At 44.2% G+C, this 71504-nt stretch overlaps 4 protein-coding genes across 6 annotated transcripts; 3 read left to right on the plus strand and 1 right to left on the minus strand.

Moving 5' to 3' along the window:
* Nucleotides 1-7358: 7358 nt before the first annotated feature.
* LOC119655630 (endothelin-converting enzyme homolog) lies at nt 7359-31118 on the plus strand. Of its 2 annotated transcripts, none has more exons than XM_038061600.1 (9): nt 7359-7925; nt 14003-14075; nt 14133-14227; nt 14285-14843; nt 14904-15183; nt 21222-22050; nt 22182-22230; nt 30193-30391; nt 30492-31118. In XM_038061600.1, the coding sequence occupies exons 1-9, from the start codon at nt 7874-7876 to the stop codon at nt 30831-30833; spliced, it is 2478 nt and encodes an 825-aa protein (XP_037917528.1). In that variant the 5' UTR covers nt 7359-7873; the 3' UTR covers nt 30834-31118. The 2 variants fall into 2 exon arrangements, with proteins under 2 accessions (XP_037917528.1, XP_037917529.1); XM_038061601.1 differs by having other exon boundaries at nt 14288-14843; nt 30492-30833.
* A 5473-nt stretch (nt 31119-36591) lies between these two features.
* LOC119655220 (protein ABHD11-like) lies at nt 36592-38077 on the plus strand. Its single transcript, XM_038060999.1, has 5 exons — nt 36592-37109; nt 37178-37351; nt 37413-37642; nt 37701-37838; nt 37894-38077. Exons 1-5 carry the CDS (start codon nt 36861-36863, stop codon nt 38027-38029), a joined length of 927 nt encoding a protein of 308 aa, XP_037916927.1. The 5' UTR covers nt 36592-36860; the 3' UTR covers nt 38030-38077.
* Nucleotides 38078-48542: 10465 nt separating this feature from the next.
* Nucleotides 48543-63296, minus strand: LOC119653801. 2 transcript variants are annotated; one of them, XM_038058817.1, is made up of 9 exons: nt 63146-63296; nt 52720-53130; nt 52354-52658; nt 51991-52277; nt 51518-51879; nt 51241-51453; nt 50903-51186; nt 50616-50842; nt 48543-50534 (listed from the first exon to the last, which is right to left on the minus strand). In XM_038058817.1, exons 2-9 carry the CDS (start codon nt 53088-53090, stop codon nt 49248-49250), a joined length of 3336 nt encoding a protein of 1111 aa, XP_037914745.1. In that variant the 5' UTR covers nt 53091-53130; nt 63146-63296; the 3' UTR covers nt 48543-49247. The 2 variants fall into 2 exon arrangements, with proteins under 2 accessions (XP_037914745.1, XP_037914746.1); XM_038058818.1 differs by lacking the exon at nt 63146-63296 and adding an exon at nt 62748-62883.
* A 13-nt stretch (nt 63297-63309) lies between these two features.
* On the plus strand, nt 63310-70385 carry LOC119653802 (Golgi SNAP receptor complex member 1). Its single transcript, XM_038058820.1, has 5 exons — nt 63310-63677; nt 63739-63917; nt 63987-64234; nt 69895-70029; nt 70100-70385. Exons 1-5 carry the CDS (start codon nt 63656-63658, stop codon nt 70200-70202), a joined length of 687 nt encoding a protein of 228 aa, XP_037914748.1. The 5' UTR covers nt 63310-63655; the 3' UTR covers nt 70203-70385.
* The last annotated feature ends 1119 nt before the right edge of the window (nt 70386-71504 follow it).

Consider the following 71504-nt stretch of genomic DNA (forward strand, 5'->3'; position numbering starts at 1 on the left):
TCTTGATGTGCTACCTTTTCGGCGCCAGATTTTCTGGTACCAGCACCTGTCCTAGAGTCTCCTCTAAATTCCTCCTTTCTTCAACAAATCTCGGACAGTGGAAGAATACATGCTTTGGGTCCTCTGGGACTCCGTCGCAATTTGGACAGTCGGATGAGATCTCCAATTTAAACCTGTGCAGGTATTGGTGATATCCTCCACGCCCCGTGAGAAACTGAGTGAGATTATAATTAATCGCACCACTCCTTGATGACAGGAATGACTCTTTAAGTCCGCCGACCTTTTCCCGAGCGTTCCCACCGCTCTTGCCATCTATTTATGGATCTCTCCCTCTAAGCGTTCTTCATCTGCGATAAGGGAGAGATTGGCTTCGCATTGTATATATTCGCCATCTCATCTGCTAAGATGTCAATCGACATCATTCCAGAGATGATGAACGCTGCATCATCTGAGGCAGTCCTGAAGGCAGAGCATACCATCAGGGCTCTCCTTCTGTAGACTGCACTCAGTTTGTTAGTGTTAATTGACATCTGCAACACCTTCCTCCAAACTGGGGTCACCTAGAGCATGATTGAGGTCACCACCCTGACTATAAGCCACCTAGAGGTAAGCCGTGGTCCTCCTACGTTCGCCATACTAGCAGTGGATGACTTATCGCAAACATACTGTACGTGTTATAGCTTATATTAGGTTGTTGCACATGAAATAGCCGATTTGGTACTAACATTTGAAACGACTGTAAGGCTTACAAAAATTTATTTAATTAATCAAAATAAGTGTCAGTCGATTCAACACACTTCTCCCAGCGAGATACAAGAACGTGTATACCAGTTTCGTAGAAGTTCAACTTTCGGGTGTTGATAAACTCGTCGAAGGCAATTTTGATGGCCTCTTCATTCCTTAATTGTTTTTCCGCCAAAAAATGGTTGTTCAAATGCTTAAAAAAGTGGTAGTCGGTTGACGAAAAGTCCGGTGAATATGGTGGATGAGGAAAAGTCTCATACTGCAATTCGTTCAACTTTTAAACCGTTGTTCTGTATCGCACCATTTCTGTTGACTAATCTCGGTCGTTGAATACTCAATTTTTGGTGCATTGCTTCGAGTAGGGCACAGTATTTCTGTGCATTTATCGTTTCTCCAGGTGCCAAAAAAGAATAGTGGATAACTCCAGCTGTGGGCCCCCAACCAGTCACCATTTCTTTCTTCGGAAGGAGGCTCAGTTTCAGCATATGCTTCGGTGGCTCATCAGCATCTAGCCATTGTCCTGATCGGTGACGATTGTCCTATAATATCCACTTTTCCTCACATATCACTCTTTTGTGCAAAACGGGGTCCCTTCTGTTGCGGGAAAGTAAAGAACTGCAAATTTCCTATCGAAGCGCCATGTTTTGCACTGTAAGGGCATGCGAAACTCATTTGCCGAGCTTTTTCACCTTTCCAAGTTGTTGCAAGTGCCGGAAACTGTCGAATAATGTACGCCCAGTTTCTCTGCAATGTCTCTCACAGACTGACGTGTGTCGGATTCGACTAGCAAACGCAGTTCGTCGGTGTCAATCTATCGTCCTGGATGTCCACATGACTCACTTTGAAGGTTGCCTGGCCGGAATTTTTCAAACCACCGCCGTTTGGTTCGTTCGCTTACCGTATCAGCTCTAAATGCACTGTTAATGTTCCTGGTCGCCTTCGCTGATTTATGACCAAGTTTGAACTCATACAGAAAAAGTATACGTTCTTGGCTCTTTTCCAGCCTTCTTGCCTTTTTATTCACTGTTATCACAACGATTGTTAAAACTGAAATGACTCCTTGATTAAATGTAGGAGTATTTATACTTCACTGGTGGTGGTTTGATACAGCAAAATCGCAACTAACTTCACTTGATTGCCAAATCGATCATTTCATTTGCAACAACCTAATAGCTGAGCTTGCTGTCTAACACCACCCCCAAGTATTTGATGGTCACCTTGGAATTGATGATATGATTCCCGATTCTAATACAGGCGTAATTTCTCTTCCGGCGCTTATTGATGAGGACCACTTCCGTTTTTTCCTCCGCAAGTGTCAGACTAGAGCTCTTTAACCAACATTTAACAGCACTGATTGCACCGCTTGAATATAACTCAGCATCTTCGAGATGTTTTGCGACAACAACCAACGATATGTCGTCAGCGTAACCCACCACTGTGGCCTCCTTCGAAAGTCGAAGATTAAGCACATCGTTGTACATGATGTTTCACAGTAGTGGGCCCTATACGGGGCTCTGGGGGACACCTGTGGAAACAACGTACTCCTGGGGTCCGACATCAATGTCGTACCAGAGCATCCTTTCGGTTAAACAACTATCGACGATAGCAGCGAGATATGCGGGAATAGCAACCTTCGCTAGGAATTTGCGTATTAGATTCCAGGCAGAATTGAATGCATTTTTCACGTCCAGGGCTACTACCACGCAATATTTGTTGGTACTACCCTTAACGTGAGTTGCATCTTCGGGTAAGCCAGTTACCAATTTAATGGCAACAATGCTTCACCTGGCTTTACGGAACCCATACTGCCGATCTAAAAGGCCACCTTGGCTCTCAACCGTAATATATTATAGATTACCGACTCTAACATTTTCCCCATAGTGTCCAAAAGACATATGAGTCGGTATGAGGATGGTTCACCTGGAGGTTTACCGGGCTTAGGCAGAAGTACCAACTTCTGCCGCTTTCATGCCGCTGGAAATACGCCCCTGACATGCACGCTTCGAACAACTCAGCGAACATGTCCGGTCTGGATTTCACGACAATCTTAAGGGTCTTATTCGGTACTCCGTCCAGTACCGGCGCGTTATTGTCTCCTATTCTACCGTAGATTTCCAGCAGTTCGTCTCTGGTGAGTAGTAAAATTGCCGTCACATTCAGAGGAGGTTGGAACGTGTCGATACCCTCCTCTTGCTGGGGGAATAACCCCTGGAACATTTTCAGTAAGAGAATAGGACGCGTGATCTGCGGAGACGAACGGCCTCTGGATCGTCCCATCACGATTCTACATATAAGCACTCCCCCACGGGTTTACGTCCGCGTCTGAGAAGAGCTCCTTAAAGCATTTCCTCTTGCTTCGCTGGATGGCGAACTTGAGGGTTTTGCTGGCTGGTTAATAAGCGCACTTTTTCTGCCCCTGATTGACTATCACCCTCTGAGCCGCTCTTCTGGCTCGGTGGGAGGCTGATCGAAGACCAGCCAGTTCACCATTCGATCAGTAGTTTGGTCTTCTACTGGAAAATGAGCACCTCCTAGGCATAGACGCGTCACATGCTTTGGCGATGCATTGGGCCACATGGGCAGCTCTTTCCGTAGAGGCGCCTGCTTTGACAGGTTCATCTAACCGCACCCCTATGAAGGTCTAGTTCATCCAAAGTTTTTTCAGACCAGCCTGAAATCTTACTCGGTTTCGAGTATGAGGGGTCTTTTCCCTGTGGCTGGGTACAAGTCTCAAAGAAGATCGCCCGGTGATCGCTGTGGATGCAGCGTTCACTGACACACCAGGACATACCACGCGCCAGCGCAGGACTGACAAAGGTCAGGTCTACAACCGAACCTAACCCCCTTTTCTACAAGGTGTTCACAGAACCTTTGTTAGCCAAAACTAAGCCCATCTGCCCAAAAGCTTCTAATAAACTGCGCCCCCTAGCATTTGATTCTCTGCTACCCCATTCTAGGGCCCAAGCATTGAAATCACCAGCAATCACCTTTGGACTTCCCCTTGCGTCGAGAACAAGATTATCAACCATTTGCTCGAATTCAGACAGTGTCAAACTTGTCATTTATTGTCGCCCACACAAAGCCAGTAGGTGCCTGATTTGAAGTACATTGTATGGCCTGTCGACCGCAAGCCTATATCGCCGTTCCACCAGTCGACTTTGTGATCCATATGTCACCGTGACGGATTCTATACGTTTCGCTTATGATGGCGATTTCCATCTCAGATTCGAACGTGGTCTGCTCAAGTAAATCCTGAGCGATCCTGCAATGATTGAGGTTTATTTGAATACATCTCATTTTCTCATTGCAGTGAGCGCCTTCCTAAATTCCGGACATTTACCACTTCCGGCAATATGCCGGTTATCCTGTCCCTCTTTTACTTTGCACAATAGGCACTTGGGGTCCCTGTTACATTCCCTGGCAATAATGCCTTTCTCCCCACACCTTCTGCATCGATCGGACCGATCAATGCCGCTCCTCTTTGGAGAAATCTGCTCTCTCAAACGACAAAAAAACCCAACCAATTCGAACCTTCCCGGCCGCCAGTAACTTTTGCGCTACGTCCACTTGTAATCACAATGTTGCGTTTGAGTATTACCATAGGTTTTCTGCAAACTAACAATGAACTCCTTGGCAAGTTCCTCCAACTTGAACTGTTCCATCAAGACAGTGCAAATTTCTCTTTTGACTGTCACTTCATCGAAATCCTTGCACTGTATGTAGGCTTCTTGTTTTTGGGTCCGTATGATGACATTCTCCCCAAGTAAGTTCTTAACTTGAGTTCGGAAGTCACCAGTTTTTCCCAAGCTGGATTTTTTCAGCTCAAACATGAAGTCACCTTTCTGGGTCCTTCGAATCTTTCTGACATTTCCGCCTTCCGGGGTCAGCGTTGACCATCTTCAGTTTCTCCGCGTAGGACAAATTTTCCTGGATTTTGCTGGAGATCACAATTGCTTCTGGGCGAATTCGCACTTTTGCCTTTTTCTTCGCCTTGGTCCATCTACCGTTTTGATTCCCCTAGGATTTTTCAGATTCGATTGCCGCACTTGGAAACCCGCTTTCATTCTTCGGTGCTTTTAGTCCCGTTTTTCGGAACTATTTGTATGGCCTTTTTCCTTTTAGGCGCCCGCTGATTTCCCACAAGATCCACATCTTTTTCCCACACTCTTTTGTTTGGTGGCAGGTTTATTGCAATAGGATTAGGTATCACTTGGGTCGCCTGTAACAACACTGGGGCAGCAGATTTCGACTTCTCCTTGGAATTTCGTTCCTCCTGCTGCGATTTGTTGTAGAGCACTCTAATAACTCTCACCATATTTTTAAGGTTTTGTTTACGGCTTGGTGCACGTTGTGCTTGTCCTTGATGAACTCATAAAGCTCATCTATTTTTGCACCAAGCTGTGTGAAAGATGATTCCTTTGGATCCATGAGTCCTAACCGGATTACTACTTTTAAATAGTCCTTCACATTTGGCGTTCATTGACCTTCAACCCATTTTATCTTTTTTGATGTTTGGTATTGGCGGAGATCTCAAAGTTGACGAACTTCTTCTGAATAGGTCCTTATCTGGTCCAGGAATACCTCTTGCTGTCGCTCCTTTTGACTATGTGTGGTCGGTGCTGTTGCCGGTTTTGTCGTCCAGCGATCTGCCTTCAACTCATCTTTCTTCGATTTTGTTACTGGTGTTCTGGGTAGAGTGGTACTTCGCTTGAACACTTCCTTTTCCAAATCTAAAATACTTGTAGCGTTAGATGCCACGGTGGCCAAGTTGTCCACCACCGAGGCACTGCGGTCGAGAGATATCGACAACCGAGAACCCGCTTGCTCACTTCCAAAAGTCGCCGGTACTGGGGTTCCGAGCTCCTGCGCCGTAAGTTTCCTCCATCTCACGTGGTTTTACATATGTTCTGGGTATCCTTCCCATAGCCATTTTGATTCGCGCACCAGAGATGAGCAAACACTAACCCATGGACAGTCACATAGGTATGCCCCAATCTGCCAGCTGGGGTCGCGCCTGATGGGGGATCTGGCTACTCCTCACAGGAGGTTTACTGTCTGTCTGCCTGTCACAAGCATTTTTCTCGGAAACGCTTATGGTAATTGATACCAAATTTGGTAGAAAGGTGGGAACTGTGAACGATCGCGCATATAGTGACTTACATCCTTTTACGTAGGTTTAAAGGGGGGGAGCAGTGGTTCCCCATACATGCAAAGAGGGGTGTAAATTTTTATTTCACCAAATATAGTCATGTGGGGTATCAAATGAAAGGCCTCAGTTAGTACTTTCCGAAGCCGGTTTTATTTTTGACATTTTTTGGAAAGGTGGGGAGTGCTGGGAGTCGAAAGTGATCATTCCTTTAACGGACCCAAGCATCCACTTTCATCTACTTTACTTCAAAAATAATGGAAAGAAGATTAGCGGAATAGCGGAAAAATACCCTTACAAAGAAATCATAAGGACATTAATTTCCCAGTTGCCTGGTCTATTAAAGTGATGACAATTTGCGATATTCAGATAAGTCCAAATTTCCAATAAAATCACCACCAATGCTTGGAATTTTTTATTATGCATATAGCAACCAAAATTTGCTTTCATCAAATCCATTTAATATTCTCATGTGTAAACTATCCCAAACCACAACAATGGATTTTAATGATGTGTCACAATGATAGCAAATAATTGATGCAAGGTACTCGGCACATTTCCTCTTGAATTATTCTATACCGCAAATCTACCACTTCATGAAGAAACAATTGCACGCATGGTCATAAAAGTATTTATGTACATATGGTCTCCTGTAAAAAACACTAATAATAGCATACATAAAAAGCAACCACAATTATGAAGGTAGTCCAGTCTACAACCCCTATCAGTGACCATTAAGCTTATTGTCAACCTGGACATTTGTATATCGGTATGTGGAATGATTGCACTTATCTGCTTTCATTCATCTAATTACCCGCCAATACATCCATCTATTTCGATCGCCGGCCGGCATGGAAGTCCAAACAAATAATTTCATATGGGAAACATGTCATATCCTTCATAGCCTTATGCGGTGCAGGTCCTTTTGAAGAGGAGACTGGGGGCATCTGGTTCCATTCTCCAGTGCCTGGTTGCGTGAATTTACCGAAATTATTTAACTTTAAACTTTCAAGAGTTAGATCAATATTACTTGGAACTTTTCTTACTGAAAGGTTTTTCCAACTTTCCAGACAGTCAGCAAATTTTATCAGCCCCCGACAAAACAGCTACCACCAAAATTCCAGAAAATTCAAACTTAATACTGGCTCCTATTCCTCCTAAGAAAAATGGAAGTTAAGACATTACCTTGAGTTCATTACTTGAGAGAAGTATAATGAAAACTTATAATTTCCAATCCTTCAATTAGCCGGCTCCCATCTTTCTCTACCGCAGCTAACCTCACACCTCCAATCGATACAGGACTCGTGCATCGATCCCGAGCGAACTCTGTGTCTCTTGCCCATATGCACACGTATGTAGTCCATGTACTCCTCACTATAATTTCCAAACTGTTACTACATATTCTGTTTGGTTTGGGTACTATATGTATTTGATATAAAAGTGACCGGCAAAAGGACGAAAGGCACTATTCGCCCGGTAGAACCTTTCACGGTCAGTTCAATTTTCTTGTCAACAAAGTCACAGTTCCTCTGAGACTCAGCCGAAGTGCACTTTCTTCCCACTCCTCAATAGATACAAGTGCACTTAAGGTTCCAGCTTATTTGTAGACGGTTAAAGATTAATGAGATACCTCGATTTATGTACTACGGTGAAAGCAGTGCAATCAAGGATACGTGGAGCGATTACAATTGAATTATAGAAGAAATTCGTTTTCCAATCTGTGCAACAACAAGGACTTCTCGAGGAAGCAAGTGCGATTCGCGATACAGAATGTTCAAAGGGAGCGATACTAATCGATTTGTTGAGTTCCAGCATAATAAATAATGAAAAGTGGTGGAGTGAATGTGGAAAAGTAAAGCTAAAAGTGATGAGTATTATCTTTGAAGTGCGGAAATTACATAAAAGTGTAACGCGGAGAAAACGAAACATTGAGGAGGTAGCACAAGGAACTGACTCACAGAGAATACAGCAAAGCCAACGGATATGGAAGGAGGAACTCCAGTCTGGGTAATACCTGAGCCAGGCAATCAACCCCGTGAGTAATATTTTTGAATAAATAATAGGAAACGGTACTTTTAGCACTCTGAAGATTTTAAGATATTACTCGTAGTAAGTGATTAAAATGGATTCCCTAATTTCATTTGAAAAAGTGTCCAACTGGAATTTAAAATGTTGAAGGGAAATAGATGATGAATCCCCCCCCCCCTTCTAAAATCCTCGAAGCGGACAATCCATGTCAGCCTACTCTTGTATGTTATCCTCAGAAAGTGTTTGACAGAGCATAATGCAGCCAAGAATAGAACCTTAGATTATTCCCTGACCTACTCACTGTCAATTTCGCCTTTCAATTCACAGTGTGTCAGCGCGATTCCTTATGCGAAAAAATGTCGGTGCAGAACACTGAGCCAAAGGCAAGACTTGACAAAATTTTAAGTCCATCGGAGGATTGAAAAGGTCCCATAAAAAATTGTTAAGAAACAGTCCTTAAAAATAACAATACTATCATAAAAGAGCTACTACACCACCAAGTGTGGCGATGTCCAGAGAAATCGGACGCAAGGAAGCGGAACTTTCAGCGAAAGCTGACGACAACCTAGTAACCCCGGTGAGAACTACACCCGACGCGGCAGATTTGTCAGTTAGCGATGGTTTTCGCATTAGACTACACTTATGCCTACAAAAATAAAGGTTAGTCAAATTAACCTGCAACATGCCAAAATATCTTCCTATCTACTAACAGCAAGGCTCCAAAGTTGCAGGACTGTCCGAATATATATATCTGATGCAAAGGCCATAGGTTCGTTTTAACACAATCTGTGGTATTAGATCAGTAAAGTAGAAATGGATCTTGTTCTATGAGAGATCCTTGAAATCGAGAACCTGCATCCTGATGACAAAATTGTTAGAGGCAACCATTCCGTCACAATTCTATTCCCAGGACCTAGTCGTGTTCAAAAGGAGACTCCTTTAGTACGTACTATGGGAACTGGAAAGCGAAAACTTTAAGGCTGTACAGAGTCCTTAAAAGGAATGAGTCGGCCAAGTTGGACTCTCTTAGAAAATAGATGATACTTTCACAAATTCCAGACTGAATCAGTACCAGTATCTTAGAAGTACACCATCCGGGAGAACTTGCGACAGAAGTGGAAGGAGGAAAGTTGGCGACTCCTGCTCCCCTTTCAACATGTAAGTTTTACAAGATGAACTGGAACACTGCGGCAGCAGTCGTTACCAATGGAAAAATTAAACGCTGCCATACTGCCCTTTGAACAGTTCAAAGCACTTGGTATGGATGACGTCTATCCAGGAATGCCAAAGGATGATTTGGAGCACTTCGAGCGACTGCTAAGAAATATGTTTCTAGAATGATGTACTTTGCGCCACGTGTCTTCCACTTGGCAGAAGGTTAAACTAGTCTTCATACGGAAACCCGGGAAGGATGATTAGTCAAATCCAAAAAACTTCAGACAGATCAGATTGACATCGTTCTTGCTGAGATGTTTGGGGAGACTGATTGAGCCTCACGTCCACGGGAAGACGCTAAGATCGCACGCAAACGAAAACCAACATGCTTACCAACGTGGAAAGTCCTGTGAATCTGCTCTTCATTCGTTGGGAACAAAAATAAAGGATGCAACTAGGGGTGTTCCTGGACATTGAAGTGTCGTTTGACTGTGCGCCTTTCCAAAAACTTTGTGATGCCGCCAGAGAGTATGGTATTGATGAAATTTTAATTAACTTTAAGCGGATCTATGCTATTCAAACGAAAAGATTACTGTGTGCTGAGTTGAGTGCTGATCGCTACCTAACAACGGAAACGATCAAACGCTATCCGCAAGGAGGTGTGCTATTACCACTTCTGTCGAGTATGTTGATCGACTCACTATTATGGGACCTCCAAAATCTGCCTTTACGCGCTCAAGCTTATGCGGATAACGTGGATATGCTAGTTGTTGGTCGAAATCTCGGAACGGTGGGTAGAAATATACAACGAACCGTGGATTCCATTGACAGTTGGTGCCTCAAGCATGGACTTTCAGCACAATGGTATTATTTACAAAAAGGAGAAAACTGAATGGACTGTGCCTCCTGGAGATGAGAGGTACAAACCTTCAACGCTCCATTGCAATGAGAACAGCTTCGATTCGATTACATCTGTGTGAAAACAATGAACGTGGGCGGCTGAACTGAATCTAGGTCTTGCAATGCCTTCCAGTTCTCGGGTCCCCATACATCTGTTCGGTGGAATAAGAAGTTATACTGAAACGTTGAAAAAAATGGGAAGTCACAGAGAAATACGTGGCGAAGCTTTTCTGCACCGATGTATCAATAACAGACCAGGGCTATGGGCCCGGAGTCTACTTCTCGAATAAAAACGAGAAGTAGGCTTTTTTATACAATGAGACATTAAAGGTTGCAACCTGGGTGATTGACGAGCGGTTGAAGGGCAGGCGCATAGCAACCTGCAGCGATAGCCAAACTGCACTGAGGACGTTGGGTAGTCCTTTGATCACCTCGAAAATCGTTCAGGAATGTGGAAACCGTTGAAATTTCAATACGGTGAAACTACTCTGGATATCTAGTCACTGTTGTGTAGAGGAAAATGAAATCCCGAGTGCCTTTGCAAAAAAAAATTCAATCTCCAACATGCGGGGACCGGACCCAGCAATTGGAGCATTAGTAGCAATGGCTAAGGTTTGTCTTCAAAAACTGGGAACAACAAACACAACAAAATTTTCCTTTTAGAACCTAATATATGTACCTATACGGCAAAGTTTATCCTGTCGAAAAGCAAAAAGATTTGCAGAGGTATTGTGGACATTTTGACAAGCCTTACTTCACTAGCTGGACATATGTTTAAAATAGGAACTGTACAAGATGATATGTGTCCCTTCTGTAATGAGAATGTGAAATCCACGGAGCACTTTGTATATGAATGCCCCACCTATGGACGCATCAGACATCAGACCTTTGGTGTTGATGTGTTCCAGCTGCAACAGATGACATCACATTCACTAACGGAGTGTCTAAGCCTGCCTTAGTGAGGAACTCCAGACATCCCAGTTTTGCGCCGTGGACCACTAATTCGATATCTCTAATAGCTGTCTGACATCCATCTCAGCCATGCTATCTCTTCTATTTCTATGATAGATATTGCCCTTATAGTCTTCCCCGCTAGATCATCCTCACCCATTCGGAGTAGATGACCAACGATAGTGGAGATAGTGGAGAATATCTTATAAATGGTACTCAGCATCGTGATACCTCTATAATTGCTGCACTGCATGATATCTCCCTTTTTAATGAATGGGACAGATAATGCTTCATTGCCAGTTGGCATTCAATGATATGCTCTCCCACCTCTTGAGCATCAGTTGATCAACCATTTGGTGTAGTTGGTCGCCTCCATATTTAACCAATTCCATCGGTTCCTGGCGACTTATAGTTTTTAAGCCGATTAATTGCACGTACTGTTTCGACTATTCTCTTTTTGCGACTAGGGCCAAGTATGTTTGTGGTCATTTTTATGATAACATTCTTCTTGTGAAGGCCATTCGCTGATGCTTCATCTCTAGAATCTCTGTTGACTGCGGTTATTGCGGCATCCATTTCCCTCTTATAGGTGTTGCGGAGGGTTGTGTTGTGGATGCCTTCAGTGTTAACTCGCACCTGATTGCCAGAGGGGATTCTAGGTGGTGTTGTTATTCGGGCTCGGTGCACCATGCCAACGAAATAGTGATTCCAATCTATATTGGCCCTCCTATATGTTCTGACATTCATCAAGGTTGACAGGTGGCGACGTTCCATCAGCACGTGATCAATTTGGTTGAAAGTGGTCCAGCCTGGAAAGGCCCACGTTTGATTGTGGACCGCTTTCCACGCAAACCAGGTACTTCCAACAGCCATTTCATGATACATTGCTAATTGAATAATCCGCAGTCCGTTATCGTTTGTATTTTGATGCAAGCTATGGAAGCCAGCATATCGCCTGAATAAAATCCCCAAGTATGATTTTCAAATCTTATCTTATCGTTCTACTGCCTCGTAGAAAGTATCCTTCTTCGACTCTGCAGTCTCCTTTGTAGGGGCGTGAACGTTAATGAGGCTTATATTTCTAAATTTGCCTCGCAAGCCCAGAGTGTATAGCCGTTCGCTTATATTTTCAAAACCGGTAACAGCAGATTTCATTTTTTGGCTGGCTAAGAAACCTACCACTATAATATATGGTGTAGTAGCTCTTCTCCAGGAAACCGGTCCCTGTCCAACGCATTTCCTACAACGCGGTTACATCAGGTCAATATTGTGACAGGGTATCGGCTAGCTCCATCTCTGTAGAGGGAGCGCACGTTCCATGAGAAAATGTGCAAATCGTTATTCCATTATCGTTGTCGGGTTCGTCGTTTTAAAGTACATCCTGTCCGGGGCTCCTTTCCTGGCTTCATTACGTCCCATGTAAGAAGTTCACTCCATCAAAAGTCAAAATTTTCTGATGCAAACAGTTAATCCGACCCCTAATCAGTTTTGGCTTCACCTTCTGGACTGACAGCCCCTTATCAGATGGAGAGGCTGCGCCTCACGAAGAGGCAAATCCTCCACCATTGTACTGGCATATTTAAAAACGAAGATGGTGCGAAGTATAAATATACCCAGCCTAATCCTTTACGAAGATTCCAAAACACCATGAATCGACGCCGTCCTGGCTAGATTCCCGGTCAAATTCCCTGAAAGATCTCTGTCTGTGTATGTGAGGGGATGGAAATCAACGAGGAAAACCTCCCTTGCTCAAACTCCCACAATTTCTCCTTTCCTACAGAAGTGATAACCACCTTTTCAACAAGGAAGGTAGAGTTGTCTTCTACACAGGTCACCACTCCCACGCCCAATATGTTCCTCCACCCAAACAAAATGGTTCACAACGTTCATAACCCATCTAACCTTCCTAATTCCTTTCCCATCTTTATCCTTGTCCTCCCGTCTCTCTCTTTTTGAGAATTACTGCCAACAACGATTGGAGATATTTGTTAACTTTGCTCCAGCTGCCCATTTATCTACGAGGGTTGTTTCAAAAATAAGGTTTCCAACCCGGTTTGCCGCACATGAGGCTAAGCAAAATCTGGCAAAACCGCCCTGTTCGCTGGTTCCCCAACCACCGATCCAAACAACAACCGCCCGTCTGCGAGTATCAGTACCGACCTGATACCCATCCGGGGAGGAGCTCGTCATGTCCGTTACCGAAATTCGTGCGTGAAGATCGGCGAATCACGATCCAGTAATTGCCTGGTGAAATTCATTTGACTTCTGAAGTTTCAATTAATAGGATTTTGAAGGAAAAACTAGGCTTCCTCAAGGTGTGTGCTCGGTTGGTGCTGCACATGCTGTCAAACATCTACAAACAACAGCGCGTCGACTGTGCTCGAAAGTTTTTTAGTGAATGCGAAGAGAATACCGAAGACCTCTTAGAACCCATTATTACGGGCAATGAAACGTAGTGCCATTATTTTACTGCGGAAACAAAACACCGTGTCGCCCAAACCAAAGAAGCTTAAGCAAAAGCCACGACAATGCGCGTCCACATATCTCGCAACAAAGGACCTGAAAGGTACCAGTCATTACCCATCCCCCTTACAACCCTGACATTGCACCTAGCAATCTGTTTCCGAATTTAAAGGAACACCTAGGCGATCTACGATTCGAGACGGGCGACGAGTGAATGCATGGAAAAAAAATGGCGACTATGTAGGAAAATAGTTTAAAGATCAACGTTTCCAATGGTGCATGCGTTTTTTTAAATAAAAAAATCCTTTTGCCAAAAAAAAATGGACAAACCTTATTTTTGAAACAACCCGCGTACAATCAACAATATAATGAAATTTTATTAGGTTAGGTTCCATAGTTTAGTTTTAACCTCAGATTAAGTTACCTGCTAAGGTTCCTCTTAGGTTATGTATCTTTTAAATTATGATGTTCTCAGCTCAATTTAATTATTAACGAGAAGAAACCTCAAGGGAAACAAATTGTATATCGTTACAAAGAGCTTCGTTTCATTAAAATTGGTCACACTTCCTCATTAGTATTTAACACGTTAAATAATGTAACATTTTCTCCTTCTAGGTGTTCCAACGGCCAATAATGGTACTAGTAAATGCACAATTGTTAGCCCCTTTCTAGTCGCGGTACAATCAAAGTAAGGACAACTCATTCCTCTCAATTTTTGGTCGATAATTCTCTTCTTCCCTTTCAGGTTCCGTCGAAAATATTATCACAAAGTGGTTTTTGCTATTCTTATAGTTATAATTTTAATATTGTTAATAACAATTATCATACTGTCATTTAGAAGTAAGTTTCGTAATCATCCAGATTCATCAGTTTGTATTAAATATACCTACCCCCCAGCAGCACGTAAATCCACCAACAAGTGCGAATCCAAAGAATGCATCCGAGCCGCATCCGCTCTTCTTCAATCCATGGACATGTCAGTTGATCCTTGCGATGATTTTTATCAGTTTACCTGTGGAAACTGGCCAGAAGAGCATCCTCGTCCCGACTCCCTGACGTCCTATGATTGGTTCAGTGAAAGACAGCAAAGAATTTCGCGGCATGTCCGAAAGTTTCTACAACAAAATATCACAGATCAGGATCCTGTTACTATCCGAAAAGTTAAAACCCTATATCGCGCTTGTATGGATTCAGAAGCTTTGGAAAAACTTGGTCTTCAACCTATTCTGGACTACCTGAAGGCGTTCGATTTGCCCTTGGTTCCAGCCTTGCTCAATCAGACCCTTGCTAACTCAACAGCTCCTTATGAGTTCGATTGGATAAAATCGTTGGTTAAAATCAAGAAGATACTTGGAATGGATGTCCTGATTGGGTTCGACATATTTCCTGATTCTCAAAATCGTTCCACCAATAAAATTGGATTAGGTACACCGGAGTCGGGAAGTGCGTTGCCATTGTAAGTGGACTCATAGTTGGTATGACAATTTACTGAAAAATTTGTTTTATTTCATTGCAGTAATGATGAGGACCACTACAAGAAGGTCAAGAGAGAAAAACGAAAAATCATTATGGAAACAGTGGAAAATTCAGATGATGAAAAAGATGAAGGTGGAAGTGGCGAAGACGAAGATAGCAGCCAAAGTGCCTCTAGTATGCCAGTTTACTCTAGGTACATTTTGAAAGTTTCAGCGGCAGTTGTGATGTATGCTGATTCAAATGTTAACTTCGAGGCATCCACCGATATTTTGGTTTCGGCAGTGGAAAAAATTATCGCAATCACTAAAGAATTGTACAAGGTAAGAGTCAGCTACTTTTTTCTATCTTTGTTAAATGTGACTTTACTAAACCTAACCTAAAACTAACTGATAAGAGCTAGCCGAATAGTTTTAGCCGAGCTGATTAACCTATCCGAGGAAGAGGCATCTTTGGAGTGTGCATTCGCTCCTCAATAGGTATCATATATTGAAGAGCCTTAGCATGTTCTCTTTCCCCGGTTTGAGTAAAATTTTCAGCGGTATCGATCGGGTCAAACTGCCGTGGACGATCCGCGACAAAAGTGAGAGAAAGTTTCCCCCAATTGGGGCTTCTTACGAATAGGTCCAATATATTCCAGGAAAAGCCTACTAAAGGTATGATCGATACCGGACCCTTCAATGTCAAGCTAGGATCAGAGGATATATTCCTCGATAAACTGTCGGATACGTAAATTCAGATTGCAGTTCTCCATGTAAATGAAGTAATAATTTCGCGCAACTTCACCATTCTCCACTTGCGATCAGTTTGAACGTTGAGTTTTTCAGAAAATCTCTCAAGTCCTTCCTTTTCAAGCGACAGATAACATTAAAGGATACTCCAAAGAGATGGCAGACATACTTCTAAATTTTCCAGCGGCTGTGCTAGGTATTAAAATTAAATTCTCAACACAACGTCTTTGACAGCTGCGACTCCCTGGCCTGAACCTCTAGCTCTTCCTTGATTCGCTGAGAAACTCTGCGGATCTTCTTCTTTTTCTTCAACCTTAATCGCATTTCGGAGTTCATTTTTCAAGTCTGTGCTGATGTCAAGCCATCGTTGGGGGGGAGGAGGGGCATATCTTAAACACAAACCATTCGTTTTTGCATCGATGACCAGTTGCATGGTACTACTTCATCAAAGTTTCCCTGAACCGTGAAGCGATTTCAAGGCGCAAAGCATCAATTGGAGGTACTTAAGGCACTTAATTCTGAGTAGACGGTTACCACTGACAATTTCGTCGGGGTCAGTCGTTGGGAATACGGTTTTCTAAAGATTCAGCCCCATAACCCCATAAGGCAATCATACGAATTTGCTACTTAAATTAAGCTATGGTGGGGGGGAAGCTAGGAAATCATCACCTGAAAAAAACTCTGAATAGTTGTGGGCATTGAATCTCCCGTGAGCCCATTTCTTTGGTACTAATCAAAGTCTGCCCCATATGAGGTCCTATGGTACACAGGAACGAACCTTTTTCTTACGACCAAGATATTGCCCGAGAATACCCAATCTTCCATACTGTGCCCCGTCAATAGTGCCGCCTTGCCAAAGGCGGCTTGGTTGACCGTAATTACAGAGCCATTCGATAAGTTATCCCTGAACTATTGTCTCTAACATCAACCTATTGATGCAATCGACAGGTAAAACCACCCATAGGAATCGGTTTCTGACGGTCGGTATGGGGGCATGATAGCATATTGACTCAAAGTCACTCTACAAGGCGAAACTGGTGGACACTCTCCTCTTCAGCTGGGCTGAATAACAAGAAGCACAGAGATACTGGCAACCTCGATATCAGAAACGAAATAGGTTATTTCATAAGTGAATAAAACCGATCCCTGCGGTCTCTTCAGGACACCTGATGATGACTTTAACTTGACCTGGTCCTGATTTAGGTGTACCTACAAAAATGAGTGTATTTGAGTCAGCAGTGTCGATGATGTCTATCTTCCGTAATATAGATCGACATCGATCGGATGAGTACCTCCGTTAGGTTAAAAGTGTTCAATGCCTCCAGTACTCGGACTATTCATTGCAACTCCTGGAGCTACACTTTGCGACTAACTTCCCACAACTTGTCAATTGGTCGAGGAAGTCGCTCGACGGAATCCCTAACTAATTTCAAATGACACCCAACGTGGGACGAGAAAATTCGGTCTTGGCACTGTTGATTAGTAATAACAAATAATCTTTGACAGCTTTGTTTCAAATGTGATTGGGCACCAAACATAATTCACTATCCGCCTTTTTTCTTAATGAAACAAATGTGAATAAGGCAACTCCTCCTCTGAAGTTCCTTTATTAAAACAGGAAACTAAGTCATCGAAGTATATATGTAAGAAAGAAGTCCATTTTATATGGATTGGGATATTAAAACAAATTAAAACAAAAAACATAACGTCTCGACTGCGAGCCAAGAGAGAGATTGCATCCTCAATCGATGCATCTCTTACCTAAAAAGAACAATGCCCTTTTTATTAGTGTGGGACTTGGGGATTAGAGAAGAGGAAGGAATAGGTATCCTCCAAAAAAAAAATTAGTTAAAATTAGTTGTGATTCATTTCAATTTGGTACAAGCTTCACTGATGGAAATTGCCACATAGCTCAGCGAAGTTTCGAGGGTTCACTGGATCACATTGCTTTGATGTGCGGTCAATCCAGCGATAGTCAAAGGCTCATTCCGAGCGGAATCCTCGGCAGATCCCTCACAGCCAGAGTACCTATCTAAAATGGTAATGAGGAACTTGGAGTCACTTTTACCACTTAAGATTTCCCTGAAAAAGACCTTACCTCGATTTTCCGCACATTGGCACATCGGAAACTACCAACTTGTACCACAGAAACTGTTCACAAAAAGTTATATGAAGTTCGAAAAGCTCACACAAATTTGGCAACTACATTCCCGGGTCATCTTCCCATCGAAATTCAACAACAGCGAAAACTGAATGGAATGTTTTCCAAGCTATATGCCTCGAGTCGCCTCATTATACAAGTAAATACCCATTCGCCCTAACCAGAAACAAACATTGGAAATGCACTTAATAATATGCAGCATGAGCAAGTTAATGTGAAGGCAAAAGATGTATGATCATTTCGCAATATTAGGAAATTTACTAGGTAAAAATTTGAAATATTTAAATTAAAATGGTTTTTAGAGTTTTGGGAAAAGGTGCAAGATGATTTTGTGACCTAGATTATAAAAAGAAGAATTAAAAATTAAAAAAAAATAACCTTTTTAATATAAGTGAATGTCAAGATAGAAATTAGGAATCATCACTAAGCGGCGAAGGCCCAAAACTCCCGCGAGGTTCGGTGGTCTGTTGAGGTCGTCCATGCATTTGAGACAGACAAACAACAACTTGTAGATGTAACGCTGTTGGCATATCCTCAGTCAAATGCACCCCTTGCTGTGTTCTTCGATGCCTCAGATACAGCGGTAGACGCCGCTGTTCACCAACAAGTGAATGAAACCAAGCAACTATTGAGCTTCTTTTCGAAGCAACTCAACTCAACTCAACGCATTTACAGCGCCTAGGATCGTGAACTACCCGTCGTGGTATAAAAAACTTCCGTTTCTCCCTTGAGGACAGGGCGATCACTGTGTTCACAGACCATAAACCCCTTACGTTCGCGCTTAGACAAAAGCCCGACAAAGCGTCCCCTCGCCAATTTCGGCACTTGAGTTATATCAACCTGTTTACTTCTGATATCCAACATGTGTCTGGAAAAGACAACGTGTTTGCTGACGCTTTGTCCCGAATCTCAGAGGTCACAGTCCCCACCGCGGTCGATCATACGGCAATCGCCGAGGCACAAGAAGACGACGTAGAACTTCAGAGCCTCATGTTAAATTTCAAATACAAATTCGAGGAGTTTCTTATTTTCGGTTTAAACTCTTATTTATTCTGCGAGACCTCAGATAAGGGACCCAGGTCATTCATTGCGCCGATTTTTGCAGGGAAGTATTCCACGAGATTCACGATCTTGCGCACCCAGGCATCGGGTTAGTCACCGAAAAATATTTCTGGCTGTCCATGAACAAGGACGTAAACTCTTGGGCCAGACAGTGCATCGCGTGCCAGAAGTGCAAGGTCAACAAGCACATTTAAAAGGAAGTAGGTGTATTCTATCGATCAGCGAAGTGCTTCCACACCATCCATCTCAGGTTTACGCGGTGGCCGGAAACAACACCTCTGTCTGACATTACGGCGCAATCATGTCGCAATCGTTATCATCTCGAACCTCCGGATAACTAAGTAGTTAGAGCACAAGACTATCGTACGGAAGGTCGCGGTTCAAATCTTACTGGTAGCAGTGGGAGTTGTATCGTGATTTGACGTCAGATACCATTCGACTCAGGTGTGAATGAGTACCTGAGTCAAATCAGGGTAATATTCTCGAGCGAGCGCAGAGCTAACCACATTGCTTCCTACAAGGTATTGTAATCCTGTAATGTACCGTTACGAAAATAAATGAAGTGCTCTAACACACTTCAAGGCCCTGATCAAATTGCCTTTCGTCCTCCTCATAGCCCAGCGAGAGGAGATGGTTTACAGGGAGAACCTGCGCCTCCCCGCCGGTTCTGTACTGAACATCAGAGTAGGGTTAAGCGACGGGAATGCAGCGTCTGCTCAGAGACGCGGTTTCGAAGATGCGGGCGACTAGGGATTTTGAGACGTGTGACCAGATCCTTATCAGGGTAGATTCCCCTCGGAGACCCCTGCAATGACCATACGAGGGCCCCTTTAGAGTGTTAGAACGAGACAAGCACTCGCTCAAGCTCGACATTCGAGGCGGCACCAAGTGAGTTTCCTCATCAAGGCTTTAAGCCTTTGTCGAACCTGCGAAGCGTCAGATTCGCCCAGTAACTCCCATTATCAGGATCGTCCGGACGGCTTCCTTCACTGAAACCGCGCGGCTTCAGCTGGGGCGGAATGATGTGGCGGTACGTCGGAGACACGACCCTGGGCGTCACTATGGAATCGTCTCCACCGCTGCATCCAATGACCACAGGAAAAAACTGACGACCTGGAATAGACTGGATCAAATGACAACGGGGACTTTCACCGAAAACAAAGAAGACTGAAGTCTCGACGGCCAACCAGAGAGAAGGCAGTGTGCATGATAATAAAATAAACTATTAAAGCTCAATAAAAGCCGCGATATTAAGACAAAAGTATGATATAGCTATCAGAAGTGGATTTGGAATATATGATCATAATTAGTAATTCCTGCCTTTTAATTTGTGCGGGAAAACAATTCCTCCAAAGGCCCACCACCTTTGCCAAGTCCAGGAGCATCTAATCCAATTATAACAAGACCCAATCGCAAGGGTTCTTGTACCAGACGCGCGCAAATGCACACAAAATTACAGCAATCTACACGGGGCACTGGCGTATAGGAGACCATGCTGCTAGACTCGGCATACCCTACAATTCGCATTGCCGAAACTACGGAAAGCAAGGAGAGACCCTTAGGCACTTCTTTTGCGATTTCCTAGCTCTAGCGAGAGCCAGGCTTCAGATATTATGTAAACCATTCCTTGAGAACCTCAGAGAGGTTGGGAGAGCCGCTTTCCTTTGCGAATGCTACAGGCTGGTTCTGAAGATCTCAGCCGGCTCTACTCTGCCCAATTGCTCTTTCCACAGCAGAGATGGTCTTAGAAATTTGTGACATCAAAACGGCGCACCACTGCTCTAAATAGGCTCTTCGGAGTAGCCATTAATACCCACCCATCCTAGGTAAATCTTCATTTCTGGATATCACATCTTTGACCACTCGTAACCAAAAACGAAGTCACTGCCCCAGATATACAATCAAAAACAAAAAAGCAAGGCCTCGTATTTACAAACATGATAGGAACTTTATAAGGATAGGAGTGCGAAAAAGGACTTGAATGTAGGGAAAAAATAATGCAAATATATCTTCCCTCTTATTCTTCAGCCTCCGGTTCACAAGCAGGGTCGGTTCGCCTTGTTCGGTTGCGCTATTTTAATCTGTCATAGGCCCAATTTGGATGCACTCGCAGGGCTTTCACTTCATCATCCAGCATATCAAGCCACCGTTGCTTCGGCCAGCAAGTGAATTCTCGTTAGCCCCAATTAAACCATATCATCGAAGGCGTCTCCCTCGCAATTTTTCCACAATCGGTTCCACCCCATATCGATCGCGAAGATTCTCACTTGGGATGTAATCATGGAGTAGCCCAACGTAACATCTTTGTCTCCATTACCGCGAGGCGTCGTTCATTGTCTTTCATAGTCATAATCTTTGTTATAATATCCCTTCGAAATAAAACGCTTGGTGTCACTATCATTTACAGTACACTGAAGAGGCAGAAAACATAACTAAAACCGAGGAAAACGATTACAATTATGACGACATCCTTCACCTAGATTTAGCCGAACTGCAAAAGCAAACTGACGAAACAGTAAGCCCCAAAACTCTGCCAATCTGGGAGAAATTCATTACACTCATGATGGAGGGAGCCGCCGTTAAATTTAATCCAGCTACCGACCAAATACTTACCTCAAAAGCCGACATCAGATACTTACAACTTCTAACTGAATTCATCATGGAATCAGATCTAAAATCAATTGAGTTCTTCATCTGGTGGAGTGTAGTTGACGAGCTCGCAGTCCACACTACAGCCGCCCTCCGTCAAATGCACTATGAGTATATGCGCTCCCTCATAAAAACCGAAGGATCCATATCGCGGTCACTTTACTGTGCAAACGGCATTAATAACTTGATGGGTATGGCGGTTAGCTATAGTCTCGTGAGCGAAAAATTCCTGGTAGAGACTCGACCCAAGGTTGACCTGATGCTTTCTAACATCCGTCGAGCCTTTAACAATCTGGTGGAAGGGATCAATTGGATGGATGAGGAAACGAAACTTCAAACCCTGGATAAATCTTGGAGCATGAAGAGCCTAATTGGATTTCCAGAATGGATTATGAACAAAACGACTTTGGATAGCTTCTACAAAGGCATCGAGGCTAACGAAACCACCCATCTGAACAACATGGTGGGTATCCTTACGTGGCGCATGAAACGGAAACTGAATACTTTGAAAAGGAAGAATGAGTTCGGATGGGCAACATCACCATCGCATGTGAATGCGTTCCATACATTCCAAGCGAACACTATAAGTAAGTATCGTCCTTTTGATGTCCTACCAACTTGCGAGAGTTGAAATTTAATCCAACCCTCATTTGCACTATCAAAATTCACATCCCTTTTATGAACGCAACTAAATACACATTTATATATAAAATTCTAGCCGTCCCGATTGCCATCCTCCAATATCCTTTTTATGAGCTCGGCCTAGAGTAAGTACAGACAATCTACAATTACAAGGATTGCATTAAAATGATTCTCACTTTCACTAAGCTTTCTGCAAGATTCAATCATGATTTCATTTATATCACAGCACGCTATAGTTTATTAACTCCAGAAGCACAGCAAGGTTCCAAGGTAACATTTTGGTGGCAGTATTTTCACTATCAAAGTTTTTCATTTCACGGTTTTCCTAATTCACGTTTGAGATCTAGTATTTCCACATTTCTGTGATACGCTGAAGGGGATCCACCAAAACAGTCAGCAGCAGTCACCGGACTTGAAATAGATCAACCAAAATCAAAAAATCTAAATATAAAAAAATTTAATAACTTTTAGACCGCAACCCTTCACCCTATCACAGTACATGTGTTGTGGTGTTTCTCAAAAACATAAGAATTTAATGGTGGGTAATCCGAGCTGGGAAATCACATGTAGCCACTCAATTTAATAACAAACCTTACAGTACAGAGTATTGTGCTCCCGCAACGGTACCCCGTCGGACCACTAACTAAAAACCTTCCCATCGTCAGAGAGCTACACCGGAACCGTTTGTTACATTACTTCGGGCTAACTCCCGAGCTTTCCCGCCTTGCGGAGCCTTCAAATCAGGGAGTTCGCTTCACCAACTAGATGGGAGAGAAGGAAGGGAACCTTTAGCCCAAGGAACACCCTGTCATCCGGCCCCTCCACCGGTCGAGCCCTATCTTCTTTGCAACGAGAAAAACCCGAACGTAACGCGCAACACTGCTCAACCTGTCAGCGCTCCTCGGCATTTCTTCAACAATGTTGTCTGGAAAAGGATCCTGTGTTTAAATAGAGCCACTGACGAATCCCACCTCCATAAGAAAAAAAAGTGTGATGGGCGTCGTCCACAAACTCCATTGCAAAACACACAATCCGAAGATCGTGCCTTCCCAATCATGGGTAGATAAGACTGAAAACTTCCAAGCCCATTTAGGAGCTGGGTAAGGAAATAGTGAGTCATGCCATGCTTCCGATTCAGCCACGCATCTAAGTTGCCATTGAGCTACGCAGTCCATCTGCCTCTAGTCTCATTTTGCCACTCATCTAGTGTACGTTGCCGTTCTTTACAAGCAACCACCTCCCTTGGCTCTTCTTCCTTGCGCTTGCATAAGGCTTTACGCTTCTTAGCGAGAAAGGCAACCGGGATCACCATCACCAAACAGTGCGGTACGCAAACGCCACCCGCAATGCTCCCCGTCTCTGTACTTGTCAGCCAATACCTCTGCGCCGTAGAGCAGGACACACTGCGTTGATCTTATCAGGAGATGTCGCGTACTAGACGTAGATCCCCCAATATTTGCCATTAGCCGACTTAATTCCCAAACCCCATTGGCAACCTCGATCGCTATTGACTTAATTTGTTCGAAAACAACTAATTTTTGAATCAAGAGTCAGTCCAAGGTACGTTACCGTTGGTTTTGACTCGATTATCGACTCGCAGATCGACGCAGGGTCGGAGTTCTCCTTTTAATCACGATAACTACTTAAGTTTCTTCCAGCACAAGGTTGAAACCATGAGCAGTCATCCATCCGCTTACCCGTCGCATTAATATGTCAAGTCTGCTTTACTCCTATTCACTATTGCGTCCAGCAACAAACGCCATGACATCAACTACATACCCGACCGAGCGACTCTTCAGGCATGTCAAGCATCAACTGTGGATCTCCCTGCTCTAAAGTCGAACTACTGTAGGAATAAGTCTCCTGCAGCACGTGCCATTTCAGCGAGTCTACTTTTGATGAACTTTCCAAGCACTTTCCCGGCAGTATCAAGTATACAAAGCTGTCCGTATGAAGACGGCAACTCAGAGTCTCCTTTCGCTTTGCTGATCAACGCAAACTTCGCCACTTTCCAACCAGAAAGGAAATGCCCACTTTCAGGCAAACGTTGAATGCGCCGAGCAGTAGGTCTGATCAAGGTTGGAGCACCAATTTGTATACCTCAGCTGGGATACCATAGGGTGCTATCACTTCTTCTTTTTAAAAGAGAGGGCTGTCTCTTATAACTCTTTTATGGAGAAAATCGGCCAGTCCTTGGCGCTCTCCGCCCTGCTGGCATCATCCTGTACGGGGGGCACAGGGAATAGTGCCCGTACAATGCGGTCCATCTATTGGGCCTTAAGTGAATAGCGTTTCCGCAGAGCCCCGATTTTCTAGGTTGCCTATTTGTAACCGAGTTCCCACGGATCCCCAATCACCTCTTCGGCCGGATCCTGCCGACAGCGAGCGTTGCTTCTGTTTATTGCGCTACGGAGTCTCCTTACCCTGTCATTATGGAACATGTCTCCTCTCAATCGTTTAGACATTGCGTCACCCGGCGGAGTTTGTTACACTTCTTCCGGAGCTCTGCAATTTTCGCCTTCCTCTTGGGCTTGAAAGCTCCGCAGGCCGTCATTATTAGGTCCATAACCGAATTTACGACAATGTCAGCTGCAGCGTCATCACCCTGCAGCGTACCCCCTCCTGCTCCAAGAGTTTCCACGATACTCCCGGTGTTCACCTTTGCGACGTTCCACACACAGAAAATGCGGCGGTGCGACACATACCGAGAGTTTGTGTCAACTACTTTAAAGGCCTCAACACACTGCAACGTTCTGATCCAATACGGGTTGTCGCGCCAAAGATTATTACTTCAAAGGCAATATATTGATGATCCCCTGCCGAGAAATCTTCCAGAACTCGCGACACCAGTGATTCCGATGCAAAGGTTACGTCGAGAATGCTTCTCTCGCAGCCTGAGCGCCGAAATGTGGGGGTGGATCCGGTGTTTAAAACTACACGTCCTGTTTTCGCCGCCATTTCTTAGGAGTCTGGGTGAGGTATAAGGTCTACAAATAAGTTCTGTCGGTTTTCACAATAGATGCCGTAGCTTTTTTTTTATTCCATTGATCCACATTTCCAAACATTCATCGGAAAGCTACTGTCAATATGCACAAACGTCAGTATAAATTATTTAATTGAAGTGTAAACAACAATACTTTTTTCATCAACGAAAATGGCCAATTTTGTACCAAATAATGTGTTTTTGCGGGGAGTTCTACTTCATTATTTCAATATGAAGAAAAAAGCAACCGAAAGTCATCGCATTTTGGTGGAAGTTTATGGTGAACATGCTCTATCTGAACGAACGTGTCAGAGGTGGTTTGGACGGTTTAAAAGTGGCAATTTTGACTTGGAAGACGAAGAGCGCGCCGGACGGCCAACAATTTTCGAAGATGAAGAATTAGAGGCATTGCTCGATCAAGATCCATCGCAAACGCAAGAAGAACTTGGAAAAACACTTGGAGTCACTCAGCAAGCCATTTCCAACCGTTTAAAAGCAACGGGAATGATCCGAAAGGTCGGAAATTGGGTTCCGTATGAACTGAAGCCAAGAGACGTCGAACGCCGTTTTTTCACGTGCGAACATCTGCTCCAACGACAAGAAAGGAAGGGTTTTCTGCATCGAATAGTTACTGGCGATGAAAAGTGGATCCATTACGATAATCCCAAGCGTCGGGCAACGTGGGGATACCCCGGCCATGCCTCATTATCGACGGCCAAAGCGAATATTCATGGTGAGAAGATCATGCCGTGTATATGGTGGGACCAACTGGGTGTGGTATACTATGAGCTGCTAAAACCGAACGAAACGGTCACGGGCAAACTCTACCGACGTCAAATGATGCGTTTGAGCCGCGAACTCAAGAAAAAACGGCCGCAATACCAGCAAAGGCATGATAAAGTTATTTTGCAACATGACAATGCTCGTCCACATGTTGCACAGCCCGTTAAAACATATCTAGAAACGTTGAAATGGGAAGTCCTACCCCACCCGCTGTACTCTCCAGACATTGCTCCTTCTGATTACCATTTGTTCCGGTCGATGCAGCATGGCTTGGCTGACCAGCACTTCTCCAATTACGACGAACTCAAAAAATGGCTCGATGAGTGGATAGCGGCCAAGCAGGCCAATTTTTGGCGCGATGGTATCTGTGAATTGTCTGAAAGATGGAAGAAAGTTGTGGCTAGCGATGGGCAATACTTTAAACAATGAATGTATAACCAATTTTTCACAATAAAGCTTCAAATTTAAAGAAAAAACTGACAGAACTTATTTGTAGGCCTTATACATCCCAGTCAAGTGTCCCGGTATTGAAGTCACCCCCGACCAAAATCCCCCCTTGCGTGCCCAAGATAGCGTCCTCCAGAGCACCAAGCCTGCGTCGAGAGTCCGGCACGTTTCATTTGGTGTTAGATAGGCACTGAAAAACGTTACTCCTAAACACCGAATCTAAACAAAGCCATCTCCTCAGGATTGGGCAGGAACCCTACGGTTTCTGTGCCGTTTACTAATGGGCACTAGATCATCTTTGGTAACCACAGCGAACTGCGCTGCACTCCATACTTATCTGAAGAATGCAAATCATGTTGACCGCGTCCTAGATCTTTCCAGTTCTGCTCTGAAGACTGAATACCCCCCCCCCCCCCCCAACCCATAGTATGCGCAATGTTCTCATCAGACGCGCCACGGTCCCTGCATAGGACGCAACTCTCCTTTTCGTTTGGAGGTGTTCGTTGCAGGTGCCTGACCACATTTGCAGACATGTTGCTCTTCTGTCAGGTCCCCGATAGGTTGCAGACGTGTGCCCGTAATCCAAACATCTGTAACATTTGGTTGGGGCGGCCCTGATTTGTATCCTACACACTACCCAACCAATGTTGATTGTGCCGTTGTTTAGAAGCTTCCTCGCATATTTCTCAGCAACTTCCACACAGCACCACAGAGTTTTTGGCTTCAGAAGTTCGCAGAGGTAATACCAATCCGGAAATTGGTTACCTCCGTTCGCGCATTCGCGTTTGATGGTCTCTTCTACCTCGTTCTTTTCTGTGAGGCTGTTAAAGTCTAGGATTTCCAGAGAGCACATGGGTTCCAGACTGGAAACCAAAGGTTTCTCTCCCTATTTCGACCCGGACTCCACCACCCTTCGCTTTTCGAATGGAAGACACTTCCGCTTCGCAACCTTCGGGTTTGATCCTATAGCGGATTTCGCTGAGCACTTCCGCAAAGGTCTGGCATTCCATCGGCTTAATAAGCAGAGCTGGCGTTCTAGTCGTCTTTCGTCTCCCCAATTTTTCTTTTGGGTGCTGCATCCTTTGTGTCCATCTTAATTTTAGGCAGAGGTTTTTCTGATGACAGGGCGTATTGTTGCCTCTTGTTGCCAGACAGCTTCTAGAGATATCGAATTGGTGGATCTTCGGGCAAAACCGGGTTGTGTGGAGGTTATTGTGGTTATATTCACGAGCTACCACCTTCTATTTAACTTCACTCTTCTCGTTTTGTTTCGACTCCAGTGAACTTCTATCCTCCCTCAACCGGAAGGTTACAGCATATTTTTATGAAATGAGGTTAAAGAGGCCATTTCCGTTGGCGACTCCCTCTGAAACACCATGAAATACATAAAAGTGAGTCCTTCCTATGTTTGCTGAACCCCTAGGTCGGCCGTTTCGGTGGAAGCGTACTATGACTGACACTCCCTACCCCCATTTTGATGACAGCGACGGCGGCGACAGTTTGGATTTCGTCTCACTTTTCAGGCGGGCCATCGCTACCTTAAGGTCGACGGCCTCTCTCTCCTGACGGAAGGCTAATAGTCGTTCCTCGACTATGCATCTGCCACCGCTTTCGATCACGTTCTTTCTTTCTAACATTTTCTTGTTTTAAAAGTGAGTTCAATACTTTGTCCCATGAATTTCCTGGGAAATATTCCACATTGTCTAACCAAAACCAGCCATCCTTGAGACTACTAGCAGCGTATACCATTCCACTTCGGATTTGGTTCCTATTAGCGCTTTGCGGTACAAGGATGACAATCCCCGAGCTGTTGCTTCAGCTTCATCCATCCTCCAGTTCCGCTTGCTCCTAAAACCGGATCAACATGAAAGGTCAGAACCCAGTTTTCAAGGATCGCCAAAAAAAGAACATAGCCAAACCGGGTAGCTGACTGCACCAGGAAATAAGGAAAAATTGTAGCTAAAAATTCACTTGAACCGAAGGTCAATAAATTTTGAAAAAAATGAAAACTACTGAGACGTTGATGGCGATCCTAGTTTGAAAAAAAAATGAAAACTCTCAAAAAATCATGGTCTAAATCGCCCAGAGGAATTAAAGGAAAATTGTAACTTTCTCTGACCCCATTTTTCACCGACGGATTAAACATGTGTGAAGTCGGTGCAAGGGTCTTCTTGAATGTACAGAGCGTCTTAGTTGTATAGTCTCCCACTCCATTGTACCCCCCCAGCTGAGCCATGATAGTGGTCATTAGGGTTTTTCCCTCACCCTCACCGGCTGGGTTCCCGGTCATAGGAATTTAGACGGGTATGAGCGGACTGGCGGACTGGTCAGGTGGGGCTCTACTTTGGACAGTCTACGTCCGGCTAGCGACTGTCATGAGCGAAATCTACTCGCATCACTTTGTAGCCGCTGACTTCAGACGGCAAAAGATCATCATCTGCACAAAGTGAAGGAGGATTTAACACATATAAAACAAATGCAAACGCGCACAAGATTACGGCAGTCTGCACGGGATTCTAGCATGTAGGGGGGACAATGCCGCCAGACTCATCAGAAATTACAATGCATCTTCGCGAAATTGCGGAAAGTAGGAACAAACCCTCAGGTACTTCCTTTGCACGTAGCTGTGGACAGGTAAACCATTATTTGAGGACAGGTAAACTATTCTATGAGGACCTCAAAGAGTACTCTAGTTACAAGTGGGAGAGCTGCTATCCTTCGTCAACACTACGACCTGGATCCGAAAATCTAAACCGGATTGACTCTCTTCCCTTTGCTTTTACCACAGCAGTTATGGCCTTAAGAGTTGGTATCATCAAAAGGGCATATCACAACGCTAACAGGGCCCCTGCCTAAATACCTCCGAACCCAAAGTCTTCGGTGATTGTCAACGCTGTGCCGATTGGTACCCAATTGAAAGTCTGGTTTGGTGCTCACGAACGGGAATAATCCTCTGGAAGCAAGTTTTTCACAAATTTCGGTTCAACCCAGTTATTTGTGATAGATCTCCGTGTGTCAGTTTGATGATGACTGCAGTTTATACCCCAATCACGGAGAAGAGGTTTTTTAACTTTATCCAATAAAGTGTCGGTACCCAAAGGCAACAAAAGAGTTAAATAGGTCTCCCATCGGCTGGTTTGGAAACGAAAGTATACATGGCATAGACCGGCACTTCCCGCTTAAGGTGATAAGGCGCTGATGATGTTTGGGGTCGTAAAAATGTGGTGGATTCGTCGTTTGAAGGAAACCTGGCTCTAAATTCCAAGATAGATTTTCAACTATCTGTTGGTTCAGATGTGAAAAATCAGGGAAAATTGGCTATCGCAGACCAGTTTAAGGCATCGGCAGTAAGCGGAAATATCCCAGATCCTTGAAAAAGCTGTTCGAGCTGGGATTAAGGGTGATATGGAATGAGGTAGAAGCGGTTTAAGATAAGTTGATACAAACAGAGATTGATAATAAAATAAGGCCTCCCCTTACGCATGTTATGCAATACCTAAATTCAGGTATCATCAGAGTTTCAGCATTAAATATCAGACCATGCAGATTCATTAGCTCATGTGATGCACGTATAACCAAGGACCATGGCCGACTTTGTCGGTGATGACATTACAAAGCATTTACAAAGCAACTGTCAATGGTGGTATACCAATATGACAATTATCTTTAGATACTAGTTTGGTATTCCTGTATCAACAAAATAGGGACCATTCAGGCGAACTGGCATGCCATAATGAAGTCATATGATTGAGTGGCTACTGTAATCCTGTTCAAGTCAAAAATACAACTCCTGGAATTTCTCATAGCTCGGATTATCCACAAAAATTAATCTGAATTAAACTGAAATCTGAAACGATTTTCTAAACGTTATCAGGGCCCTCAATTACGGAGCGATAGGAACAATTTTAGGTCATGAGCTAACTCATGGCTTTGATGATAGCGGACGAATGTTTGACAAAATGGGAAACATGCATCAATGGTGGTCCAACAAAACCATCGAGGAATACGTAAATAGGACGTCGTGTTTCGTGAAGCAGTACGGAGGCTATTATATTCCGGATGCTGAAGACTATGTAAGTTGATGGTATCATTCTCAAGAAAGATATTAGGTCTACTTTAATTGCCCTTATCACTAGGCCTGACTACTTATCACGGCTTTCCAAACTTTTTCAGATAAACGGTGAACTAACTCTCGGCGAAAACATAGCAGACAATGGAGGACTACGCGAGGCATACCACGCCTATAAACTATATCGTCAAGAAAATGGCCCTGAACCTGCCCTACCTGGATTCGAACAATTTACCCATGAGCAACTTTTCTTCATCTCATTTGGGAATCTTTGGTGTGAAAGTGCTACACCATCTTCAATGAAGTATGCTCTAGAAGACACTCATTGCCCTGGTCAATATCGGTTGAAAGGGGTTCTGACTAATTCACCTGAATTCGCTAAAACCTTTGGTTGCCGAAAAGGATCTGGTATGTTCCCCAGTAATGACCGTTGTAGACTATGGTGAACTGTGGTGTTCGCTTTTAACTTTAAGTACAACCTCTTGTGATGATTTTTTTGTGACATGACTTTCCTAGATATTTGTATATAAATTGTTAAGATTTTAGATAGTTTTGATTATAGAAAGTTTTTAGGGTTGCCTGTGTGTAGATTAGACTGGATTTGTTGGTGTCGATAAAAAGTGTGTAATGGGTTTTTGTACAGCAATCAAGAGTGCTCAATTTGCAATTTTTATAGAATAATTCAAAGTCTGATTGGTAAAATTCTAAGGAATAAAACTTTGAGAATTAAATCACTAGTCGTTTTCTTGTTTGAGGATGCAGAAAGTCCTGACCCCAATAACGGACTGGAACACTTGGGAAGCAACTTACTTCCTCTCTTTTGGTCTTTTATTGAGTTACTTACTTTCCAGCCTGTGACAAATGCAAGGAAGTGAACACACCCCAAATTATAGGGTAGTTCCAGAAGCACGTGACAAACTACATTAGAAAGTGAAGCCAGTTCAGTAGTCCTTGCCTGGGAGGTTGCAGGTTGCACCATTGCTTACTGTAACGACCAGTCCTAATATGTGAATCCTGTTCGCTCCTTGCGACACTTTTCTTGTTCTTGTTATTAGGTTATTGCCCATTGCGTCATAAATGTCCAGACCCTAGTTATAAAACGAATATTGGCTTGCCGGAAAAATGCTACGTTCTCTGCAAGGACTCCAATGTGCCCCCCACCTTCCTAGTACGGAAGGATGGCAGGTCTTCAAAATAGAACAGCAAAAAATGAAAAGTCAGGCAGTCTCCTTACAAACTTATTGATAAGACAGAAATTAAGAGAAAGGGGAGTTAACTTGCTGCTGCTCAGCGAGTAGTATTGAGAGAGAGCCAACTGCCGTGTCTTACTGATTGATCTGACACTGCCGCCATCTGAATTCGTTTCGATATCTTCGATTTTCAAGCACATTTTAGAAATGGCTCCCAGGGTACGACTCATTCTCCGGTAGCACCAGGACATTCTTATTATAAGGTCTCTACGAAGTTCCTTACACCAAAAACTCAACGGAGGAGAGAGGTCCCACAGAGATAACAAGGACATCGAAAGGATGAACAGATCCTCCCAATATCCTACAGTTCAGCGAACATCTAACAAGAAGAACGTCGGGAATATTAAAGCGAGTAAAGTTTCTGAAATCCTCTCAACAAGAGCAAATGAGGCAGAAAACCCGGACCTGGATGGAACGACCATCTACTCACTACTTAACTCAATGATGTAATCCTGCTGGAAGGAGCTAATCAATGACATCAACAAGGACTGAAAAGACCTGGGGTGTAAATTGATCACCCAAAACGTTCACAAATCACCTACCCTTTTTAAGCAGATAAGATTGAGTAAATCGTTCAGGCACTTTTTTTTGTCCGTCTTACATGAAGCCCTGAGGAAGTAGACGCGGCGACAACTCACTCGCGCTTCTACCAAGAAGCTTCACCAGAAGTTATCTGGTATCATGGTAATCGGAATAACCCTCCGAGTTCACTCAGTATAAATTGGTGCCATTGTGTCACTCACAGCGGCACCCTGATTTTGGTCTCCGAATCAATCCGTGTCTTAAGAAGACCGTGAAGTCAGGTTAGTACAGCGGGTACTCAGGTAAGACCACCAGGATTAGACGACCAGCACGTTGCAGGTAGGGGCAGGTGCCCGCATTCAGGAGGGAGCTGAATCGTAGGGCTAAATGAGGTTGATAAAAATCAACATCAACCATTGCGACGCAGCTCAAGGCTTGCTGTCGCAAACCATTCAAGAGCCGAATGTGGACGTGGGGATAATATGGGAACCTTACCGAAATTACGGTAATGCTACATGGGTGAAAGACTCATCGGGAAACGCGGCAATATGGGTGTGCGGACTGCAAGCCATTCAAGAAACAATGACATTCCCGAGAACCGGTTTTGTATAGGCAAAAGTCAACAGCGTCCATATCTACAGTTGTTAGCGCAATATGAGGAGATCCAAAACGGCTTGGTGTTGGACGCAAGAGACAGCAGCCCCAAAATCATTGCCGGCAATTTCAACGCGTAATCCTTAGACGGGGAGTAAGTAGTTGAGTAACGCACACCAGAGGCTAAATTCTGCTTGAAACCTTTGCGGAGCTGGACATCATACTACCCAATGCCAGATGCGTGCCCACCTTCCAAGGCAGAGGGCTAGGCTCAATCGTCGATCTGATTTACCTCAGTCCCTCGTTAACGAAAGGGATATTCTGCCAAGTGAGTGAACACTACACCCACAGTGACCACCAGGCCACCTTTCTCGACATCAGGAACGTGGAAGGCGACGATCGTGTAAAGAACAAGAGCGAAAATCCCAGGATAGGTGGTCCACTGGAGCTTTCGTGGAAGAAACTTTCCTGGCGACATTAGAAGGAGGTCATGACCCGAAGGAAAAAATGAGCCAGCTATGTCAGCGGGTAACTGAGCCATTGGAATCTACAATGCCGTAACGGAACTTCCATCACAGTAGGAAAGCAAACTACTGGTGAAATCAAAAAATCGCGCTGTTGAGAGCATCGTGTCTGCGAACGAGGAGGCTTTGCCAAAGGATAAGAGGCCAGAACATCGGCAGTCGGAGAAACAATACCGTGGTCTTCAAAGTAGGCTTAAGAAGACTATACGAGAAAGTAAGCGGAATCGCTACAGGCAGTTGTGCCTTGAAGCCAATGCGAACCCGTGGGATACTACTTACAAGGTTGTAATGAACAAGATTCGTGAAGAAAAATCACCCCAAGTGACGCGCCCGCGACACTTATTCAAAATAATCGCAATCCTTTACCCCCAACGAGAGGAAAGAGGACCTCAACCAATGGTGGAATAGGACATCTTCACAATCCCCGGGATGACCGAGGAGGAACTACGAAGGATTTGTGGAAGAATTGGGGATATTAAGGCTCCGGTATTGAATGGTATTCCTAAGCTCTGAATTTGCCTGCTAAAATCAAGACCGGATGGTTTAGAAGCACATATGTATCGTGCATGGTGGAAGGAGTGTTCCCCGCTCAATGCGAAACGCGGTGGTTGGTTCTTCAACCGAACCCCCAAAAACCTCTCTTCATATCGTCCTATCTGTCTTTTAGACACCATGGGAAAGATGTTACAGAGGGTGATATACAATAGGCTGCTTCCCTTCGTCGAGCTAGCGGGTGGTCTATTGGAGCGGCAGAATGGGTTTCGCAGAGCACGGTCCACTGCTGATGCAATAGCAACAGTAGTGAACCTGGCTCGGGAGGTGGTGACGCTGGATGTCAAGAATGCCTTTAACTCAGCCAACTGGGGTTGGATTAAGGGCACCCTGGCTAAACTGGGTGTCCCTGGTTACTTACCTCGGACAATCGAGACTTACCTCTTGGAGAAATTTCTTTGATGCGCGACGGCCGTCGAGCCGAACAAATATGTTGTGTCAGCAGGTGTTCCCCAAGTCTCCGGACTGGCGCCCCTACTGTGGAACGTAATGTATGACGGAGTGCTTGGTCTTCGCGTGTCAAAGGAGGCAACATTAATTGGTTTTGCGGACGACCTGGCAGTAGTAGTAGTTGCAAAACACCACCAAGACGTGGGACTGTAGTGAAGTGAGACCATTCATGCCATCAAAACATGGCTTTATATGGTGAAACTGGACCTGGGGTCATCGTCAAAATCGATCATTAGATCAATGCCAAGTTGAGCTTGGGCCCCTGGATTATACGTGCGAAAAGGCAGCAAAGACAGACGTGCAATAAGATCCAGCAGTTACCATTTTTGGCATCCATGGAGATATTTCGCTGGATGATGGTAGCAGCATTATTCTCCGTAGGGCCAGCCCGCGCTTCTTCAGTAGCTTCTCTTCCTCTATCCTTGTCTTTTGAATGAGGCCCTTCCTCTCAGGTGAAATAACTTGCATTTCCACCTGATTGGGGGGTTCATCACCCATTTTTCCCGTTAAAGGAGCGTCACGCAGCTCGGAGTTTGTCCTATTGTCTCGGGGCCTCTTTTCCGAACTCGAATTGGATGGCGTCTCTACTCTTTGGCCGCCAACACTATCAGTCTCTACGGTGCCACTATCTTTTGACTTCCAATCGCCTTCCCTGTTGGGACAGTGGGCCTTTCTACTTTTTCAGTAGGTGACCGTCATAACATGATGCTTCTTGTAAAAGGATAGTGGAATTTCCTATTTTAGAAGCGGTGAGCGTGGTATATTTTTGCTCCTTCTTTTCCTTTCTACTGTATCGTCATGCTTCTTGTTGCTGTTGTTGGTGTTGCGGTCATTTTAATTTGGGTCCCAACTCCAAACCGCTATCTCCGCTAGAAAATGTAGTCGCCTTAAATGATCCCCGCGATTGTCTATATGAGCAGGGAGGTCATGCGTGGGTTGACACAAATCCTTATGGTAGTGTGTGTTCAGAGCCGGGATCAGGCACTAGTCAAGAGTTCATCTCAACTGAGCCTACACTGCCAGCTTAATGGTGTCATAGTTTTGAATGTACTTATAGCCCTACCAAGGTTATTATCGGGACAAAGGCAACTGTAACATTAACCTGAAAAGCCTTTTCGACGATATATCACTCTCGTGTAATAAAGTAACAGAATGTCACAGCTGTCAGCTCATGTGCAACCTATGCAGAATCGTTTGCCAAATCATAAATCAATGCTATTCCGGGTCGTCGTCGTTGTCACAGCTCACGTTAGTTTATCACCAGGTTGCCTAGTGGTTATGCGGGGCTACCAACAAAGTGTGAATCGATTTGGTTCGAAGATAACAAGAATCATTGTCATCCATGTCTTGTCTCTGCGAACCTGTCCCAGGAAAGGCGGTGAGCCAGTTCATGGCCACAGTCCCTAGAGGGTCTTGCAACAACTCATGAGAAACGTCTAACCCTTGCTCTGCAGAAGGCACAGTGAAATTAACCACTTCCTAATCCAACCACCCAACCAACAGGGATATTTTCGATATTAAGCACATTAGATCAAGATGTCACGATTGCCCACGGTATTTACGGTAAGGGAAACGACAAAGTCTGTCATATTTTCTTTTCTATAGAAAGTCGAGCGCCCTTTCCATCGCTTCACTGCCGGAGGATGTCAAGTGTTCCATAACACCTTAATAGAGGCCGTGCTAAAAAATGAGGACACTTGAAGCCGGGAGCAGAATACCCTGAAGGCAATCGTAAAGTGCGAAAGCCAGAGATAGATGTGGGGGTCGACAGATAAGCGACGATCCTTGAACTATGGTTTGAGTGTTCCCAAACTGAATAGGACTGACCTGATGTAATATGGCCAAAGGTGCCAGACTGATATACAAGAAGCAATAGGGAGCTAATTTAGTCGGTAATCTGTCTCATAGCAAAAGTTCAGCGCTCAATGATGAGATTGCACCTTGACCGTGTGCTGAAACGTTGACGCTGCAGCGACATCCTTGAAGAACCTTAAACAGCTCAAAGGCTCAAGTATTGAATTATGGAGCAGCTAAGTAAGAACGGATCCACTGGACGTAGTAAGATAACATCAAGTTCTATGCTGGCAGGCTATTAGTCTATAGGTCTATTGCACCTAATTTAGATCAGGTTAGCATCGAATCCTTGCCAGTTGACATGCCCAATCAAGCTAAAACAGCCTCCCATAGATATCCAGGAATTCTACGAAGCAAGGATACTCTGATGTCTGAATTCCTTGACGAAACTGGTGCGGAAATCATATCCCCAATCTGGGGGGTTTTCAGAAGAACAACTAGGAAGTAAGAGTGTGGCTGATCGACCAATTGTATTGTAAAATGTAGGATCCACATCCCAAAGGTGCCTATATCCACCTTCGCATATTTCCCTATATCTCCTTTGCAAACCAACCTGTCAACATGACATCAAATGCTAAATTTAAAGTGGAAACATCAAGCAACTCTGAAAAATTTATATAAAGGACCAAAGCATGAATCGATAAAATTTACGTCACTATTTACAAAATGTTCTTACAAAATTGATAAACAAGGTTTCGACAAATTCTAAAGAAAATTTCCAGTGAAAATGTCTAGTAAATTTTACCGGAATGCCCTGCAAAAGTATCAAAATTTTCGTCAACTAATGACCATAAATATTATCAGTTTTGGCAGCAGAAAGCCTAAGCCCATTTCAATGGCATACAGGGCGTTTGAAGGGACAGATATCGTAGGTAACACGGCTCCTTTGGTCGTGGTCCACGATCTGTTCGCCTCCAAACGCCAATGGAAGAATATGAGCCGAGCTATTCAAGAGAACGCAAAACCAGCAAGGAAGGTATGGCATACTACAAAGGACTAGGCTTTCGAGCTGTTCAGAAAGCTTTAGATACTAACTAATTCCAGGTGATTGCGGTCGACATAAGGAATCATGGTGACAGCCCCCATTCTCCTTACCATACATATGCACACTTGGCAGAGGACATTGTCAACTTCCTCAAGGAAAACGATATCGATAGAGCTGCTCTTCTGGGACACAGTGTAGGAGGTCGTGCAGTCATGTATACAGCTTTGAAATATGTAATCAGTACTAAGTCAAGTTCCTACCCCAGTCTAACTCCATCTATGCCATCTTCCTCAGCCCCAAGTTGTTGAAAGGATAATTGTAGCCGATGGGTCTCCGATTTCTACGTCAAACACATTCCTTCAGCTAGAATCGATATTCCCTAGGCTTAAATCGATAACCATTAACCCAGAACTATCCATAGCTGAAGGTCGGGATACCATGAAGAGACAACTCGCCAAAACCATCCACAACGAAGCAATGTTGGACTTCGTTTTGAAAAATATCAAGAAAACAGAAGGTGGCAGGTTGGCAGATTCTGAAGTCAAAGTCCCTTCAGTACCTCTAACTTATTCTAATTTCCAGGTTCCTCTGGGGACAGAATATCCACGTGCTTCACACAAATTTCAAAAATATGGCCCATTTTCCCATTGAAGATGTTAGAGGTTACCAGTATCGTGGACCAGCACTTTTCATATCCGGAAGTAAATCGGATTTCTTGAAGTAAGATATTTTCAAGGAACCAAGTAATGGATTAACTCTTTTGATCTGATTTTAGAGTATCTGAATTTGAAGATATCAAACGGTTTTTCCCGAAAGCCGAACTACAACTGATGGACAGTGGTCACGACATTCATACCGAATATCCTTCTGAATTTGCCAAAACTGTTGTATCGTTTATAAACCAATCTTAAAGTCATGAATAATATTGGATTCAAATTTTGAATAAATTGTTTCAAGTCCGTGTTGGTATTTTTATTGGCAAACACAATTAACATCTGGGACAAAGCAGACAGAATTTAAAATTTTATACATTATCAAAGGGTAACCGTTGGATACCAGATGGCACCTACTTCTAACTGGAATTGTTTCTGCAAAAAGGAGCTTTGTCAAAATCCACCAACTTTCCCTAGTGAATTCGGGGCCAATTATGAAAATTTAAACAAAGAAACAGAATATTCCAAAAACTTAAATCAATCTAACTTTAAGCAAGAGGGCAACCTAAATTTAGACCCTCCAGATGTTCAACTGGAGACTAATTAAACTAGTAGTTAGTTCCTGAGGGGTTAGCCAAAGTAGGTACATTCTCTCAGAACTCCAGGCAAAGGCAGGCAGGATCAAAGTCATAGATTCAACACCAACTGGCAATCCGCCTTCGGCAAACCACAATCTTCAAGTTGTGACAGTGCTAAAAAGGAGGGATCGTCTCGGGCATCTGGGGCCGAGGAAACATCAGCAATCTTCTGGTGATCCCAACTCGTCAAACCAAATGACAGCCAAAAAACCTTAACCGTCAACATTTGCAGTCAAGGCTATCAAAGCCGGTGAATGATTCTTAAATGACAATACTAACCCACAATTTAAGATAATGGGGGGCGCGAATAGCTTAGTGGGAAATCCTATCAGCTATGGGAATAGTATTCTTGGAAGGCGTCAGTCAAGCTTTGCTTCAAAATACGATTACGATTAAATTTTACCAACGAATACACGGACACGTAACTCAGGTCAAATTCCTCCTCCCTCAACAATGTGTCGTATGCAAAGGAGGTTATTGAGCTGCTTTCTCTGAAACGAAGATTCTGTAAAAGACAGTAATAAGAGGAGAATTGAGAGTTATTCTTCTTAACGGGGATCTTCAGGTTAAAAGTGCCGGCATTCAAGACTAGTGAAGGGGGTCAATAAGTATCTTGAGGTCGAAAGAAGATAAATTTGACCGGCATGGTTTAGGGGCTGTTCACAGGAAGGACTTCTTTCTCTTATTGCGGCTCCTGATAACTGACTCCTTGCTGGAAAACGAAGGAGATGGTTCACAATTTGCCCCTCCATTACAGACTCATTGTGAACGCCAAGAAGACTAAAATAGTTATGTTCATTAAGCATTAAGGCATTAAGTCCGACAGCTACACACTACCCGCTTTAGGAGGAGTAAAAATCCAGATAGTGCCAACTATCGAGTAACTGAAATTGCAATTTAACTCCAAATTAACCTAGAAATACCACATTCAGAAATAATATCGGAAAAGGCTTAAACTTGCTAACAATAAGCTGCTGGTACAGATGCAAAGCTCGAAGCAATGAGAACGATGCCGTCCGCAAGACCCCAATCTATCCTAATCTGCCACCATAGGGTGAAAGCTCTTACTGTACAAGACTATGATCTTGCCAGCCCTTATGTATTCCTCCTGGATTCTTAGCGCGTTCGAAAGAAGAATGCTCCGAAGAATTTTTGGCCCCCTATGGACGATGGACGATGGATGGACGATTCCTTAGCTTACATAACAACGAAATCTATGAGTGATACCACGACCGTCTGGTTGTAGATAAAATCCGGCTCAACAGGTTGCGGTGGGCGGATCACTTAATCCTTTTGGATGAGGATGATTCAGCCCGAAAAGTCTATAAGGGCAATATCTATGGTAGAAAAAGAAGACGAGGCAGACCCTGCCTCAGATGGAGCAATGGCGTAGGCCAGGACGCCAGACAGCTTGTAGGGATATTGAATTGGTGGACCTCAGCGCAAAACCGGGGTGTCTGGAGTTCTTTATTAAGGCAGGCCTAGACCAGATACCAGTTGTTGCGCCGTTGATGATTATGGTGTCCCCTCCACTGAGGTCGGTACAGAACTTATGCAATATGCCGACGATACACGCGTCCACTCCTCCAACTTTCGACCAGACAAGGCAGTTAGAAATAGAGGATTACTTGGTTGAACTCTCCTACTACTACCATAGTTGGGGTATTAAAATTAATTCAGCCAAGACACAAGTGTGCATTTTCAAGAGGAAATCTAGATACTTGGGATCTAGATCCATCCACAGGAAGGTTACACGCCTAAAACTGGAAATCGGGAATGCTATAGTAAGAGGGTCGAAATCAATCAAATATCTAGAAATCAATTTCAATGAATTTCTAAGATTTAATAATCATGTGAAACTCACTATTGGCAAAGCAAATGGTGCATTGGGTAGGATCTACTTTCTTCTTCATAAAAAGTGGGTCTAAGCACCGAAACTAAGCTAATCCTATACAAGACTCTCATCAGACCTATCATATGCTACAGAGCCCCTTCGTGGATCACTTGCTCTTCGAAAGCCATGGGTAAATGTATGTCTATCGAACGCCGTGTATTGAGACATTGCACTGGATTGTCTTACAATTGGAAGACTAAGAAGTGCGGCAGGAACGACGAAGTTTACCGGCGAGCAAAGATAGAACCCATTAGAGAATATATTCTCAACATTACGGAGCGGTTTTTCAATAAACTTGCAAACCATCCAAACCCAAAAATTAGAAGACTGTATGAGCAGGGAAAAACAATCCCACTAGCGACTTTCCTTAAGCCGTGCCAGATACTTAACTCTGACTTAAAATCCATAATCCTGTCCCTCTTCGACACACCTTGCCTGGTAGGAGTAGTACAGGAATACGACAGGAGCAAAGCGAATCAAGAAGGCTGCAGTATCGGGTTGGACATCCAGAAAACTTGATAAAGAAATGTTCGAGGAAATACTTCTGCAGGAAGCCATGCCGGTGGGAAATGCACGAGAAAAGGTGACGCAGGTTCTTGAAAAGATACCCTACCCACTGTCCAGATAGATCCCAGTGAAATCCCCGAGATAACCACTGAAGAAGTCCTAGAAGCCGCAACGTAGATTGCCGAAAATAAAGCCCCAGGTTTAGACGGCATTCCGAATAAAGCGCTGATAGTGGCCGTCGAAACAGTTCGAAGATGGTTCGCTGAAACATTTACGACGTGCCTCATAGATGGGATTTTCCCGGAAGAGTGCAGGAAACAGAAGCTTGTGCTAATCCCGAAGCCAAATAAACCTTTGAATGATCCTTCGTCTTATAGACCTATTTGCTTGCTAAACGGTATCGGTAAACTTTTCGAACGGGTCATCTTCAATAGGCTTGTACCAATCACAGAAAAGGAGGGTGGTCTCTCAGGCAGGCATTTCGGAATCCGAAAGGCAACATCTACTGTCAATGCCATCAGTGCGGTGACGGAAATTGTGGAAACAGCAATGGAGCCCAATCAATCTTGCGCGGTAGTTACTCTCGACGTGAAGAATGCCTTTAATACGGCAAAATGGAGCTAAATAATTGTAGCTTTAGCCAAATTGGGCACTCCTAAATACCTGGTGCACATAGTCATGGGATTTCTCCGGAAGAGGATATTGTGTTACGATTCCGACGATGGACCTAAGACTATACAACCTGCGGGGTTCCACAAGGATCAGTCCTCGGTCCTCTCCTATGGATAATAATGTATGACGGAATTTCAAAGTTGCGACTACCCAAAGGAGTGCCAATCATTGGTTTCGCAGACAATATCGGAGTGACTATCGTGGCAAAAGGTATTGATGAGATCGAGGTACTCACAAACAAGGCAATTTTTGAAATCAGGTCTTGACTAGAGGAAGCCAGTCTGACACTCGTCGAGCATAAAACCGAGGTAGTTTTGATTAAAAAGCGAAGGAAGCAAACGTCGATAAAGATCAGGATTGGTGAACACATCGGTCGCAGCCAACGCTTAAATAGCTAGGAGTCATGGTTCACCAAAGATTGAAATTCAAGTCCCATCTTGAAAATTTAGCAACCAAAGTTGTCGAAGTGGCTACATTGTTGGCAAGAATGCTACCAAATATAGGTGGTCCTAGGCAAAGCCGTCGGCACCTGATCTCGAAAGTTGTCCGCTCCATCTTGCTTTATGCAGCTCCAGTCTTTGAAGTTGGAGGCAAATAGAAGAAAAATCGCAGTCCCATACCGATTAAGTGCATTGCGAACGTCGTGCGCTTACCGTACAACATCAGACGAAGCAACTTGTGTGGTAGCAGGCATGATCTCCATCGACATCTTGGCGAACGAGGGTCGACGCCTCTATGACCCATCATATGCAATCGGCGAGTCTTATACCTATCGTCAGCAATTGGCATGAAGTGAATCTTTTTTGGAATGGCAGAAAAAATGGGATGAAATTTTGTTTAGGAATTGAGGGATTCTTACGACCGCCATCCACTTAATGACGAACCGGACCAGTTGGAAAGCAACATGCTTTCGCGATTGTGGTCCACGGAAGCCTCGTTCTTAGGTAAGCACCCAAGATTCAGAGGTGAGGCAACGTCTGATGAGTTGCCTCTGCCCTGGACGAAACCGCAAGTCTTAAAGATGGGATGATTCACCTAAAGGAAGCTGGACACACAGGATTATTGCAGGCGTCTCTAAATGGATCAAACGAAGACACGGTAAGGTTAGTTACCACCTAACTCAATTGCTAAGCGAACACGGAGGGTACCCTGCATACCTTTATCGCTTCGGGCGCGACGATTCCCCGTATTGCTCGACATACGTGATGATTCCGAAGAATGCGGAGCATGTTGTTTTTAAACGCCCGCTGTTCGCCGCACACAGAGGGGAGGCAGAAATTAACACCGGGGCACGATTGACACCCGAGAATATCGTGGACCACATGCTAACCTGTGAAACATTTTGGAGGGCGGTGGAGAAATTAATGATGGCGATCTACTGAGGAGGAAGGAGCTTCAGAGGAAAGTTACAAATAACGACAGGAGCCGCAGTTCATAAGTGATACTGCCCCGCGATGTAATACCGAAATGGCAATCCTGCGGGCTAAGCAAAGGAGGTGGTTTTAGTGAATAAAAGCCTCAGATAACCGTATGGCAGGAGCCAGCGCTAGGTTTTGAACCTTTCCACCTTCCAACGTATAAAAAACAAGTCGGGAAACCGGTATAAAAGGTTTTGTGTTTCCCTATGTGAGGAGCATAACGTAGTTCTCCATTAGCTGATAGCATTGACCCCAGATATTTAAATCGTTCAGTCCTGGGCAGCTTACTGCCATTGCCAGAACTCAACGATTTAAATATCTCGAGTCAATGTTATCAGCCAATAGAAAACTGCGTAATGAAATTGCTTCACGCATTAACACAACCTGGATGAGGTGGCATTCCACAACCGGTGTTCTTTGTGATCGACGTATCAGCGCACATCCCAAACCTAAAATTTACTGCAATGTCGTCCGTCTGCCGCTCTCTATAGTTCTGAGTGTTGGCCGACTATAAAAGACAATGAATGGCGTCTTGCGATAATGGGGACGACGATGTTGCATTGCACTGATAGCGTGACACGTTTTAATCATGTCTGAAATATTCGCGATCGATATGGGTTTGCACTGATCGTGGAAAAACTGCGAGAGAGGCGTTTTCGATGGTGTGGTCACGTAATTCACGTTAAAGAGAATTCACTTACCAATATTGGTCTGAACATCGAAGTCAATGGTAATCAACCAAAAAGCCGGCCGAAACAACGGTAGCTTGATACGCTGGATGGGGATTGAAAGGTCTCGTCATTACATCCTGAACAGGCATTTGATAAAATAAAATTACGAAACCGATAGCCGACCCCGCTTGTCAACGGGACAAAGACTGACGAAAAAGAAGAAAATATGAGGCGCGACGAGTACACGACAACTCCGTGTCACATACTAAAAATTCCTTTGCCCTCTCTTTTTTAGAAAGCGTTTTAAATAAACCATTTGATGCAACCCCTGTATTGATAATAGTTAATCTGATACACTTCACACTCTGAGTTTAATATATCAAATTAGCAAATGCCAAGAATGTAACCTATATCTGGGCTGGAGAGAATTAGATTCTTCTTGAATGGAATTTTAATATTTCACTCGAATGTCAATTATTCTCGTTGATTATGACCTCAGCATCTTATTTGTATGGCTTAGGATGCTGTTAATTCGCACGAAATTGATAAGTTTGAACTGCTATAACTTTGACACTAATAGTTCGATTTTCATGAAACTTGGCTTGTGTATGCACGAGGCTGTCCTGTATGTCGGTGCACCTAGGATGAACTTAAGGGGAGTTTTTTAGTCAATTTCTAAAAGTTGATAATATACTATTAGCAAATTTATTCGAGCAGATGCCGGAATGGGACATGTCTCGAAGATTAGATTTCACATAAGTGTAACCTTAACAACGCCTGCAGATAGCTAGATTCGTCATCAATGCGGCTTTAATATTTCATGCGAATGTAAATTATTCCTGTTAATTATGACGTCAGCATCTTATTTGCATGGCTTTGGATGCAGCGCAATGCTGACCACATTGCCTCCTACAGTGTACTGTAGTGTACCGTTACGGTCTTGAATGAAGCGCTCTAACACGCTTCAACGCCCTGATCCAATATGGAATGTTGCGCCAACGATTATTATATTGGAAGCAGTAAATTCGCCCGAAATTGCTAAGTTTGAACTGCTATAACTTTGGCGTTAATGGCCAGATTTCCATGAAATTTAGCACATATATACGAAATATTGTCCTCTATACTGGTAAAAAATTCGGAAGTCCTAGGATAAATTTAACGGGGGTTTTCCAGTAAATTTCTAAAAAGTGGTAATATACTATTAGTAAATTTATTTGAGCAGATATCGGAATGGGATATATTTTGAGGCCTAGATTTCATCTAAATGCACCACCCTGATTTTTTTCGGATTTTTAGGTCTCTCACTTTAAGTGCGTACATTTTGACTCCTTACTCACGGACTTTGCAATTCACGCCAAAACTAATGTCAGTTCCGGAAAGTACAAATCGAGACCATTCATTTGATACCTTACATGACTATATCCAGTGAAAAAAATTTTGAATCTCCCCTTTACATGTATGGGGAGCCCCCCTTTAAACTTCACCTAAATTCATGCTGTATGCGTGGGATTTCATAGTTCCCATCTGTCCACCAAATTTCGTGCGGATTGGTTTAGCCGTTTTGGAGAAAAATGCGTGTGACAGACAGACATTAAATCGATTTTAATAAGGTTTTGTTTTACACAAAACCTTAAAAATGGGAAATTTCGCCCCTACGAAGCAGCATTTGCGGGTTTTGATATATTTTAGCAAATTAAAAAAAGTGTCGCTGGAAGTCATAGATTGCTTGTTGAAGCTTGCAGAGTTGCAATTTTGTTGATCTAGAATTTAAGGTAAATTGTATACAAACGAAACTGAAAAGAATGAAGGTTGCTAGTCAGCTCGATAATTAGACAGACCACACTTGTTTTCGTTTGTTGACAAAACCAACTTACCCATCTCAAGGATCGGTCAGCGTATTATCAGCCTGTGTGTGTGTGTGTGTGTGTATGTTGGGGAGAAGCTACAGCTTCTGAGCACTCAGACCGTGTTGGCCGTCTCCCGTCTAACGGAATATTCCGGATTCGTTAACGTATCGCAGGATTTCCGTTAGTGGATGTGATGCTACCCGTCGTAATTGGAGAACATCGGCACCAAAGATCTGATGCCTGATGCGTCCATAGGCGGGGCATTCACATAGGAAATGCTCCGTGGATTCCGCTTCCTCATTACAGGAGGGACACGTATCATCTCCGGTAATTCCTATTCTGAACATATGCCCAGCTAGTGAATTATGGCCTGTCAGAATGCCCACAATACACCTGCAAGTCCTCCTGCTTTTCGGCAGGATAAACTTTGCGGTACGTATGTTGGGTTCTGGCAGGAAAAGTTTGGTGTGTCGAGCAGCATTTCGGCTCTGCCACCTGTCATTATGGGAAACTTGTTCCCCGTTTTTGAAAACAGATTTAGCCAATGCTACTGATACCCCAATTGTTGGCTCCGGTCCCGGCATAGGGGAGATTGACCCCTCTTTCGCTAAAGCGTCCGAGATTTCATTTCCCTCTATGCCACAGTGACCAGGTACCCAGAGTAGTTCCACCGTATTGAATCTAGACATAGAGTTCAAACGGTTTCTGCATTCCTGAACGATTTTCGAGGTGATCAAAGGACTGCTCGATGCCCTCAGTGCAGCTTGACTGTCACTGCAGATTGCGATGCGCCTGCCCTTCAACCGCTCGTCAATCACCCAGTTTGCCACCCTTAGGATCGCATAAACTTCGGCTTGAAAAACCGTCACATATTGTCCCAAAGGAAAAGCCCACTTCTCGTTTTTATTCGAGAAGTAGACTCCGGCTCCAGAACCGTCTTCTGTTTTTGAGCCATCCGTGTAGAAGACTTCCGTATATCCCGCCACGCATTCCTCTGGGTCTTCCCAGTCCTCTCTACGCTTCCGGGTAACTACATATCTTCTACCAAACAGATGTATGGGGACACGAGAATCGGAAGGCATTGTAAGAACTGGATTCAGTCCTCCCAGTAACTCTTCCAATGCTCTGTGCCCCCCACATCCGTTGTTTTCCCATAGATCTAATCGAATTAGTCTATGAGCTGCTCTCATTGCAGTGCTTTGAATAAATATATCCAGGGGCTGCAAATTGAGAAGTGCAGTCAGAGCTGCGTCGGATGTTGTGCTCATGGCACCAGTGATACCCAGACAAACAGTTCTTTACAGTGCAGCTAGTTTACGGTGAAAACCTTTTTGTCTCACCTTAACCCACCACACTACGGATGCATATACGAACATCGGCCTAATGATAGCAACGTATATCCACATTACCACATGAGGCCTGAGTCCCCATGTCGAGGCAAAGGTCCATCTGCACAGCCCATAAGCTGTGAGAGCTCGTTTCATCTTTACCTCTACATGTTTGTTCCAAAGAAGTTTTTTATCTAGAGTGACCCCCAGATATTTCACTTCTTCGGAGAGTTGAAGGGTAGTACCCCTCATCTCAGGGAGGCAAAGTCCATCCAGTTTTCTCCTTTTTGTGAATAAGACCATTGTGGTTTTATTTGGATTAACCGACAAACCATGTCTAAGGCACCAGCTGTCTATCAAATCAACGGCACGCTGTATATTCCTACACACCGTTCCAAGATCCCGATCAACAGCAAGTACAGCCACGTCATCAGCATAAGCTTGAGCGTGTATTGGCAAATTTTGCAGTTCGCATAGCAGTGAGTCGATCAGCATACTCCACAGAAGCGGCGAAAGCACACCTCCTTGGGGGCAGCCCTTCGTCGCCTCCGTAGTCAGGTAGCGATCGACCCCTACCTCAGCGCACAGCAATCTTTGCGTTAGCATAGCATGGATTATCAGCCTAAGCGCTTCAGCAATTATCTTAAGGATTTTTGCTATATACTACAAGTACCTAACAGTTGGAAAACGCGTATACAAACTTGGATTCATCGAAAAGAAGGAAATTTGGTATCGTAGCAGTTGACCGAAAGACTGCAAGAAAGGCGATTAGTCGCTTACGACCTGGTTCTTTAAAGGCAGAAAAAGAAGTCAATTTTGTAACGAACAATTGCCAGTGATGAAGATGGGTTCACTACCACAATCCTAAGCAACAATCAAGAGTAAAGATAGGTGAACCATCAACATAGACATCAAAACGAGACATTCACAGCAAGAAGCTTATGTTGTCTATCTGGTGGGACCAGCATGGTGTGCCGTATTACGAGTTGCCGCAACCGAATGAAACTCTGACAACTGAACTGAATAGGCCCAAAGACAAACGAATGTGATTTTGCTTCACGGCAACGCAAAACCTCATACTGCGAAATCGTAAAAGAAACGTTGGAGTTGCTTAGCTTGGAATGTTTCTCTAACTCGCATTACTCTCCGGACATTGAACATTCAGACTACCATTTGCTCCGATCAGTACAAAGCGGTTTACATGACCAGCACATCAAAAACTACTCGAAATCCAAAAATTGGGTCGACTCAAAAAAGTAGAAAACGCTAGCATGCCACGAAGATTGGGACCCAATCAATTCCATGATCGGATTTATCCATCCTGCGAAAAGCGAAGAAAAGATTTATGGCGGTGAGTTTAACTCCAGCCCGTGATGTAATACCTTAAGGTGGTTCCACCGCGCAGGGTGGACTCGGGAGCTGTTTTAGTACATAAAAACCCTGCACATTGGCCTGTCAAAGACAGCATGAAAGTCATATCATTCAAAGAAGAAAGGATAATGATGGAATCATACTCACGAGGATACGAACCAGCTCAAGTAGACGCAATTGCAAAAGGGGAGGACTATGCAAAATTCGCCTAGCGCTGCAATATTTAGCAAGTTTTGTGGAAAACAGGAAGCAGCAGACAATTTTAACAATTTACGAAAAGAGACAGTCGACTTCGTTCTTTCGCCTGATACATCTCTGATTAAAAACCGCCCCTTTCTCCCTGGGTCCAGAGATTTGAAACCAAAGGACATTTCAAAGAAATATGAGCTGAAATCTTCCTAAATATAAATTCGAATAAAAACACATTTATTTTTTTCATTTTGAAATACTTCTATTTCTCCGCTCTCTGTTGTCCTGTTATTGTGATTTTTTTTTTCTTCTATTCATATAATTTTTATTCACACTATTTTTAAACATTTCCTTAAAAATAACAGTGGCGTTCTACTAACTTCACAAATAAGCACATTGTCATTTAGTGTATAATAGGTTTTCGCGTATATAACATACACCTCCAACGTTCAAACTTTATCTTTTGTTATAAAAAACATTAATACAGTAACTGGTCTCTATATACAATCATTGGATGGTCAGGCAACAATTTTCTACGTCAACTCGTTGACTCCTTGGTCTTTCTAGAAAAACAAAAAACTCGGTACAAAGTTTAATAATCAACTATTGTCCTGGGAAATGGGGAGTAAGTGACATGAACCGTACTGAACATATTAAAACCCTCAGGAGCGCTACATTGTAAGCTGTACTTCGATGAGAAGCTCTAATTTCTTGTGGATTAACGCAATTGCAATGGAGGCTGAGCGAATTGGTCAATTTCCTCGAGAAGCAAAAGCATGTCTTATTCTGAAAAGCTTATACATATTATGTGGAGGAAAAGGGGTAGACTTGCTGATGTAAGAACTGTTGTGGCGGTGGTCGAATAAACTGAATCTTGTGTCTTTATTTCCTCTTACCCTCTCTTCTGCGCGTTAGCTCCAGTCATTGTAGATAATTTTGATTTAAATGTGAATATGAACATGAACAAGCAGCTGAGCCCGGTCTGGGAACGAAGCGAAGCACATTTCACACTGAAAGTATTGTTGTTGGGGCTCCGCTTGTTTGTCTTGTTGCTCACTTGGCTGTCCACTATCGGACATTCCCTCGGTTTTAACCATAAGTTCGTTCTTCATCGCGTCACTGATGTCCGTCTCTGACTTCTCCTTCTTCACCACAACCTTCTCTTCTCTCGAAGACCTCGGTTTTGAGGAAGTTGATGACGAGGGCGTGGATGATCCCCGATGTACCGACGAATGAGCTTTCGGTGTTGTTTCGAAGTCGAGATACTTTTTATTCTTCGCGGATCGTTTGATACGCGCCGACCGACGCAAATCATCACCAGAGTTTGAAATTTCCATAAGATCTGGGGATGTATCCAAATTGATTTCGCGTGTTACATAGGACCTTTGTGGTGAGGGTGATGTCTTTTGTTTGATCGGAGAGCCTAGAATCTCTTCTAAATCGTTAACGATGTCGGGATTGTATTTATCGAGTTCCTTTCGCATTGAGGCGGCCTCGAGTAGTAGTTGAGCATCGAACAGATCACTACGCGCTACTTCTTCTTGCTTGATTTCGGGTTGACTAGAATGTCTTGGTAATGCTGTGTCCGAGGAGATGTTCATATCATAATCGCTGGTGCTGTTATCGCGATATCTGGACCGATCCAATTGCTGGAAATCCTGTTCATCAATCTCCGTAGGCTCGGTTCTAGTGATCATAGTGCGTGTTTTCCGCTTTCCGTCTTCAACGGCCACTCGAGTCTTTTGAGTGTGGATCATTTTCGGTCGAGACGGTTTCTCCACTTCTTGCTTGGCAGCACGACGTTTCGTGCCGCCTTTAGGTTTTGAGGTAGTTGCAGGTGCTGGTGCAGGTGTTGGGGTAAAGGAATTGTTTACAACTAGAGGTTCAATCGTTTTAATATCATTTTCCAGATTATTGAGTTCAGAGTAAGAATCGCTATTTGACGGGGCCAAGAGCTTTTGTTGCCAACTGGCCACTTTATCAGATCCAGCTGAATATTTTCGGCTTCGACTCGATTGTTGGCCGCTGAAATTACTACCGTACGTGGATGATGTCGCCATCATATCGATTGGAGAGCGTTTGCTTCTGTTCATCTCCAGAAAGTCGTCAACGTTGCCCATGTCTAGATCGGAGTATTCGGCTTCGCTGTTCTGCGCTCTTTCGGCACGCAATCGTTCCAGTTCATGTGGCTTCAGATTTCGTCTACGTTTGTATTTTCTGGGTCCAGTCTGGGGAAGAAAAGATAAATGGGTTCAGGTGAACAAGGGTTCCATCAATAGGCAGCCCCCCCTTTTCGAGTTTGTACTTACAACTGGTTGTCTTTGCATGGCCGTGTTCAAATCACTGTGCTGTATCAAATGCTGCACCAATTCCGTAGGAGCCGCAAACATTTCAGCACAAACTGTGCAATAATATGGCATTAAGGCAGTACCTCGTTTTGTATCAGGTGCTGAGTGATGCGAACGGATATGCTCGCGAAGGACAACTCTTTGGTTAAAAGCTCGTGGACATACCGAGCAGGCATAGGGCTTCTCGCCTGTAAAAAGAAGCCAATCAATCAATTGAAGAAACTTAGAGCCATTTCCCTCCAAATTACCAGTATGGATCCTTTCATGCTTCCTTAGCGTTCCACCGTCTGCAAACGCCTTGTAACAATATCGACATCCGTACGGTCGCTCTCCCGTATGAATGCGGATGTGAATTTGTTGCGAGCTTCTCGATCCAAAAGTCTTACCGCACTCGTTGCACGGGAACTGTCGACCGGATGTGTTGTTGTGCGAATGCCGATGATTCATAAGACTTCGACCATCTGGGAATTCCTCGTTGCAGACATCACATTTCACGGATTTGTTACGATGCGACACCATATGCCGTTTGAGTCTAACAATGAACGTCTTGATTACAAGCCCATGGCACCACAAAAACAACATTTACCTGGCCTTATTATGAAAAGTTTTACCGCATATAGAGCACGAGTGGTTCTTCTTCAACGAGTGATCCCAGGCGTGCTTCATAAGCGACCGTCCGTCGCGACATTGTTTCCCGCACAGCTTACATGAGTTAGAGTTCATTTCGGCCGAATGAACGTTGGTTAAATGCTTCTTTATGGTAGCTTCTTCCAGGAATGTCTCACCACAGAGAGTACATCTAGGTCAATAAAAATTCAACCCTCAACCCCTCAATACATTGGAAAATTTCATTGAAAACTCACTTGAATGGTTGAAAACGTGCATGCACTTCCGCATGCGCCAGTAAATCTAATGCTTCTTGGAACGTTTCGCCGCATACGTTGCAGCAATGTCTCGATTCCGCTTCATACGTTTCCTTTTTTACGTGCGTCTTTGAATGGCGTTTGAGCAAATCCTTTCTATGGAACGACATCCCGCAAATGTTACAATAGAATTCACCGTATTTCGAGTCGTTTTCTGAATCGCTCTCCTCGTCATTTTCTGGTTCGTATTCAGAGTTGCTTGCCTCAAAGTGATGTGTCCGTTGATGATCGTTTAGCATATTTATGTCCCAAAACATTTCATTGCAGGACGTGCACTCGTACGGGGAATCGCCGCCGTGTATCTGTGAATTAACATCAATTTTTCAACATAAAAATCTGAGCTCTAACCTCGCGTCTATCTCTATGTGAAGCGTGAGTATCCCGACCCCCATTATAACTCTCGAATCACTTACCCTTGAATGCGACGACAAAGCTTTCTGCCGGGCAAAACCGATCCCACACTGTTGACAAACGAAAGGTTTGCGCGGATCAGTGACTGGATACCTTTCAACTTGTTCCTGCATCTGAGACTCATCAATAGTTTGTTCCTGTTGCATATAATTCTCTTCATCCTTAATTTTTCTTTTGCTTCCCCGACTACCTCGATTTTTCCCTGCCGTCTTTTCTGGAACTTCTTGTTCTTCCTCGTAGTATTCATGCCCCCTTGTCGAAGATCTGGGTTCTATATGTTCATTCAAAACTAAAGAAAAACAAAAAGAGAGAAAAATCCATCAAGAAACTCGTCCACAAACAACCGGCCCCAAAATAAAACTTACAGCTTTCATCAATATCATCAAAATTCTGTTCAGGCACATGTGCATGGACCTTAAAATGATTGTGTAAATCGCTACGACGTATATAACGTGCACCGCACAAATTACAAACGTGTGGCCTATCATTTTGATGGGCAATCATGTGATTCATTAAGCTGACTTTCTTCCGAAATCGACGACTGCAAAAGTCACAAGGATACGGTCGCAGCGCCGTATATTCATCTTGATCCGTTGGCAGAGGAACTTCTATTTCAGAAACGATTTGATTGTCACCGGACCCACACAATTGGTCCACCGGAATTTCAACCCTGATTGGAGTTACCTTTGTTATTGCATCTGAATTTTGGAATAGATCAAATTGCAAATTACCTCTCTTCCCCCTGTGGCTGAACCCAGTCGTCTGTTATCACCTCTTCAGTCACTTGGCATTCAAAATATTGTACTTCGTTATAATTGGCATTGTCCGTCTCCTGAACCTGCTCCTCGATGAGATCCCCCATTGCCTGAACCTGTCCATCTTGTGCCATGTAAATTAAGTTCTCAGCAGCGACTTGGTCTAAACTGTTTGGGATTGCATTCATATCCACAGATGATATGATTTCTTCGCCGACAAGATACTCTTCGGCTCCTTCAACTTCGTCCTGGTTTCCTTCGTCCATGATGATCACTTCTTCGCCAACAATGTCTGTAGTTGTGGGTACTTCTTCTACCCATTCAATGCGAAATCCTTTAACGTTCATTTTATTACATTGAAAATAATTATTTGGTTTTGTGGGTTATCTGAAAGAGGAAATGGTTTCGTTGCAAACATGTGAAGGTAACTCTTGGAAAATTTATGTGAAAGCCCAGGCAATCTTATCTTCAATGCTGAAGGCTAGTGATTAAAGCAAACATGGGGCGAGCGATGCCGTAAGATGGGGTTTTCCGATGCTTATAAAGCCAAATTTCTGATGGCCCGATAACGGCTTGAGAGGAACAGCGATAGAGTGACGGATAATGGGGTGGGCGGCGCTATCACCCCAAGATGGTCTTTGTTCCCTAAGAGAAAACTAAACTACTAGTGGAACCATAAAGTCGAGAAATAATTGAAGTTGTCCTGCTTCCGGGCGAAAAGGCTTTATCAAAGGGCAAAAGCAAGCAAGAATACCGAATCGAAAGAAGCTTATACATGTGATTCATCATTGTTTCTTTCTTGTCTTGAGTGGGACTGAGGAAGGAATTCATTTAGTTGTTTACAGCCTTCTTCTTTTCCCATTACAAAGTTTTTTTTTACGATTTTCATCATCCCATTTACGATTTCCACACAATTTAATAATATATAATATAAACATGAAAAACAAATATAATCATTGACTTCTTTTTCTTATAATTCGCACCCTATTGCTATGTACATGCTAGCGTGCAATTAAATGCATTACAATTAAGCAATTCTGCTCAGGCGATATAGAAAAGTAAGATAACGTTGTGATATGCGATACACTTATCCAGTACATAAGCTTTTCACAATGTACTTCGAAGAAGCGATTCTCACTATGAAAAACAAGAAGGCGCCAAGCCCTGATGGCATCCCGGCGAAAGTTTACAAACTGATGTTCGTCCAACGGCCAAAATTGCTGCTTGAAGTGTTCAACACTTACTTGAAGGAGGGCATTTTTCATTGTCGCTGAAAAGTGACTAGACTCGCGTTGATCAGTAAGGGTAAGGGGGACCCGGAGCTCCAGTCTGCATACCGACCGCTGTGTATGCTTGACACGGCCGGAGAAGTGCTCGAGAAGTTCGTCAGAAGTAGACTCGCTGAAACAAGCCGCGCTGCCGGGGACTTACCCGCAAGGCACTTCGGGTTCAAAACAGCGAGGTCTACAGTGGATGCTGTTATAGAGGTCGAATACGCGGTTGATCGAGCCGAGGCACACAACCGCCGATCCCGACGGATAGTGCTCCTCATAACACTTGATGTCAGAAAAGCCTTCAATTCCGTAAGATGGACAGATATGCTAGGCACACTAGAAAACTCATTTCACGTGGCAAGCTATCTCTTGCGGATATTGAGAGATTATGTGAATGACCGCTCCCTGCTCTATGAGATGCTAGAGGGCCAAAGGAGGATGGAAATCACGTCGGGAGTAGCACAGGGATCCAACCTAAGGCCGGACCTCTGGAACGCTTTCTACGATTGTCTGCTGAGATTCGATATGCCCGAAGAGTCGCGACTGGTAGGTTATGCAGACGACGTTGCGACACTTGTTGCCGGATGCACTGTTGAACCGAACCGATTGTGATGATGATCGCGGCAATCTCCATTGCCCTCCTTGCCAAGGAGCGCAAAGCTATCTACCGCCGTAAGGGCGAAAACTTAAGGAAGGTAGTTGCCCATGAAGAACGTCAACGCACTCTTATCGAGTGGCAACTTTCTTGGCAAAATGAGCCAAGGGGCAGATGAACTGCGCGGCTCATTGACAAATTAGACCCGTGGTTGAACGGAACGCACGGTGGGCAATCGAACTTTGAGAAGAGTACAGCTAGCACACCTAGATCGAATGATTTTGAGAGTCGAAAAGAGAAGTTCTCCCTTAGTCGCATACGGGGTTGTAGAGTTGTTTCGCCGGGGGATTAAAAATTTTAAATACACTCCGGGCTTGTGCGTTTTCCTGGGCAAGGGTTCGATCCTAAAGTCATGAGAAACAATCTGTAGGAGCTGAATCGCCTTGTGATCTGAACTGAACAAGGTATAACCGTACAGTCTCAATCAAGGTCTTATGAACCGGACTTGCTGGCTGAGGTACCGCTTAATTGGTTTAATTAAAAAATGCCGATAAGAGGCATCACTTACATTACTTTTAAGTAGAGATTCTGAATACGCTTTTGTGTACAAGTGGCGTAAGTTGCGACCCAGTGAAATTCCGCGCCAGCGGGCGCAGGTGATTTGTGAAAACAATGCCTCTTTTAAAGGCCGAGTCCCCGGGGACCAGCGAGAAGTTCCCATTGACGGGGAGATAAAGTACTAAAAAATATTATGTGAAAATACGGAGATTGCTACGCCTACGAAAAATTCCACGCGTGACTGTTGTCACCGCGGCTGTTACTATGCTCCTTAGATCATCGAGATTTTCGTATGTCTTCGGGGGTATAAGATCTAGCTGTCTGCCGATGGAAGGAGGAGGAGATGCTTAGGGAAATTAAGTCCCTTTTTGGCCCTTCATTCACGACGATGAGCAGCTTAATAAGCAATGGGAATACTTTATCACGGTTCTCCACTCTATGACATTGGATAAAGTTCTTGCGCACAACTTGTTTTTCTCTGAATACAGCCATAGAGGTGTCAAATGAAAGGTCTTAATCAGTACATTTCGTAGCAGATGTTAGTTTTGGCACGGGTTGCAAAGGAGACGATTACGACGGTTCGAAAAGGGTCAATTACTTCAAGGATCGGTTCTCAGAAACTATCTAACAAAAAAATCTGCAATCTCCACTTTAACAAAATAAAATTAGAAAGCCGTCAACATGTCCGATGAAAGCGACGTCAACAAGACTTCCTTAGCGACAATACCCCAGTTCTAGTTTACGGCTGTCTAGCCGGTGCATCTCCCACTTTTCTGGAACCAAGGTAAGTTTCAATAATCATAAAATTCGGTCAGACACCCAGTTTTTAGTCGATTCAGACTCCGTTATCGCACTCCCCCCAAAAATGGCACAAAAGAGGAAACGATTACGACAAACTCTTACGCTCGCAGCAAGTAACTCCTCATCGATTGCGATGTACGCACCTAACAATGTGTAACTCAATGTAGGTTATGTCGAGCTTCGACAGGACTTTTATGGTAGCCGACGTCGACATGACCACCTTAGATATGGATTACCTGTTTCTATTAACCTACTCGTCGATCTTCGAAGTCAACGATTGATCGACATCTCTCTCTCTCTCTGGCCTTATATCAAAGGGCTACATAACCCTGCTGCCAATCCATGGCGTCTCTGATGTCATTTACACTAATTCACTTGCCTGGGCATCAAGTACCATGGTATCCTATAAGACAGACGACTCAGCAGCCGAACTAGCTGATTTTCTTGTCCGCTAGTAGATACATACGTACGCCACCGCGATTTTCAAACGCTCTTGTGAACTTATTGGTTCCGTGGCATTATTTCGTTCTTCGACGAGCTCACAGGTGACTACAGACACGCTTCACTCTCCCGACCGTTGACGACTTACTACAGGTGCTAGGCAGAACAATCCCGACAAAATTAATAAGACTGACTAGGCTGACCATGACCAATGTGCGAGGCCAGAGATCATTCAACATCAACAGCGATCTAAAACAAGGAGATGCCCTATTAGCCTGGCCCTGGAAAAAAGTGATCCCTGATGCTAGGGTAAATGCGAGAGGCGCCATCCTCTTTAGGTTCACCCAACTACTGGGCTACGCTGACGATATTAACACTATGGGAAGAACGACCCGAGATATGCGGTCTACATCCATCCAGATCGAACAGGCGGTGATTGGCGCAAGATCTTGGGAAGCACACGGTATGAGATGGAGCGATGTCGTAGGTCATGCAAGCAGAGCGGGGAGCATAGGGAAATGATGTTTTTTTTTTGCCGTTGCGTTGACGGAATACTCCTCATTCACGACGATGAAGCTTAAAAAATTCAGCGAATATTTCACCATGATCTCAACCGTATAACATTTGATGAAATTCCAATGATTACGTGAATATGATTTTCTTCTCCTGTATACAATCTCTTTGACACTACTAATTGGGAAGGACTAACTAATGGGAAGACTAGAGCAACTACAGCAGCGAATGGGCACGGAATCTCATTGTGCACTTTTCGGGGAGGAGCGAGGATGTAGTTAATGTATTATGGAGTTGATCTCCCCTAACTCCGCCACGCAATTAACATAGTATGCTGGTCCCAAGCCCAGGTAAAAGAGGAGGGTTTGAGGCAACGTACTCTGTACTATCCTCAGTAAAACAAAAATAAAATGCTGAGATCAGGGAAAGAGATAAATAGAGTACAGTTGGAGTTATTCCACTATGATAAATCCTACCTGATCTCTCTTGGTAAAAGGTCCCGCGACAGGCCGACCAAGAAAATGCATACAATGTCGTTACAAACATGATGATCGGATTGAGTCATATGCCTCGAAAAAATGCTAGGGCGTCCACCACAGTCGAGGCGGCAGGACGGGCCCCGGTCCTGTCGAGAAATGAGCAAGAGAGTTGTTGATGCATGGACGGCATCAGGACGTAACCAAGTTAATCCGAACAAAACGAGCAAACAAATACTGCATGCTAAGTATTGGTACCCTAACTGGAAAGACCAAGGAACTCGCAAGAGCCCTTCGGAAAAGGCGCATTGATATCTGCGCTCTGCAAGAAACCCGATGGTCTGGTGCCAAAAGCAGCGACATTGAACGCAAACGCGGTAAAAATGGTTATAAACTTATCTATTTTGGTAGCCCACATACTCAATACGGTGTTGGCATTGCCATCTCAGAGGGTTTCCATGATGCCATTAAAGAAATCGAACGATTTGATGATCGGCTGATGAAACTCACCATTATATCAGCTAATTGCACTATTCACTTCTCCACCGCGTATGCACAACAGACAGGTCGACCTAATGCCGAGAAAGATGCCTTCTGGCAACTTCTCGATGAAAAGACTTGTCATGTGCCTGCTGACGACTATATTATCATTGCCGGCGACCTTAATGGTCATGTGAGTGAAAAGGCAGACAGGTGCCATTGGGGGAAAGGGTTCGGAGCGCGCAATGAGGGTGGTGAAGGTATAACCGATTTGGCAGACCCACATGACCTTGTAATTATGAATACATGGTTCATCAAACGATTGTCTCATCTTCCTACCTTTTTTTAGTGGGAACAGTAAAACGCAAATCGACTATATTCTCATAAGACGCCGACATTTTACCACTGTCGTTCCCTATAAGACCATTGCACCTTAATATCGGCCATTGGCTGCCGTCCTGCAAATTAGATCACCGATAAAACAGCGTGAGGAACACACTGGCCCGCGACGCATTAAATGGTGGCGATTTGGTGAGAAGAAAGAAGAAAACCCTCGGGATCACCAAGCCGGGTGAGCGGTACATTAACCGAGATATTTGGCTTTAGAATGAAAAGAAGCGCCTCTACCACAAATTTTTCGACGATAAAACGCTGGCCAATTGGCAAATTTATAAGAATTCCAACCGGGAAGGAAAGAAATCAGTCGCTGTTTGGTCTGATCATCGAAGTCGATGGTGAACGACAAAAAGGCAGGCCGAAACAACGGTGGCTTGATACGCTGGATAGAGATTTAAAAGCCTCGAGATTGCACCCAGATCAGATTTTCTTTCTGCGACAAGCGATGAAAAAACTGCTGGAATATGGACATCAGTTGCACCATCTTTTCATCTGCTTTAAAGCCGTCTAAGCTAGCATAGCCAGGGTAACACTGTACTCGGTCATGAGAGAATTCGGTACCCCGATGAAATTGATAAGAATGAGTAGGCTGACCCTGACCAATGTGCGAGGTCAGATAAAAGCAGCAGGATCACTCTCGAGAGCATTCGACATCAACAGCGGTCTAAGACAAAGGGATGCCCTATCATCCGTCTTCTTCAACCTGGCCCTGGGGAAGGTGATCCGTGATACTGAGGTAAATGCGATCCTCTTTAAGTCCACCCAACTACTGGCCTATGCTGACGATGTTGACATCATGGGAAGAACAACCCGAGACGTACAAACTGCCTTCGTTCAGATCAAGCAGACGGCATTAGTTGGTGAGAACCAAACAGGTTTTGAGCTCAGTAGCAGCTAAAGTTTTTAGCTAAGAATCGATGTATTTGGGGGCAAGTAGAGTGGAGACAGCAGCGTAATAAATGATATGTCTAATGGCATTTCTATAGATCCACCTCTGCCTTGGTGGAAGACCTCTAGTGCGGCTCAGAATGAATCTGAGAGTGCCGGCGGCCTTTTTACCTTGCAGGAAATATCATCAGTGTGATCCTTGAAGGCGAGGGAACTGCTGATGGTTAGGTTGTTGTTTAGGATCCACATGATGGTGGACCGGACTAAATGAGGAGCAACTTACTCCCACGTTTTTTATTCCATGGATCCCTAGTTTGGAGCGTAGCACCCCAAGCATTAAAAATTGGTGAGTTGCCTCTGCCCTGGACGAAACCGTCCGTCATTTTTGATTTTTTCAATTTTTAATGCTGATGGTTCTGACCAGGAACTTAGTGGAGGGAACACGTTCAAGGAGAATGTTGTTTGCTATTTGTTTTGGAGAGAAGAGAGTGAGTAAAAGCACTAGGCTGAGAGCACAGCCTTAGACAATACCATTGAAAACCTCAGTGGCTTCATCACCAAATACTATCCTTCTGAGAGAAAATTAATGATCCAGACAGTCAGGTCAGTCGGAACTAGAAAGTAATTAAGGATATTTGCCAGGATGGAGAGATCAATCTTTTCGTAGGTGTTCTTGAAGTCCTTGGCCACTGAAATATTAAGCAGACAGTCATTGATGCAAGAGGCAGTGAATAAGCCCCTCAGGTCAGCATATCAGTGAGTTGGAAGCAGCTTACGGTCCCCAAGGAAAGCCAGCAGCCTGGCCTTTAGAATGAAATTAACAATTTTGGCAAAAACGGAGATGAAGGAGATTGGTCTGAAGCTGTCTAAGATGTTTAGGTCTCTACTCTTCTTAGAGATGGGGATTACTTTGATAACAGCTAGTCCTTCGGGGGTTTAAGACTATACAAGAAATTTATTTATTTATTTATTTATTTAATGAGGACAATACACAGAAAGCAAATTTCTTATTACATATTGTCCTCAGAGGGAGGAGCAAGTAAATGACATATTTTGCGCTTAAAGCTAGAGAGGGACATAGAGTCAAATGAACCAAGCTGTAGGGCATTGTACGACCGGCAAAACCTCGGGATTGGAGAGTGAAAGTAAATCTCGAGCTCGGCGAAGGGCACATCAAAAATGTCCGCATTACGTGTGTCATGAGACGAGGCGATACGGAGAGTAATATCCGAGTTGGCGGAGCAGTCCATCAGACCATTGCAGAGTTTGAAAAGAGTACACATATCAAGGAAAATACAGCGTTGCTGTAGGGAGGGGAGATTGAGGGTGCGGAGTCGTGACGGATAATCAACCCGTGGAAGGTTCTTTTTGTAAAAGAGGGTTCGGGTGAATTTGCGTTGTACAGCTTCAAGAGCGCGGCCGTCACGGATGCGGTAGGGGGACCAGACTACAGAGCAGTATTCAAGAATGTTTTTGACAAGGGAATTGAAGAGTGTTAAGGAGGGCTGGATTGAGGTAAAGTCGGACGAGGAACGTAGGATAAAACCAGACATTTTGGAAGCTCAATTGATGATGTCAACGAAGTGGGAATTGAAACGAAGTTTATTGTCGAATATTACACCCAGGTCTTTGAAGGAGGTCAGTAGTGAAAGGGGTTGACCACTGAGAGAATAGGAAAAGGATGATGGGGAGGGTTTCAGGGAATAGCGCATCCAGTGGCATTTGTTGACATTCAGTGTTAGCTTGTTGACCAACGGGCTAAATTATTAAGGTTGGATTGTAAGAGAGCACAGTCCAATGGAGTGGAAACAGAGGCAAACAATTTAAGGTCGTCTGCGTAAAGCAAATACGGACAGGTGAGGATGGAGGCGAGGTCATTGATAAAAAACAGGAAGAGTAGCGGGCCAAGTATAGAGCCTTGGGGAACACCAGAGGAAGGAGAGAAGGAACGAGATGAGTGACCATGAAAAGAAACTTTGCATGAACGGTATGAGAGATAGGAGGAAAGCCAGGAGATGACTGAGGGAGGGAACTCTAGCGAAGAAAGTTTAGAGAGGAGAATGTTAAGACATGGTTAAGACAGCCAAGAAAAGTCGATTTAACCCCAGGGCTGGGCCAAGCCACATATTGATAGGTGATCTGGTCCACCCCCGGAGCCCAACAGCCCTTATCCTTCCAAAGTACTGAATTGAGTTCATCAGAAGAGTGGGGTTGTTGAGCAAAGGAGTGAAAGGTATGGAGCTCAAAAGGGAATTGAGGATTTTGATATTGTTTGTGTAGCATTTCAAGATATGATTTGTTTTTCTGGCTGTCCCCTTGTTGTCATCATGCGCAGACATAAAGTAGTGGACCTTCGACCAGAAGTCTTTGATACTGGGGTTCGAGACGAAGTCAAGGAAAGTGGCTTCTCAGAGCTTCTTCTTTTCCGCAACGACAGCTTCCGACCATTTTCGTTGAGCCTCCTTGAGTCGAAAATGGATGACCCAGTTGGAGCATACTCTAAAAGCTTTGAGACCTGCTGTTTTATGCTAGGAATAAGGGCTTGAGATGAGGTTGCTGCCAAGCTTTTGGAGAGGCTCTGTTTACTTTAACAATGAAGGATGCCTTCCGAATACAGTTCTGAAAGGAGTTGACAAAACTGTCATAAGACGGTTGAGGGGGGAGCGTTTCAATTAGGGATTGTAGGTGCCTAAGGCCAATAATAGTTCTGGGGATAAAATTGACATTTTTGATAGAAATAGAGATAATCTATTGGTAACTGAGACTGAATTGTCCAGCGTGGTATTGGAAGCATTGAAAAGTGTAATCTCCGGGACAGATTTATGAGAGAAGATGTTACCACAGCGAACCATGAAGGTGCGGTTCCCTTTCTTTAAAAAACTGAAATTGGAGTTATGGACAACATCCAAGAATTGCTCTGACCTCGGCGCAGAATCGGGATGCCTGCAGTTCCTTATTAAGACAGGCCTAGACAGGATAGCGGCTGTTGCGACGTTGATGATGAATGTCGAACAGAAGAGAGTCCTAGTCAAACTAAAACCATCCTAACTGACCTACGACAAAACCACAGGCAAATCCTTGCCTCGAACGCACCCGGTTGCGATTTCACTATTGCACTTTTTGTGTTCAAGCATTCAAATAAGTTTTGTATTGCTTCCTCCTTCATATCCAGAATGAACACCTACTAAGGGAGATTCGTCCTATTATCGACACTTTAAACCACAATGGAAATCACTGAAAGCGTACCGGGCATTATAGATTGGGAGACATACTTTCCCGCTGCGGTGATCATTTAACCAATTTTTTCGATAAATAATTCATAGAAAATGGCCAAACATATTCCACCCTCACTCATCGAAACGATAACCAGAAATGCGGCTATACCAAAAATAAAACCAACGGACAGAGATTCCACCCCCAGTCATAACACAAATTTGGCGCCAAAACACTGTCAGGATCTCCTTTCAAAACTGTCATTCTTACATGGCATTTCCCGTCAGCTTGACACTCACCTTCCCCTCCTGCTAACCACACACACACTCTTGCACACAACTCCACGTGAAATGCACATACACCACTCACCATCCCATGACCTACAAAAAAAATGGCGACCAACGGCTTCGATGAAATTTCTCCCAAATCAAATTTCCAGACAAATGGAAAACAAACTTTCTTGTGAGGTTATGCACGAATGAGGTTAAGACTGTCCCAGGAAAACCAAAACAAATCCGCTAAACCATCAAACGACAAACCATCCGCGGACCGCCCAGACGTCGTGACAGTTACGCCGCCGAATCGCTGTTACATCACCGTCTCGCCGCCCGTCCAGGGGGAAAAATTCCGTCTCGACATCGCAAAGCGCCATTTTCGCTCATCGTCTCGGGAGATTTTCCACCGACGAATTATAAACTTTTCCGTCCGTGATTTGAGGTTATGCACAATTTAGGTTAACTGCAATTGCAGACACTTTGATCACTCACCTGAATTCAGCGCGACATATTTGCATGCAGAGTTGACCCGCTGCGGCCACAAAAAAGCCTTTAAATCACACACGGAATTAGAATGGAACGAGCTTAATCGCCATTTTACGAACGGCAAGAAGTGGCTACGCGAATGGTGTCGTACGGACACGGTCATGATGTGGTTGTGTGTGTGGAGTGCGGAGGGTGTGTAGTGGTTGACAGTTCTGCAGCGAAATGTCAACCCATTGAACTGTAGATGTTTACGTTTTCCCAGTTGTATTTCATAGAAAATACGTGCAAAAGTTGCAAACGGTCCTTTTCGTAAACAAACCGAAGTTATTTAATCGAAATTTCAAAAAGTGTACGGTTCGTGACGACCCAGCTGACGAAATAATTGCAATCATCCCCAAATCCAGTGAGTCGGGAACGCTCTGGTAGTACAGTTCTGCACCACTGACTTGTCGGAATGTCAAATCTCTAACAACGAAACAATTCTGACATTTCATTAAAGAAGTTTCCACTTCAGCAATGGGGGTGCCAAGCTATGACGGTAGGATTTCCATTTTCCACGTAATCCATTTAATAATTTCACCACCATTTGCCCCAAGTAGCGCTCCGAAAACAGGCCCGACACCTGGAAAACGAGGTCGACCTAAAATTGGTGGCTTTCAGCAAGGTAGGCGCAGGTACAAGTGGCAGTGGCGGAATCCACGGAGCTGATACTTCACCCCTTCTTGGCGAACATGTTTTCGACTCACTTTCCGCGGAAATTGGACAAATGCTGGACAGGGTAAGCTCTCCACCACCCGCATGTAAGGATTATCAAATTGTTTACTACTTTGTCTCTGGCTTTGTCTAGCTTTCGGAGATCAATGAATCAATGGCCGAGATTCCATCGTCCGGAACTGCAATGATGCACACACTACAACGTCATCGAGAAATTCTTCAAGGCTATCGGCAAGAATTCAATAAGATTTGTGCGAATCATACAACACGCATTGAGCGGGAGGAGCTGCTGAGGGGATCTGGCATCGCAACTTCCAGTACAGCGTCCTCGGGGCTGAGTCGTCGCGATATGTACTTGAAGGAAAGTGCCCATTTACACAAGTAAGTTCGGAAACAATTACCATCCCTAACCACGTAAAGGGATCGTTAGAAGATTTTCATTCATTTCGTCTTGTTTCCATTCCCTGGCTACATATTGATAAGATTAGATCTTGAATCATTTTATCGTGAATGATAAGAGCTCTGAGTTCATCATTCACTTATCAATGGTTTCCCCGCAAATTTTATCAACGTTTCGCATCAAAACATTCTTGTAGACAACTTGATTTAATGGCAACATTATTAGCTGGTGATAGCGAGAGGCTTGTGCTCTTATAAACTTCTGTAGTTCAATGAAAACGGTAGCGTAAGTCTGCCAGCACGAAGTCACAACTTTATAACAGTAAAAGTAGATTTTAAAGGACTTCTCTGCAGGTAAACTACGTTATACAAAATTTCACCCATTTGGTTCCATCCCTTCTATGAAGAGAGAGGTCAACTGTTATGAGGCCACACCTCCAGCGTTTTATGACACTAATCTGCTGATTCTGTCTCTGGGCAATTGCACGCAGCTCGGGAGAGGCTTCCCAAAGGTGACATTGTGATCGTTATGGATCATCTGAGCGCTAACGTGGACGCTAGAATAATTTGCTGGGAGTTGTGATTGAAAGACATTTTTTTAGGGAGGGCCTGAGACAATAACCCGGAACCTTTTGACACATTACCTGGGGCCAGACCTATTCAATGCAATGTGGTTCAAGGTACGCCAAGTACCCTGCCGTCTTTTTTAACAATTTCTCTCTATTCGTCTTGAGTGTAACGGCACGTTACACTCTTCTCCACCGCTCTGCGATATCAATTTAATTATGGTGTCTGAAGATACTTACCACCCTTCTGCCAACAGGCGATGGCGCTTTCTACAGAAGAAAAATGTGTGGTTTCAGGTTTGCTGCCATTTCCTGAAAGTGCGTGTTCTCTCTCACAAGTGAAAGTTTCCTTATTTCCCCTCCTTTTCTGAGGAATATAAACCTCCGCTCTGCAGCATGCAGATCGATCGGAACCTCTCGCAAAGCTCCTCACTGTTGTATTTTGCCGTATTGAAAGCGTCAGTAAACAATCTAGTTGTATTACTGCAAGAGGATTTCAGCGTAAATCCGAGGTATAACTCCCTCAGTTCGGCAAGTCCAACCGGACGTGACGCTCGCGCTTTCCCCGGGGGTATTTGTTTCCCGGAAGAATGGTTTGTGGCGAGTTATCGAGACCATCTTGGACGCGCCTCCGACGTCGAGGGTAAAGTGTTGCGGACCTCGCTCAAGAACTTTGTGAAGTCCGTCATATGGTGGCTACAATGGTCTCTGGGAAGCGTCAGTCCTTATCAAGCCATGGATGTGTAGCGCAGCAGGATTACCAAATAATAAATAAAATAAATTTCGAATGTTGATCTGAGCGGATGGATGACACCGCGGCCGCTCTCCGCGGCTTTTCTAGAACTCGCCACGAGGGAGGAGAGCCAGCGGTGAGGGAGTACCGTTGTTTGGAGAAAGAGGGACCGCATCTCTCTTCTGCCCCAACCGCCGGCGTGATCACATGCACTCTCGCGTAGTAAAGTTTATATGTAGTGAATTTGCGAATGAGTCGCCTCTGCTTTATGAATCAAGAATTTTCAATTTTTTACTTTTCGGATGTTGAAAAATACGAACTCGCGACTTGCCTCCCGAACGCTGAGCGTCCAGCGTCGCCCGCATTTCAGCCATACTGGCTGGTAAGGGGCTTCAGCTCGCCAACTTCGTCCGACGGCTGTTGAGCGGGCGCTATGGTCGGGCGAGCGTGCACCACAGCTGCCAGTGCTCCAAATAACCGGAGATGCACGCGAGGGCTGCCTGGGTGCCCTCCGGGAGTCGACGCAGTCAGAGCGACTTCATCAAGTCATCGTCGATCTTGCTTCCACCGAATTGTCTCATTTCGCAAAGCAATTGGCTGGGAGTTCGATCGCCCAACGTTAAACCTGACAGCAAGTGATCCAGTTTTGCTGACTTACTTACCGACGGGCGCTTGATCAACTCGGTCTTCGGAAGCGTGTAAGAGGCCGATTTTACCACGTCGGCCACCAGTAGGATGGACTCCTCATCCAGACCGACTCTCGCGTAGTTGAACCGGGTCGCGTCCGCCGTTATTCCGGACATCTGGAACTGTGCTTCCAGATGGACGAACCACAGCTCCGGGTTCTTCCGTCAAAATGGAGGGACGCGGACAGCGAGGGCAGCCACATGAGGGTCTGATGGGCCTGCCGCGTCTTGATTGTCAAACGACTAGTGAGTTCCGGAGAAATTGCAGGTGTTCTGTTATTAGCGTTATAGTAAATATTCTTTTCTGGGTAAACTCTCTACCTTTGCTATAGGCCGATAACGGTATAAATAAGTAAATTGGGACTTTGAGTTCCACAGAGTTTCCCTGGATCGGTACAATATGGTGGCGATGGTTCGATCCGGCCCACAGCGTCTTTGAGCAGACGCAACGGGCCGGTTGGATTTAGGCTTGATCGCAAGTCGAGAACCGGGTCGCTGGACAGTCTCAGGTTCTCCCCGTATACCAGTTTCGCAGGGCTTGCATCGAACTCCTCGCGGCCTGACTGTCCGTAGGCTAAGTAGAACGGGAGGCAGGACTTACGACTAGGACGGATCGAGCATCCCATTGGACTGAGAGTGGACGGCAGTTGTCCCGTGTCGTTTGAAGCCTAGGAGTTTGCCTAACTCCGAGAAAAGAAAGGATTCAAACTGCCTTCGTTGGTCAGTGATGACGTTCGCTGGCACACTAAAGCGTAGAATCTACTCTGGTGGCGAGTTTGTCCGGCGCGTCGCTCGACACCTCGCCAGCTATAGGCTGGACATTGTCACTGGTTGCCGTCTGCATGAACCGCGAACCAGAGTCCACGCACGCCAAAATAGCACAAGTGCCCTCCGGTAGCCGCCGTAACCATAAAGATGACTTATTGACAGACGCCGCATTAGGTGCTTCTTTAATATTTCGTACGAGCCCTGCTCCAACACGTCGAAGACGAGCCCAATAGATGCTTCGTAGCCTCATATGTGACGACGGCTAGCATTAATGGCGCTTCGAGCTGGCGGAACTACCCGTCGGGGCTCTTACACCATAAAGTCGATACGCGTCCGGCCACGGCGGTCAAGGAGTTTGCAAAATAAGTGCATACTTTTATTTAATTATTTTTAATTTAATTCGTGTTAGTTGCGATGATGCCAGTTGATTCCGCCCTTAACAGTTAGCAGCGGGACACAATATAATTTAGAGGTCGAGCCGAAACTCCCTGAAAGTGTATTTGTAGTTACCTCTGAGGCTTTGAAGAACTCCGTCGTTCTTCCGCGATTGCCGCGAAATCGATTGTGGCGGGAATCTTGATCTTTTCAATGCGCGATAAAACGTCAGCAATTACGTCGTCTTTTCTAGACAAGTGTTCCAACACTGTCGGAGGCGAACTGGTTTATGGAGCTCATGTGCCAGAGTTGACAAGGCGACACTTTGTCTGGTTTCTGTTTCAAGAGGCGTGAAAACTCTAAACGGCCTGCATTCTAGCGAATAGCGGAAGTTTTTTATTGCGAGATACGCAGCTAATAACTTACGATCGTAGGTGCTGTAGCTCCGTTGGGCGGGGTACAACTGTTTCAAGAAGTAGCTCAACAGCTGCCAGAAGTTAATGTTTCGTAAAATAGATGAATCTTTGAAATGCTTTGAAACTCCGAAAGGAATGCATATAGACGTTTTCGAAATGTCTTCAGTAGGTACAGGGATTTGTGGGTGGCTCTTGGCTATGTCTTAGGTAAAAAATACGGCTTCCAGACAGAGAATGCGTAAAGTCAAGGATGAACGGTATGGGATATTGGCCCGGAATAGTCTGAGCGTTCAAGCGTCTATAGTTGCCACAAGGTCCCCATTCGCTTTTGGGTTTAGGGACCATATGGAATGGTGAAGACCAACATTTGTCTGAGGGTCTACATATACCCTACTTGCGCAGCAACAAGCTTCTGTAGTGGCAGTGGACGCACCTTAGAAAAGATGGGAGAGCCGGTGGTGTTGATGTGGTACTGAACATGATGCTTAACTGCCTCGGAGAAGTTACGCTCGGTAGCTATGTTGCGCTATTTTTGAAGAAGAACACGAACGCGTGAACGTGACGTCTTTGAAAACTGATGGATAGAGTATCGGGTGGACAGGTGGAGATCATCCCTAATCACGTAAGGTTAGTTGTGAGATCAATGAAGGACCTACTTTGCAGATCCACTAACAAACTATAGTGGCACAGGAAGTCAGCGCCCAAAGTGGGAGTGCTAAAGTCCACTATAATAAAACGCCATGAATACGTTCATTGAAGTCGCAAACTGAAGTCTACTTGCCTGTAGCCATAAGTACGGATCGATGATGAATTTACCGCCGCCAATTTCAAAGCCTGAGGTGTTAGTCGATGATTCTTGGATACAGAAAGAATCGAGACTTCAGCGCTTCTTTCCATTAAAAAGTTTCGTCTGCTCAAGGGGCCGTAAACGGAAAGGTGACGTCTTGCTTCGGGTAGCTGTCGCCAGGACTCTCGGAGGTTTAGTTTTTTTCTATGCAAAGGTGTAAAGGCTGATACTTTTGTGGCCTTTTCTGTGGAGGGCCCTGATAACCTACTATCCGAGCGCCTATTTCGAGGAGTGGATCTCAATCTATTTCGCAAGTTTATCCAACGGCGCAACGGCGCAGCCTCACCACGAGATCCAACGAATTTTTCTTCGCCGGACCGGGCGCTTTGAGTCTGCGCCACTCTAATACTCCGCTGCAGATACATTCACACAGCGGCAGATCGTCGGACTACACAACGGCATGGTCCCCTATATGCCAGTACTTCGTGCAGACCGCTATAATCTTTTATGCATTTGTACGCGTCTGGCACAACAGCTCTCCTAATCCTTTCTTGTTATAGGCAAGCGAAATCCGCCTTGACTTGGCACAGGTGGTAAACCTTCGTCATTTGAGGTCCGCGGCTGCTATGTAGTGCGAGTAGATTCCATCTTTAACAATCTCGCTTGAGACAAGGACTGTGCCTACCAAGGCACCATTCGTCCGTTAGCTCGCTTACTTCTCTCTTTGTTCCTATGATCGGGAGCCCAAAGGAAGGTGAGCTTGAGCACGCTGCCCAAACTATTTAGTGCGTTCCTGTGCTGCCTCACCAGCCTAGAAGATGTCTCTATTGAGCAAACACCTTAATAATCGCTTTGCTGTCGGTTAGAATGGCTATGTTACGCTTGGAGCTCAGAAAGAGACATACCCAGCCATCATCAGGCTTCCACTATCGCCAGTTCTTCCGCTTGTAATACACTGGAAAATCCTGTGAGACCATACGATTCGGCTATGTTGGGTATATCCGAGAAAACTCATGCACCGGGTCCACAGACCATCTTTGATCCGTCGGTAAAAAATACTGTGTGGTAGCTTTGGAACGTGTCGATGTATTGGTTGTCTGGTTGGAAAGTCGACAGCAAAGTTGCTCGTTAAGTGTGGCTTACGTGTGGCGTAGTCCGCGGAGAATGTCCAGGGTACTCGAGGTATTTCGACTAGGATTTTATTACTCCCAACACCCAGAGTCCTTCAGATAATCTCACCTTTTTAGAGTCCTATAAATAATGTAAGGATATATAATCAAAAAACCTATAACTTCTACTCATTATTTACAGTTCGAGCGGTTTAATCAACGATCAAATCAGCATCGCAATGGAAACCAAGGAGCATTTACTATCGCAGCGGCATGCCTTCAAACGTTTGCAGACCCGTTTCAATGATATATCGAATCGATTCCCGGTTATATCCAGGTTTGTTCAACTTGAACCTTATCCACACATCACATCCGCATTTTCCATTTCTATTTTTTGCCAATTTCAGTTTAATGCAGAGAATCAACATTCGAAAGCGACGAGATTCACTGATTTTAGGTGGTGTAATTGCTGTTTGTACGATTCTATTAATATTGTACGCTTTCCACTAAACGAGAGGTGAACGTGTCTAGTTTTGTGTGTCTATTTCACGTAAATGGGTAACGAAGCATTAACGAAAGCAGGTCTGGGCGAAAGAAAGTCTTCAATTGTTACTTTTTAGACAAGTAAAGTGGATGGAAATAAATATCTAAATATATGATGATATGTAACAATAAATATTAATTTGTGATAAAGCAATCTTATAATAATTTTAGAAGGTTAATAAAAATGTTAGTTTACTAAATGCAAGGGTTTCATTAATTATTGGGTTTTTTTCCAGAATGAATTGATTTTATGATTCACAATTCCTGTGAGACGATTAGCCTTCAATAAACAGACTCAAAAAATTCACTTTTCCCGAAAATTTGTTTGCAAAGAGTCCCAGATTGCATTGATGAAGATCCATGACGCTAATAACATCGTGTTCCTAGTTTCCCTAGTTTCATAATTGTCGCTAGTTGTCACATCACTGGGCGACCCTTAATCATCTTCATCTTTACAGCAATTTAGAAAGATAGGTGACCATCCCCGTGTCTTAGTCGACACCATCGATCTATTATAATTTAAGGGTTCCTTATACTCTTTTTCCCCGATAGTTCCGGTCTCATGAGTTTTGAGTGATTCTAATTTCCTGTATACTAAAGACAGCCGGCTCATTTCATTCCTATTATTTTTATTGTTGTTCCAATGCCATATTCTTTGTAAAGATGTTGAGTTTTCGATACCCACAGGACTATGATTTTGAATATTTTGAGCATTCCAACATCACTTTTCTAAAAAATGGGCGCTTTATTCCTCACTGATATTGTCTTGAGAATTAACGTCTAGAAAACACGAAGGACCTGATTACTTCAAAAGTTTTGTCTTCAATACATGTTTGGAATCAAGCTTTGGCTGTTGAAATAAGGAATTTGATTTTGCATGTGTTAACCATTTGACCTATTTTTGTCTAGAGCGCCATTGCGTCCAATGTTTGTAGTACTTTGCTTATATAATTACATTTAATACGGCCGTTGATACGTTACCTCTCATCGATTTCGTCCTATGATCAAATCTCCGACAATATTTTCTACTACGCATCTATTTGTTCTACTGCTGCAAACACAGAGGAAAAGATTACATTTTTGGCTATGCCAAGAATTTGAAGGAGTAGAGGGAACGAAATTTGGGATAAGAAGAGATGATACCATTTAACGGGTTGCCTCCTAGCCAGGGTCATAGTCCCCCCCCCCTTCCACACCTCCTCCTCAGGGATGCTCATGGTGAACAGTTAGATCTACAAGAGAAGTTCATCAACGAAATTCAGGATTGCG

Source organism: Hermetia illucens, chromosome 4 (assembly GCF_905115235.1).
Source record: "Hermetia illucens chromosome 4, iHerIll2.2.curated.20191125, whole genome shotgun sequence".
Taxonomy (NCBI): Eukaryota; Metazoa; Arthropoda; class Insecta; order Diptera; family Stratiomyidae; genus Hermetia; species Hermetia illucens.

Coding starts and splice junctions, on each gene's coding strand:
- LOC119653801 (XM_038058817.1), bottom strand. CDS start 53,090: ATGAACGTTAAAGGATTTCGCATTGAATGGGTAGAAGAAGTACCCACA. Junction 51,187..51,240: donor ACTTTTCATAATAAGGCCAG/GTAAATGTTGTT, acceptor GTTCATTGTTAG/ACTCAAACGGCATATGGTGT. Junction 50,843..50,902: donor GCATGAAAGGATCCATACTG/GTAATTTGGAGG, acceptor TTCTTTTTACAG/GCGAGAAGCCCTATGCCTGC.
- LOC119655630 (XM_038061600.1), top strand. CDS start 7,874: ATGGAAGGAGGAACTCCAGTCTGGGTAATACCTGAGCCAGGCAATCAA. Junction 7,926..14,002: donor TGAGCCAGGCAATCAACCCC/GTGAGTAATATT, acceptor TTCTCCTTCTAG/GTGTTCCAACGGCCAATAAT. Junction 30,392..30,491: donor TTCCGGATGCTGAAGACTAT/GTAAGTTGATGG, acceptor AAACTTTTTCAG/ATAAACGGTGAACTAACTCT.
- LOC119653802 (XM_038058820.1), top strand. CDS start 63,656: ATGGGGGTGCCAAGCTATGACG. Junction 63,678..63,738: donor GGGGGTGCCAAGCTATGACG/GTAGGATTTCCA, acceptor TGCCCCAAGTAG/CGCTCCGAAAACAGGCCCGA. Junction 70,030..70,099: donor CGATTCCCGGTTATATCCAG/GTTTGTTCAACT, acceptor TGCCAATTTCAG/TTTAATGCAGAGAATCAACA.
- LOC119655220 (XM_038060999.1), top strand. CDS start 36,861: ATGTCTAGTAAATTTTACCGGAATGCCCTGCAAAAGTATCAAAATTTT. Junction 37,110..37,177: donor ACGCAAAACCAGCAAGGAAG/GTATGGCATACT, acceptor AACTAATTCCAG/GTGATTGCGGTCGACATAAG. Junction 37,643..37,700: donor AAGAAAACAGAAGGTGGCAG/GTTGGCAGATTC, acceptor TCTAATTTCCAG/GTTCCTCTGGGGACAGAATA.